Genomic DNA, 72,089 nt, shown 5'->3' with positions numbered 1-72,089 from the left:
CAACTGTGCAGGACATAGAACAGTGTTGCATGTGTCCACCAGGTTTAAGAGAAGGAAAGAAAATAACCAAGATAATGTGAACTTGAATAATGAATCATACCTGCACCACGTCTTTTTGTCCAGTCTGGTCTTGGAAGACCGGAAGCTGTGTGGTTCATAAAAACATGTCAAGCATGTGTATTCAGCAGTATTCACTCTCTCCACTAAACGACTCTTTGGGTCCTTCCCCCCTCCCTGTGAGCCTAGTGTGCTCCGATTGGCCAGCTCGGCCACTCTGTTCTGATTAGTCAACCACCAGAGAGGCTCCGCCCGCTTTTTTCAGGGAACATCAGTGTTATAATGGCGTCGGTACAGCCGTATATTTTATGCGCTAACTAACCGAACTGTACCTACAACTGTTGTTATAGAAGAGTGTGACGGCCCCAGGGCCTTTGTGCAGGTGTGTTGCAGGTCTTACGGTGGGGTGGAGCTGAAGAGGCTAATCAGCGCGATCACGGACACCTCCGTAGCCGAGGTGCTATTAATCCCAGCGGCTCGGCGATTCTCTCCCCTCGACCACCTATCTCTGCATTTACCACAATAAATGTGCCGTGGTTTTGTAAACTCGTGTATGTCTCCTTGTCTTTCCGTTGTGGCCTACGAGCCGGTCATAACAAAGAGTAAGTTATTTTTACCTGTAATAAACTACTACTGTTTGATGAGAAATCAAATCATGGTTTGCTATATATGAATGATATGTTATAGGAGCAAATAATTCAGGGAAGAAAGGATAGGCCTACTAAGTATTTCCATTCAACTTTATTTTTAGAAATGTACAAAATGAACATAAATATACATATATACACACGGTATATCATCCATTCCTCCCCGCATCTTGCCTGGGCGCAGCCGGTGCCTTTTAGCACGAGGCCTCAGTAGTAGTAGTCCCGTCCCCGTCATGTATTGTCCGCCAGGATCTGGCTGGACGAAATCAAATGCAAATCACAAAATATTAGAGAAACTTAGTTGTTTTAGATTCGTTAGTAGTAGTTGTGGTAGGAGTGTGGATCTATCTAATGAACAGCTTGCCAGCTAATATGCTAACCTAGCTTTATTGTTTACTTTGGTAGCTAACACGATATGAACGCTAGCTCGGAGGAACGGCAACTATAATGTAGTGTACTATAAAACTACTATGAACAAAAGCTAGTGGTTCATATTAGGCTAGCAATAACGTGTTTATAATTGCAATCTTATACGGGTATTCTGCTACGTTCGGTCATACATTGTAACTTGCATGAATACATTGATTTGCGCTAGCATACAGCTAGCCTCGTTAGCTATACATGCAGTATGTACATGTACTGTCACAATATACGGTAAATCACCCGGAGTATACTGTATGAGTATTCCGTGTGTGTGACTGCAGACATTCTCCTGCCATGACAAACATGTAAGGCCATCTGCTGACATTGTAGTTGATATATTTAAACGCTAGCAACGTAGCATAACAAAAATGTTTTTCTGACCAAACTAAGGTCTAGCTCCGTCGGTTAGATCGGTAGCATACACGCTACGCCAGTGTTAGAAATTAAAATCAATGTTTTATGGCATAATTTAGTCTAAAACATACAGTCAGTTTAAAAGCAGTCTTATGAAGAACTCATTGATTCCAGTATTGTGTTCACACCTTAAAAGGTGTGAAAGGAGGGATTGTTAGAAATTAAAATCAATGTTGATGTGGCGTAATTTGAATGAAATACACTATTTCATTTAAATCTGTTTTATTCTGAAAACCGAAGATTCACATGTGACTTCCGGTTTTTCCGCTGGTGAATTTCGTCATTTCCGGTTAGCATTAGCTTGTGGCGAAATGCTACGTTTTCAAACCATGAATTGAAGGTGAAATAACGTGATGTTGTACACTAAAATACCCTGAGTTTAACACTCATTTATTGACGCTGGAATGAGGTTTATTAGGGAATGTTTAGATGACCACAGACATCAGAGTGATGTAATTTAGTAGCAGAAGCCGACAGGATTTGCATTGGACACGCCCCCATCGACGCCGGCCAATAGGAGAAGACTACAGGTCTTACCCGGGAGACCCAAAAAGGATCCCCCTCTCTCCTTGCCCGCAGCTGACCCGGACGGACGGGACCAAAACAGCTGGGAGGAGCAAACCACCAACGAGCACATAACTTTTGTAAACCACCGCATCTTTTGTGTAATTAAATGCTGTTAACTTGTATAAGCTTGCCTTGGGGTTCAAGAATAACTAACACCAGCTATAATGTAATTACGTTTCGCGACTGACCGCACGGCAAATCACCCGGAGTATACTGTCAATAGGTATTTTGTGTGTGAATGCAGACATTCTCCTGCTATTCGATACATGTATGCAAGGCCATCTGCTGATATTACAGTTGATATATGGAAACGCTAGCAACTTAGTTAGCACAGTTAGCACTGTGTCAATGGCTTATGTTAAGCATATTTGTATAAGAACAAAGTCATGTTTAACAGTTCATGTGTATGACATCATCAGAATGTGCCTGAGTGAAATAAACGTGGTCATGCTAATGAGCATGCGCAGATTCAATAAACGGCCCGTACTCCAGGCCAAACTCTGAGCGATGTGGTCGTGTGTGTTTTTCTGTCCGTAGCATACTTACAAACTACTTTGGTTGACTGCAAACGTGGAGACTTCTGCTGAATATAATGTCTCACGCAACAGGTTATGGGCCCAGTCAAGGAGGCTAAAGGTGGTTTAAGTTGTTATTCGACGGTGACGAGAAAAACTTTGAGTTATGGGAGACGAGGTTTTTGGCGCACATGGAACTGCGGGGCCTCAGTGAAGTTATCCTGGAAGAGCCAGCGATAGACTACAACAACGAACAAGCACTTGAAGAAGACGCAACAAAGAATGCAGAAGCATATGCTGAATTAGTGCAGTGTCTAGATAATAAGAGTTTATCACTCATAATGAGGGACGCAAAACGAGATGGAAGAAAAGCGTTGGCAATACTCCGAGAGCACTACGCAGGAAAGGACAAACCACGAGTCGTGAGCCTGTACTGTGAACTCTCTTCTCTCCACAAAGCAAGCAACGAGACTGTTACTGATTATATTATTCGAGCGGAGACTATATTCACGTCTTTGAGAAGGGCCGAAGAAAATATCAGTGACGGGTTGCAGATTGCCATGGTAGTGAAGGGGTTACCGGACTCATTCAACCCGTTTGTCGTGCACGTCACTCAAACCAACGACCGTCTAACGTTCGGTGACTTCAAAGCTAAACTGCGGAGCTATGAGAGCACTGACAAATATAGGACGAGTGACATGAATGCGGATGAGGACGGCGTTATGAGGACTAGCGGGGCAAGGACACGAGGACGTGGAAGAGGGAAGAAGATGGACTTGGCCGACACTGAATGCTACACATGCGGAAAGATGGGGCATATAGCTAGGACATGCCCTAACGAGATCCAAGCGAGGCGAGAGGAGCGACGGTGGGACACGCCACACCGAGGAAGAGGCCGAGGCAGAGGGCTGGGCCGTGATCAGGTGAAGAAGGCAGACGGAGACACGGAGGATGATACCGGTGCATCATTCTTTTTCAAAATAAGTGACTGTCAAAATCAAGTAGGAAATAAGAGAGGTCTTATGGTCGACTGTGGTGCCACGACGCACATGATTAATGACCCGGCAAAGTTTAAGACAATCGATAAGAGCTTTAGACCCGAGGACCATGTGATAGAGCTGGCAGATGGAACGAAAACGACCGGGATGGCGAAGATGAGGGGAGAAGCCGAAGTTGTTCTGCTCGACAGCGAGGGACGGCAAGTGAAAACGAGGCTCAAACGAGCGCTTTACATCCCATCTTTTCCACAGGACATTTTCTCCGTGAAAGCAGCGACAGCCAGTGGAGCTGAGGTCCGCTTCAAGGACGGTGATGATTGGCTGATTCATCAAAATGGTACCAAGTTTAAAATGGATGTGTATGGTAGGCTATATTACCTTAGGAGGATGAAAATACTGATGATGTTTGTAATGGTTGTCATGACATCCAGACATGGCATAGAATACTTGGTCATTGTAATTTTGAGGATGTGTCTAAACTAGAGAAAGTGGTTAAAGGTATGTCGATCAAAGGGAAACATGACATGTCTAACCATAACTGTGAAATATGTACACAGGGAAAATTTACTCAAAGCAGAAACAGGCAGGCAGATGTAAAAGCTAAGACAGTACTGGAGCTAGTACATACAGACCTATGCGGTCCAATAGAACCAGCAGATAAAGACGGGTACAGATATGCAATAGCATTTACTGATGATTATAGTGGGATGATTTTTCCCTACTTTATCAAAGCAAAGAGTGATACAGCAAAAGCTACTGAGAAATTCATAGCGGATACTGCTCCATATGGATACATTAAGTGCATAAGATCTGACAACGGTACTGAATTCACCGGGCATGAGTTTCAAACTTTACTTAGGACGAAAGGGATAAGGCACGAGACAAGTGCACCATACTCACCTCACCAGAACGGTACTGCTGAGAGAGGTTGGAGGACCTTATTTGAGATGTCACGATGCATGCTATTAGAGAGTAACCTCCCAAAGCAGTTATGGACATATGCTGTACAAACAGCAGCACAGATACGTAACAGGTGTTACTGTAAGCGTCTAGAGCAGACACCATACCGTGTTTTTACTGGCAAAACACCCAACTTGTCCAACATGAAAATATTTGGCTCTGAATGCTACGGGTATAAGCAGGATAAGAAGAAGCTAGATTCTAGATGTGCAAAGGGTATTTTTGTAGGATACGACAAATATAGCCCAGCATTCCAAGTATTTTATCCTGAGACAGGGAAAGTCCTGAAACATAGGCTGGTAAAATGTATCACAAAGAGTAGCGCAGATAGTCAGACTCAGAAAAATCGTAATATGGATGATGACACTTATGGAGAAATTATTCCCACAACACCAGCAGGGACAAAAATGGTCAACCAGAATCAGAGAGAGCCTAATGTGGGTGTACAGTCCGATAGTGAGGAGAATATTGAGGCTAGTCAGATCCAGACAGATAGTACTCAAAGAGAACAGGGAGAGAGTGCACGACGCTATCCCACTAGACAAAGAAACGCTCCAGAATATTTATTGGAGTATCAGTGTAAGGCTGATTGTAATGATGAAGGTGAAAATGTAGATTATTTCTACAGAGTTGCTTGTGACGTACCCAAAACATACATGCAGGCTGTAGGCTCTAAGAAATCAAAAATGTGGGCTGATGCAATGAAAGAGGAGATTAACTCTTTAGCAGAGAATGAGACCTTCAGTCTGACCACACTGCCAAAAGGCAAGCAAGCAGTGGGAGGTCGTTGGGTATATGCAGTAAAGGAAAGCCCAGATGGATCTGAGATTTTTAAAGCCAGATATGTAGCTAAAGGCTATAGTCAAGTAGAGGGAATTGATTACAAGGAAACTTTTTCACCGACAGCAAATATGACTTCTGTACGTACATTGATGCAGGTGGCTATACAGGATGATCTTATCCTACACCAAATGGATGTGAAGACAGCTTATCTCCATGCACCAATAGACTGCGAGTTATATATGGAACAGCCCAAAGGTTTTGAGGCAAAATCTAAAACAGGGGAACACTTAGTGTGCAAACTCAACAAGTCATTGTATGGTTTAAAGCAATCCGGGCGGAACTGGAACAAGTTACTGCATGATCATCTTACAGAAAATGGGTTTGTGCAAAATGATGCTGATCATTGTGTCTACAGAAAAGAGTCTGAGAACGAAAGAGTTATTCTGTTGATATGGGTAGATGACCTACTCATAGCAGCCAATAACAACGGCTCACTCAGTGATGTCAAAGAGATGTTGAAGAGGAAGTTTAAAATGAAAGATTTGGGTGAACTTAAACACTTCCTAGGTATCGACTTTACACAGAGTGAGGGGGAGATCAAAATGAGCCAAAAGAGACACATAGCAAAGATGCTAGAGAGGTTTGGCATGTCAGAGTGCAAACCAAGGTCAACTCCATGCGAGCAAAAGTTACATTTTGACAAAGGCAAAATTTGACAAGTTCAAAGGGTATTTGTTTGGAGAGTAATGTGAATTGCAGGTGTAAAAATTGAACACTGCTAGAGAAGTTTTTTTTGTTTATTTAGATTCTGTGTACCACTGTAGAGAGTTATTAACATGTCTTTGAGTGGGAGTGTTAAGCATATTTGTATAAGAACAAAGTCATGTTTAACAGTTCATGTGTATGACATCATCAGAATGTGCCTGAGTGAAATAAACGTGGTCATGCTAATGAGCATGCGCAGATTCAATAAACGGCCCGTACTCCAGGCCAAACTCTGAGCGATGTGGTCGTGTGTGTTTTTCTGTCCGTAGCATACTTACAAACTACTTTGGTTGACTGCAAACGTGGAGACTTCTGCTGAATATAATGTCTCACGCAACAGCTTAGCAGTCCAACACAGTTTACACATTTAAACAGTCTTGTTTGATAAATACACAAATAACAATGCAAACTTACAGGTTGTGTACTTGAATCTTCCCCTGCTCCAAACGGTCCAAACAAACTAGGAATAGCATCGTTCTTCAGTTTCAAATGCTGTGCATATCCGGCTTCAAACTGGGCAATGTTTTGGAAGCTTTCGTCTGTGAAATGCCGGTTCTTCGAACCTCTGAAGGAACAGTGTTAAAAAGACATTTCAACCACTGACTTCGTCGTGGTTCTTCCGTCGGCAGGACAAACAGCTCAGATTTCTCCTCACATTTCAGGAAACAGGTCCTTGGCAGTGGCATGACTGGATCGATTGTGAACTGAACCAGAGCTTCCAACAGTAAATGTTAGGCTGGCAGAGGGTGCGGCCAGCGCCGCTGGGTGTGGCCATAGCTCTTCGGGATTGGTCCATTTCGTTCCGGGTACCGCATGACATCATGGCGTACCCGGAACTAAATGGAAGACTCAAATGGGCAGTGACGTATCTCCAACGAGGCGTTTTGGGGAGGTATTTTTCTGTGTTAGAGTTTTACTCGCTACAGGGTGTACTTTGAGGGTTTTGACTCTGCACACCGTTTACATGCATAAAAACCTTCATAACACACAAGGGGACGGGTAATAACCGGAAAAGCATGACATGGGAGCTTTAAATCGTATAATGTCGGACTTTTTTTGCCGTCAGTGCAACCCTATCTCCTAAAAATGACGTTCCCACAGAACTAAACTGCATTCTCAATTACGTTTAGCTAGAAACTTATTTTCTCCCACGTTACGTTTGTTATGAACGTATCTTAAATACGTTTATTTTCTACATATCTTTGCCATTTATTGTCTTGCTTATAATAATGATAATAGTCATTTATAAATATCATTTTAGAGCACACATTTGAAATCGAGAATCGGGCTCGATATATGGTTAAATTAAAATCAGTAGGCGAGGCTGTAATTTCGCCAGCTGTTACTCTCATGAGCGAGGCAGAAAATAATAGTTTTAACATGCCAAAAAGCTGCTGTGTCGTTTATTGCACCTCAAACATTCAAACAAATCCAGAGTTACGTGTTTCTGTACTTCCTCTAAGAAGAAAGGAGAGTAAAAGAAGAGCTCTGTGGCTTCAGGCTTGATCGCCATTCAAATGACAGCGTTGGTTTCCCCAAAAGTGGGCGGGGCTGTAAAGTGACGTAGATTTTACTCTCATCTATTATTCAAAACCATTCTATTTATTCTAACGTAAATTACATGCCAGTGTTTTATCTTTTTATTTAGCGATTTGTTTTTGCATGTTTTTGCTGGGAATGTTTTCATGTTGAACCGGAAGTACGTCACTTCACTTTGTCTTCTTCGTCCCTTTTACGTTCCAGACAATGCATGGCTCAGCGTAACAGACTGAACAGCGACCCCAGGTGTGTCTACATTGGAATTAAATCTTCATTACTGAAGGAAAAATACTTTACCTAGTGTTTGTTAACTGGGTTTTTAATGCAGTTGGCTTTTCTTAATGGTTACAATATTGCTATGAGTTATATCTGAAGCAAATTATGTTTCTGAAGATGTGTAGTCAATTCCACCCTTCAATGTAGCATAAATGTGAACTCTCATTACAGGAACAATACCGTAAACAGACGTAGGAAAGATCCTCAGCTCGCTGATTGGATGTTTTAGCCACAATGCACGTTGGGATATGGTGTTAATGCAATATGATATCCGAAAAAAAAATCGGAGTTTAGGATGCCCGAAGACACTACACTACCCATAATCCCCAGCTATCGTTTGGGACTACAGTCCCGTTGACAAACCCCGTGATTAATCTTCAAGCTCTGGGATTGGATGTTGGAGTGGCAGTGCGCCAAGGTTACGCCGAGCGTCAAACTGTTCTTTGAAATGGAACGAAACCACGGCAGACTATCCAAAACTGGACTCGAACGCCCCCCCAGAACTACACATGCTGGCTATTGCGTTTCGCAACATGTTCTATGGCACGTCTCCACTGGGAATTGTAGTTTTAAAAGACGTTTTCCCCAAAATTAGAAGTTGACAGTATTAAACTGTGTACAGCCCTGGAGGTTTAGGCGATAGGAAACAAATTGGTGTGTACAAATTTAAAACATGTAATTAATAAATGGGTGAAAATCGCTTGTGTCCATAATGGGCAGCATTAATATATACCCACATGACAGCTCATTGTTACTTTGTAATTCTACTCCACTACAATTCAGAGGTTAACCTGGTATTTTTACTCCACTACATTTTGAGTTACTTTGCAGATTCTGATTAATGATGTGAAATATAAACAACCCTTAAAGCAGACTTTAGTTACACCTGAGTAAAATTCAGGGACAGGTGATTGTCAAGTGCCAACAATCAGGAGAGATATTTGATAGTTGGTGCTTGAGAAGACTAAACATTTATCTGCAGATCCCTATAAAGTATATTCATTACTCGTTATTCTCTACTAATAGTTAATTACAAACTGTATATAATGGCTATTTTGCACATCCCTTTCAAGATTTCAAGAATTTCCAAGGTTTATTGACATATCATATACACAACTACGGTGTAGTTATGCAATGAATGAAAAACTTGGGTCACAGGTTCCTCAACAGTGCATTACAAGACATCTATCAATATGTGTGTACAGTATACCTCCACCATTAAACTGTCAAATTCTGCACATTTCTTATACTATCTACATACATAAGAGTATAATTAATGTGTATAATATCAGTTAAAATAAGTGCTTCAACATAGTTAACATTGCAGGAAAGCAATATATTAGACGTTAAAGGTAGGGTAGGTAAGTTTGAAAAACCGGCTCGAGATCGCTAGAATTTGAAAATACACAACCGGAGAAAATCTGCCACTTCCTTACAGAGCCTCTCCAACACACACGAACGTGCACATGACCAATGAGGGCACGAGATAAGTTTGTGCACAGATGGAAGGCTGACAGGCAGGTAGGCCATCCAGTTATTTTAGCCGGGCCGGCTAAAATGATTGGTCGTGCTTTTTACAGTACTACGTTCCCTCCAAATCTAGGGGTACCAAGGGAAGTAACAAAACACAACGTTGACCAGGCACGAGAAAAAAGAGAGGAAACCGTTCTCTGGAGTCACGAACAGGCCTTTTAATAGTCAAGAAAAGAACACGGGCTGCTCACCAGCTAACTTGCACATTAACCTAGTGTCCCATATCCAGGAGCACATCTCTTATTGATCTACAGAACACAGGTTGTATGCATGCAGCCAGAGAAGGAAAAATGGGCAATCACTGCAGTCTTCCTCCGGTCCTATATGGAGGCCCTGATTGGGAATTTGGAGCACCTGGGGAGAGGCTGCACCTGGGGACAATCAGGCTGCACCTGGGGAATCAGAGGGAGAGAGAGAAAGACACACACACATACTACGGCACGTAACAATCGCTAAGGTTAATTTAAATTGGCTATGCTCAAGTATGTAGACAAGCTAACGTCGAAGTAGTGTATGTGAAATCAACCTCACAATAAGATGTGTGTATATTACAATTATTAATGTCATATTTCAAGATGATTACTTAGATATTACAATATGGTTGGTTGAGCTGGAGTTCATTATTGAGCTTACACGTTAACGTCACAGTCATCCGAAGAACGAACCCAAACCTTGTTGTTTTTATTAATTGCATTACCAAATTGGTATCAAATAAACAGTAAGCATTGGTAACACAACTTCCAAAGTTACAGTAAAATAAAAAGGACCCTGACTCGGCCAATACACAATCCAACATGTTCAACAGAAGATAAGTTATATTGTTTGTACACATGGTTCTTTACATATATATCTGTTTGTTTAACGTGTCCAGGTGATGCAGACAGGCTGGACCAATGATGGTTCAATGATTCCATTCAATGCAGGAAGACATCTTATGGGGACTTTGCTTCTTTTGAATATGTGGCCCTTCAGCTGAAATGCTCCTCTCGAGCTCTGTTCCTAAATATCTATAGACCACCCAAATACTGTGCAAGCTTTTTTGATGATTTTACTGAACTGCTGTCTATAGTGTGTATTGACTTTGACCGTTTAGTCATTGTTGGTGATTTTAACATCCATGTTGACAACCCCCAGGACAGAGGGGCTAAAGAACTGTTTTGTGTTCTTGATAACTATGGACTGACTCAGCATGTGGCGGAGCCCACGCACAATAAGGGGCACACTCTGGACTTAATTATCTCAAAGGGTCTGAATATCTCAAAGGTTGTGGTGACTGATGTTGCACTCTCTGATCATTCCTGTGTTTTCTTTGAGAGCTCTATTTCTGTTCACAAAAATGTTCAGAAAGAGGTAACCACAAAGCGATATTTAACAGAAAATACTAGGGAAATGTTTACTCATAATTTTTCATCCACACTTGCCCCTGCTAACATCTCAGTAAATGAGCTAGTAGATCATTTAATTCAAAAATTAAAAATGTTATAGATACCATTGCTCCAACTAAGGTAAAGGAAGTGATTAGCAAGAAAATATCTCCATGGAGAAAGGCCATGACCGTGAGAACAGAGAAAAGAGAGTGTCGAAAAGCTGAACGTAGGTGGCGAAAAACAAATCTCCAGGTTCACTTTGAAATCTATAAAGAGAGACTTGGCCTTTATAATTTGGAATTGAAAAACGCACGACAGTCTTTCTTCTCTGACATCATTACCAAAAACAAAAACAACGCACGTGCCTTGTTTGCTACCGTCGACAGACTAACTAACCCCCCAGTGTCAGTAGCATCTGAATTTCTATCCACCAGGGCGTGCAATGATTTTGCCTCCTTCTTCACTGACAAAATTCAGAAAATTAGACAAGCAGTCAGTGCCTCTACATCAGGTACAGCAAATGATTTGTCCCTATGTCCACCTAATATCAATTCAAACACCATGACACAATTCCATCAGATTAATGGTAAAAACTTAGAGGACATTATTCAACTTCTGAAATCCTCCTCCTGCTGCCTTGATATTATTCCAACAGGATTTTTCAAAGATGTTTTTCCTTGCATGGCCTCAGATCTACTTCATATAGTAAACACATCTCTTCACTCAGGTATTTTTCCAGAGGCCCTGAAAACTGCAGTCATTAAACCGCTCTTAAAAAAGAATAATCTAGATGCCTCAGTAATGAACAATTACAGGCCAATATCAAACCTGCCATTTCTAGGTAAAATCATTGAAAAAGTTGTATTTCAACAGTTGAGTAACTTCTTGCATTTAAATAACTGTTTGGATGTGTTCCAGTCAGGATTTCGTCCAAACCACAGCACTGAGACTGCTCTTGTAAAGGTCTTCAATGACATCCACTTAAACACAGACAGTGGCAGAACTTCAGTGTTAGTATTATTAGATCTCAGTGCTGCGTTTGACACTGTTGACCACAACATATTACTAGACCGACTAGAAAACTGGGTGGGACTTTCGGCAACAGTTCTAAATTGGTTTGAGTCCTACTTAAAGGACAGAAAAAAACTTTGTTTCTATAGGTAAATACACATCTGAGTTGACAAATATGACATGTGGGGTACCTCAAGGCTCCATCTTGGGGCCTCTTCTCTTTAACATCTACATGCTACCACTGGCTCAGATAATGAAAAACAACAAAATAAGTTACCATAGCTATGCGGATGACACACAAATTTACGTAACAATTTCACCAGGAGATTATGCTCCAATTCAAACACTGAGTAAGTGCATTGAACAAATCAATGACTGGATGTGTCAGAACTTTCTCCAATTAAACAAAGATAAAACTGAGGTAATGGTTTTTGGAGCCAAGGCAGAACGTGTGGGAGTTGGCGCTGAGCTTCAGTCTGCAATGTTCAAAACAACAGATAAAGCCAGAAATCTAGGTGTAGTCATGGACTCTGACCTGAGTTTCAACAGTCACATTAAAACAGTTACTAAATCAGTCTACTATCACCTAAAGAACATATCTAGGATTAAAGGACTAATGTCACAGCAGGATTTGGAAAAACTTGTCCATGCTTTTATCTTCAGTAGACTCGACTACTGCAATGGTGTCTTTACAGGCCTCACTAAAAAATCTATTAGAAAGCTGCAGCTAATTCAGAACGCCGCTGCTCGAGTCCTCACTAACACTAAGAAAGTGGATCACATCACTCCTGTTCTGAAGTCCTTACACTGGCTTCCTGTGTGTCAAAGAATAGATTTCAAAATATTGTTGCTGGTTTATAAAGCTTTGAATGGTTTAGGCCCAAAATACATGTCTGACCTACTGCTAAATTATGAACCATCCAGAACTCTCAGGTCTTCAGGGACTGGTCAGCTTTCTGTCCCCAGAGTCAGAACTAAACATGGTAAAGCAGCATTCAGTTATTATGCTCCAAATATCTGGAACAAACTCCCAGAAACCTGCAGGTCCGCTGCAACTCTTACTACTTTTAAATCCAGGCTGAAGACTTTTCTTTTTGCCGCTGCTTTTAATTGAACTATTCACATCTTAAACTGAACTGTAACTTTGAACTTTTATCCATGTATTTTTTCTTTTAATGTTTATTTTATTATCTTTTTTTTTTAATGACTGATTTTAAATGCCATTTTTAAAATGTCTTCCATTTTTGTAAAGCACTTTGAATTACCTTGTGTTGAAAGGTGCTATATAAATAAACTTGCCTTGCCTTGCCTTGCCTTGGACCAGAGAGTGAGAGACAGAACTGGACTCCTCACAGCAGTGAACTTCAGCACAGGTACAAATACTCTTTTTTCATACTGTACAAAGAATCAAGAAAGATATTGGTTTAAATAAATGAAGTATTGACTTTAATACACTGATATACATTCCATTAAACAATACTAAATACTAGATCACCTACACATCAGTGAAGTTGAGGGGTTTTTCCATGCAAAGGGTTACATTTAGATGTTAACAAGCAATATGACTGTCAGCTTTCTAATTTAATGTATTGAAGGCAAAGATATTTAACGCATAGTGACAACTGCTATTTATCTCTCAATATTGTCTGTAAAAACGTGGTAAAAGTTATTCTTTCAGTGAGACAACAGAGCAAGCTTGTTTTAATAACAGTTAAATATTATTTTGATAATAAAATACATTTCAATGTTGATGAATTTCATACTGTTCATTCATAATCTGATTGTCTTTGTAGCTCACTGTTGAAATAAAAAAAAACATTACAATTACAAAATAATTATATCTACAGCCCCTAAACACAAACACACCTCTTTCATAAATAACACACTTGTTCTGCAATAATATGTTTTATGTTTCCTGTAATTTCTGTTAGGAAAGGACATGCCTGAAAGACACGACTCAGCATCTCCTCTTTCTCCGAGGGTCAAGAAAAACATCCAATAGGAAAATTAAAAGCTGATGTTATGAGATGTTAAGACCAGTACAGGACATTCACTAAGAAACTATTTTTATTGTGAAAACACAGTCAGCTGACCGAATGCACCTATTTCCACATCTACACTCCATCAGCTGATTATTTCTATTTGCCTCACTTTATGAGCTTCATAACATGTACCTTGTACCGCAGAGTTTGCAACGCAAATAAATGGGGCCAATCTTCAGTCAGATGTGAATGTGTAATCTAACATTTTCAGTAAGAATAATGGACAAAAGGAGTGCAAATACAAATTCAATTTATTGAAATGTGAACCAAAAGTTAATCAAACATGTTTTAAATAAAAAGCACATATGGACAGAAGGTGTAAACCTATTAAATGTATAAGTAAACATATTTAGTCAAATAAAGTGACAGACTAGGCCTGATCAGAGGCCTGTACTACGAAGCCGGATTTTCCTAACCTGGATATGTTTGAGTTAGCCGGTTGGCCCAATCCAACACATACGCGCTCTGGCTAAACTGTACTACGACGCTGGTTATCAAGTGGATCGCTCAAGCCAGCCGTGTCCTATCTAGTTAGGTGCGCGTTCACATGAAAGGGGTGGTATTTGGAGCATTCGACCAATCACAAACATGGACAAGCGTACTGACAGCGCAGCGAGTCATACTTCCTGAATGAAAAGTTAACTTTAATATTAGTCAAATATGAAGAAGTTAAACTTTAAACATCCATGACTTAAACACTTTATCCAGGATAAAAGCCACATAGCACCTGCAAGGTGAATACAGCTGGTAAAAGAAAAAGCGTTTGAATGCGTACATTAACAGGTTTATGAAATCACTGCCCCGTCTAAGACACGCGTGGATCTGACTTTAATTAGGAGAATTTAACACTGTGAGTGTTGCACGGCCAGATACGGCTCAAGAAGCTGACTCAGATAAGGAAATATATGATACATTATGATGTGATATGATATGAATGATAATGGGACACATCGACGTCTGCACTCACAGTGCCGCGGACTGTACTTAATGTTACTCTGATCTGGTTACTTATGTCGTGGCAGATATTTAAGTAAGCTTTCTTAACGCTAATGTTATAATAGTCAGATTGCTCTGAAGATGGGAGGGGATATTCTATTAATTTTCACGTTCACACAGTCAGTTGATTTTTGCCGGCCGTCTTTCCTGCAACGGCAGTTTTTCTGTATTTCCTCTATCCTGTAATATGACTTGATAGCTTTAAACTCCGCACACGGAGCTCTGATTGGTCAGCAGGCGGTGCTTTCACTGAGTTGATCTCTTAGCCTGCAACCTAACCCCCTCCCGAGGAGGTTAGCCGCTCAGCATAAGTTACCATGGAGATCTAGCCCGCTAAAAAGAGAACCGGCGTCGTAGGACCGGAAAGCCCGAGTTTTCCCTGAAGTCAGCCGGCTAAGCGAAAATCCGGCTTCGTAGTACAGGCCTCAGGTGGTATCAGCTATGCATGGGCTCCTCCATCAGGCCTGGTCCTCCTCACAGAGGACAGAGCCTCAGTCCTCTCCGGCCAAACCAACAGACAGGACGTCCATCACACGGAGGTTTCTCCCTGAAGTCTCTGCAGCTCTCTGGACACCACGCTGTCTCAATCCATCCACACTGAATATGAGAGGGGAAAAATGAAAATAATAAATGCTTTAGACAATAATAAATATAAAGTTGACTGTTGAGTTGCTCAGTTTTTTTAGATTGTCAATACTATTACTGTATAACTAATATCTCAGGTTAAGAGGCACCTTCAAATAAAGATTGGTCTTTAAATACATTTTGTCTTTTGAATTGTTTGTCTAAAGTCAAGGATCTAGAACTGGTACTTGTAGTTTTAATGATACAGTCTGGTTATAATGCTGTTTGGAGGAGGCCTCACAGGTAAGAGCACTAACTAGCTATCATCACATGTACCTTAGCTTAATTTAAATGTATTAAACCTATAATTAAGTGATGGCAAAATATAAATAACTAATGTCATGCAAACATATTAATATTTGCTTGATTCCAGTGTTGAATTTAGCACAATTGCATACAAACGTTAAGGGATTTTAAGATTCTGAAGTGTTATGCTAAAAACTCAATAACTTAGATTATTATTTATAGTTTTGCTGAATAGTCTCATGTCCGCTTACCTTAGAAACGTAAAATGCGACGGCAGTGTGCAGATGGGGAGCATGTTAGCTTAGCTTGGTAGCTTCAGCTAGCTCTGGAACTTCCAGCCCGGTGGCAGCAGGTCCCGCCTCGGCTCCGCCTCTTTGCCCTTATTTGGAGCAGGCTGGAGTGGAACTCTGACGTCACTGTCGAGCCGTTAGTGGCCGACTCCGCCTACTAAGGGCTTCTCTGCAACTCTGCAGAATCCTATGGGTGACGTCACGGACCCTACATCCATACAGTCTATGGGTGTAATCTAGGGGTAAAGGTTCCTAAGCTAAATGGACTATTCGACCGCAACCAGAGAGGAGCAGAGAGGCTTTAAATAGCTCCAGGGCACCAGACCCATGTCCTGAATCACTGCAATCAGTGCAGCCACACCCTCTCCACTGATGATCCCACAGGGGCATCACACCTGTTAATCTTCTCAATATCGGTTAATTAGGAAAACCGCAGCCAACACTGAATACAGCAGGTGGTGGGTGGGATGGTTTAGAAGCTGTAACAAAACCACTGCTTTTGAAAAGCCCACTTCAAAATCCTTCCACTTTGTGTGCAAGGAGCAAAAAGCCAACACAAACAACATGACTGACTATGAGGTTGCAACTGCCTTTCTCGGGGAATGGGGACATTTCCAGCAGCAGGTGTTTTTCCTACTCTGTCTCACCGTCATCCCTAACGGTTTCACCGACATGTTCATCGTCTTCGTCGCCGACACTCCGCCCCACCGCTGCGTCATTCCCGCAAACGTGAACCTGACGGCGGCGTGGAGGAACCGCAGCATCCCGCTGGAGCTGGACAGCAACAGCGGCGCGTTGGTGCCCAGCAAGTGCTCCAGATACAGGCTGGGAGATGTGCTGAGTTTCTCGGACAGAGGCTTTCTGCCCGGGGTCGATGTTAACATGTCTAATGTGCCGACTGAGAGCTGCTTGGATGGGTGGGAGTATGACCAAAGCGTGTACATTTCTACCATCATAACGGAGGTTTGTGCACAGGTCTGCGTATAGCTTCTGGGATGCAGCTGACACTGAGATGACGCATGAGAAATGTATATGATATTCATACAGGAAGTAAGCAGAGGTGGAAAAGGTTCTCAGATCTTGTACTTGAGTGAAAAAACCGGAGTGTGTAGGATAACTACAAGAACATTCCTTCATTTGAAATGTAACTGAAGTAAAAGTACAAAAATAATAAGCTTCAAAATATACTTAAGGTGGTACCTACTCATTATGCAGATTGGCCCATCCCAGAATAATATGTATCATATGTTTTCATTATAATTATTCATAAATTAAAGTGTTATCAAAGCTGGTACAGTTACAGCTAGTTGTAATTACTCTGTATACTGCAAAGTAGCTTTTGTATTTACTCCAATTGTAACTGAATTATAAATTATATTTCACATTATTAATGAAAATCTGCGTAGTAACTAAAGGTATTAAATAAATGTAGTCGAGTGAAAGTAGCCTACAATATTTACCGTCGAATTGTAGTGGAGTAGAAGTACGAGTAGGGGAGACCAGGTACAGTTGCAACACGGGTCGGTTGTAACACCTTCAATATCTCCAATCACAAACAAGCTAGACAGGGGTCGGCAACCCCTGGCACGCGTGCCAGCATTGGCATGCGGCACCGTAACCAGTGGCACACTAGGAATAAGTCGAATAAGTGTGCAAAATATTTAAATTGTATTTTCGGATCCTGAACGAGACCGCCGCCAGAGCACGTCTCCCCGTTACCTGCAGAAGGAAGCCATGCACGCAACGCAGCCCCGCTCTGTTTAACTCCAGGTGACTTTCTGCCGCTTTCCTCCGTGGTGCAGTGCTGATCGTTTCACCACAGAGGAAAGCACTTACCCATAAGGAGCTTTACAAATGCCGCAGTTTTTGCGTGGCTGTGTCTTTAGTTGAAAGCCCAGTGGCGATCTGCTCATCTCTCATTGAAATAATATGCTACAAAGGGGCGGACTGGCCATCTGTGTGTTGAACTTTCCTTTCGGCTCCCAGACCGTAGTCGAGGAGGGCAGAAGCAACAAGCTTCAGGTTCAATAACCCACTTTAGCTTAGATGTGTGTCTAATATTTGTTCCACTCTCGTTAGGTGCATATTTGGACATAATAAAGAAAACACTTTTTATTTCCAGTAATAACAAATAAATAAGCCATTAGGTTATAATTGTTAAAAAAAGCCAACATTTCAAATTTCTGCAAAGTAAGTTTATTTTGATATAACTATGATAATTGTTATGATTATACATACACATACAAATGCACTCCTGTGGTACTTTTTAGACAGTTTTTCGTTAAGAAATTGCTACTTTTTGTGAAGACTTAAATACTGCCTGTGTGTGCGTGTGTGTGTTTGCAGTGGGACCTGGTGTGTGACGACAGGTGGAAGAACCCGCTAACTTCTTCCATCTTCTTCTGTGGTGTTCTCACTGGCTCCTTCGTTTCGGGGCAGCTCTCTGACAGGTGGTGAAAGATTAACTTTAGTTTTTCAAAACGTTAATCACTAAGTAAGCACTTATTGTAACAAATGATCTGCCAAGTCAAATTTCCAACAGCAACAAGTGTGCCCCACTGTCAATGAATAGATGTTTTAATGATATTAATGTTACAATGCTTTTCTCATACTCAAACGACTCAACAAGAACCTATTTCTCTTTTTTTAGCCGTCAGTGCTGATCAAAGTCTGACAGTTCGCTAAATGAAAAAAAAAGAGAATGTGCCAGTAAAAATGAAGCCGTATCAGTATCAGTAAAGCATTTTCCCAACTGTCATGTGTTGACCTTCTCACAAATGCTGACTCTTGGCTAAATGTTTAACTTCAACAGCTATGCAAACTCTGGTAAACAATTTACACTACTGTGTTGTACTTACTGGATTTTTCAGTGTTTTGTCGACTTCAGTGAATCATACTATATAGTACATTTGAGGGTTCCATTGGTTGACCTTTGCATCTACTTACATGGTCATTTACCTGTGCTTTGTATCATTTTTAGGTATGGGAGAAAAATAGTGTTGTTTGTTACCATGGCAGTCCAGACAGTGTTCACATTCATCATGGTCTTCGCTCCATCCTGGCCCGTGTTCTGCGCCCTGTTCTTTATTGTCGGGATGGCAACAATCTCTAATTATGTGGCTGCGTTTGTGCTAGGTACTTTTGTTTGCCTCTATTCGATGATTTCAGGTGTATTTAGTTGCTAACTTGTCCATGAAAAATAATGTGTCATTCATTGCCTGTGCTTTGAATCTCCCCCCTTTTCTCCTGTGCTTCAGGGACAGAGATATTGAGCCCAAAAGTTCGGACAATTTATTCCACCGCAGGTGTGAGTCTTTTCTTTGCTGCAGGCTACATGTTCCTGCCACTATTAGCCTACTTCTTGAGAGACTGGAGGATGCTTCTCCTAGGCCTCACCCTGCCTGGCTTCCTCTATGTGCCTCTCTGGTGGTAGGTACACTCAAAAAACTGACTTTTTGGTGTAGTAAAATATATTTAATTAACTGTCGTACTTTTTACATGGTAATATAATTCACAAAGAACTAGAATTTCTTAAGTAACATTTTAAATGTATACACCTTTTATTCATGTAATACATTTACAGTGTGGGAGGAGTACGTTTTATTATATATTTACTCATACTATTTAAATGATTTATAGTCACTGCTCATAAACCTTAAAATACTAAGTAAATGTTAATCTAAAACCATAGTAGCTGTTTGAATCCGCGCATGCGTCTTGACGAGACAAGATACCCGCGTTTTTGGACGACGGTGCAGTTGGGTTTGCTGTTGCACATTTGAAGGCTGTTGGAGGAGCTGCATGGCTGGAAAAAGAAGTGTTGGTAAGTTATTGTCTCTCTGTTTAAGACTTATGATAATATATGTGTCTTTGTGCATAATAGCCTGATTCTTGTTTGCTTGAACCATGTTAACGTTTCTGTGCATTAGTTCACAAAGTTGAGAGATTATGTTTTAGATATGTTACGTGCTGTTAGCTAGCTAACCGTAACTGTAATTTACCAGATAATTAAAAAAAACACTCACATGCATCTAAAGAAGGTTCCACGTTTTATTTCACGTCTATAAAACTAAGGGCATAACAGTTGGAATAGCATTGACAAAAGCAGAGGAGAGGAAAAGTAATGTTAGCTGAGTTAGCGTTAGCCGCAGTTTTCCAAAATGTACAGTAAACACACACACGGCTTAAAATGTCTTATAATTATATTGTTGTTGTTTTTTTTACAGTAAGTTAAAGTATTTTTTCTGCAGTTTGAGACCTGTGAGTTAGTGCATCACTAATTATAATCCAGTGATATAATACATATTATTGTCAAATGAGCCATTCTGCATAATGAGTACTTTTTACTTTAAGTTTATTTTGATACTAATACTTTTGAATTTTTACTTAAGTAAGGTTGTGAATGCATGACTTTTACTTGTAACAGAGTAAATACTCTGTTATAAATATACACTGTGGTATTGCTACTTTTACTTTAGTAAAATATCCACATACTGTTTCCACCAATTGTTTAATTTTTTTTCTTCAAATATTCAATCAAGTCTAATTAAGTGGAAATGTTATATTCACGAAGTTCATCTGTCTTATTTACATATCTGTCTATCAACAGGAAGCATAGCAGTACAGCAGTGAGCCAGTGGAGTCTAATTGGAGTGATTGCTCAGGCAAGTAGAGGGATATATTATTACTGTTATTCTTCACTGCGAAATGTAATATAAAATTGTGGATAAATGTTTAAACCATTGTTTTAATATTACAAATTATGTCTGTTCATTTACAGAGTGGCCTTACTTTTAAGTGGAGCGGCTGGAGCCAGTTGAGGTCTAGGGAGGAAGACAGTTGACAGATTTCCAAGCTGGTCTCACCAGGGAGAACATGTAGGACTCTTTATATTATGAGATGGTCATGCAAACATTGCAACTTCACAACATCAAAACGTTTACAGCTCATAAAGCATTATAGATTGAATCATCTACACAGCGGTCAAGGCCGGTCAATACCATGCTTGTACTCAGATTGTCCTTGTTCATTTAAAAGTTGGAGTGCTCTTCACACACATTTGTCTAGATACCGTACACAAACTGAGCAATTAGGGCAAATTCTTTCATTTTCATGTCTTGTATGTAACTTTTTCTCGGACTGGATGGGATTAAGCTGACCCCAAAAGTACTGTCACGGCCCAAACTGTGTCCCTGTGTGTCCCTGTTTGTTCCCCTGTGTGTGTGGAGGGGGTGTGGTTTCCCTTGCAGGCAGCAGCCTGATTGCACTCACCTGGCCGACCGGCTCAGCTGTCCCTCATCAATCCAATCAAGACACAGCATATCTACTCCAGTCTCCCAGCAACTCACCGCCAGATTGTTTTCTACACCAGTGGTATTGCATCCTCCTGGCTGCTCAATTCAGTTATCCTGTCTGCGTGTTATTCTGTACTTTTTTGTAATTAGTTTCTCCTTGTGCTTCCAGTGCGATCCCTCAGCCCTCAGCCATCGGCCACCAGAGCTTCCAGCCAACCTGCCTGCTTCTTCCTTCACCATACCTGCCTGCCCTGTTCTCAGTCCAGCCTGAACTGCCTACCTCCACTCCGGACCTCCATAGTCTCCAAACCTGCCTGAGTCTCCGAACAATAAACCATTTAAACATCTTCAGTCATTGCCTGCGCCTGGGTCCTGTTTAAAACATAATCCTAACAAGTACAAGCTTTGAAGGTGAACCTGCTGCCTTAAAGACATGAAAAATGTGTTCTTCATATGTACCTTCCACTGTCCATGTTGCAATTGCTCAGTTTCAGGGAGCTGTATCAATCTCTGTCTCCCCCCTCTGCCATTTTTTTCTTTCTCCGTATAAACATTTCTCCCTCTTTCTCTCTCTCACACGGATTACAGTTGTTGCCGTCTATTCATATTCTGTTATATGTTTTTTCCCCCTCCTTAGGTAAAGAAACGTTTGTATTGAATGTTTAAAAAGCACCACTCCAAATCTATGATGGAGTAGATTTTGTATTTTTTGATAAGATAATGTTAATGTTGCATGCAGTTATTATAATGTTAATGTTGTCGGTTAATAGTGATTGAATTGTTGACAAAATAAAGTTGAATTGTATTGTATTTTAGTCAATGTATATTAAATGCATAGATTATTACATTTATTAGGTAACATTTTTCAAAAGTAAATGAGTAACAATTACGTAATTAAAGTGAGTAATATAACTTCAAACAAATGAGTAATTCAACATTTTAAACAGAAAAAATATGATAAAATCTACTTATTTACTTCATAACAGTAACTATTACAGATATATAATATTTACTTAATAATTTGATAACAGTGATGTTCCTGTCCATGAAGAAAATAATTAGACTTTACTTAATTAGTTCAAATAAATATAACGTGTAACTTAAACATTATTAAGTAATATTTACTTAATATTTTCACAAATGTTACGTCTGGTGATAAGTACATTTTACTTGATACTGGAAAGTAAGTTCTACTTGATATTACAGCAGTAAAATATACTTAGAAAAAGTAAGTGCAAATACTTGCTAAGATTTAATCAAGTAAATCCTACAAGTTGTTTCTTTGAGTGTAGGTGTGTGTTTGCTTGAATGTGTGGGGTTCTTATTTTTCTAGTTGATTTTATCTCTGGCTGTGTTTCATTTCAAGTGTTTTATTTTCTACAGTGTTGAGTGGTGTATAAAGTACAGCGTTGCTTTAAGTATTACGTTCATGAAGGTCAATCAATTAATCAACATAGTTCCTGTCAAAAGCTAAGCAGATTGTTTTTTTAAAGCTGAAAGAATTTGCCTATTAATCACGTAGTTGATAAACATAATAAATACAGTCCTTCTTTGATAATAACATATAAATTGTATAGGGCTGTGGTGTTGTGACATTAAACTTGTGACTATGACATTATGACAATTCATTTTTAATGTATTTTTTATCATATTCAAATGCATGCATAATTTTCGGATTAGGTATACATTTAAGAAAAAGTGTCATACATAGATATGGTCACTATATTCACAATGTAATAACAGTAACAGCATTGCAACAGCATCAGCCTTTTTCAACTTTATCAAGGCTTTGTTAGGTATGTTTTACTTTTATGGAGGATCATTTGAGCAGTCAAAGGACTCGGAATAAGGTAAAATAATTTTCTCTCTTCTGGGGGATTGAACATCTGTCTCTCTCTCTGTTGTGTACTGAGGCAGGTTCATCCCAGAGTCTCCTCGCTGGCTGCTGTCTCAGGGCAGAGTGGAGGAGGCAGAGGCCATAGTGAGAGATGCTGCTAAAAAGAACAAAATCAAGCCTCCGCCGGTCATCTTTAGTCCTTTGCAGGTGAGATCTCACTGAAAAAAAACTGTTCATGTAAATGCATAAAAACTGGGCACAGGGCATTTTCCTAATATGATAAGCCAGTATCATATTTGTTTACTCTTACTATACTCTTGCAGAGTTTACTTAAAAGTGTTAGAGCATCCTTAATGGTTCACTGCCTGTGATGTAATCATTTACAGTTTTCCGGTAAACATTATGGAGCAACATTTTCTGCCGGTATGAACCCAAAGATTGTTTCACTTTTCTTTTCTTTTTTGGAATACTTAAAACTTTTGTAATTCAAAAGATGTTGTGTTGAGTTGTTAATTATCAACAATTTAGGAACTGGACAACCTAAGAAAAAACTGTCAAAACTACAACACTCACATTAAGAAATATGATCACACTGCCAATCACTATATGATTTGTATTTTTAGAGAATTATGACTAAGGGGAGATAACAAATAGGACAGGTTACAATTTAAACATAAACTGGAGAAATCTGTTTGCTTTACCTCTACTCCTAATTACTACAAGAATCCCCCCCCCCCCCAGTCTTCATTGCACATTTAACTTTAGCCTTTAATCCTGATCCAGACTTTTGGGTACTACATGTGTGAACGCGTGCACATGCATGTGTTCACTCAGCAAGTGGCCATTCATACACAAGCATCTCTCTAATGAAATTATTTCTAGAGCGATGGCTCTGCTTGCTAAGTGTTTGTTATTCTGAGGGCTCTGCTGCCCCACAGAAAGAACTTCAATGCGAGAGTAAGGCCCTCAACATCTGTGACCTGCTCCGTTCCCCAAACATCCGCTGGATCTCCCTCACGCTGTGGCTGGTCTGGTGAGTCCCTGCTGACCCCCACATTCAGTACAGTGACCCTGCATGCACAAATACACACACACACAGACATATACTGAACACACGCTGTTCCAAACGCACATACACTGTTCAGGCCCAATGACAGTCCATTGAACTAACAACAAATAATGACCTGTCAGGTGCTGTGAAGCCTGCAACTCAGATCAAAATCAGGTTTCATAACTGCACAGTATGCCTGTATTAATCCTGTGCGCACTTCCTTACTGAAAACCGATGCAGTTTGATTTAGAAACAGTTTAACTTAGTCTGACGGGAAATAAGTTGTAACCTCCCGTTCATCATAGCAGGTTGATAAGTTACAAGCTGCATGCATGGACATTCTTTCTAAAATAAATACTTTCTATTCCAAATAAGAATCATGAACTAACATTTCAGTTTTTGTATCAGTCATCACCATAGACTGTATCACACCTCAAGTTTTTTTTTTATTAAACTCAAACCTACAATAACAATAGATTGTTGACCAGTAGGGGGCAGCAGAAACAAGCTTCAACCAACAATGTCATGTAGCGGTTACTGTATGTACCGACATAAGCATTCAGGATGAATGTTTTAGTTCAGGTTTTCTGTATTAATCCTGTCTGTCCAAATATGAATGTCACTTAACTCTTCTGCAACTTTTAATTCACCACCAATCTATAAACGTATTACAATGGCTTATAAGGGCCATTGTAATTACGTTTGAAAAATAAATCAAAGCTGGGAATGGGTTGGTAATATTTAGTGGCCCCAATTTGCTGTGGTACATTTGCGAAACACTAGATGAGAATTTCTAGAAAAGGAACACCAATAATATGAGTTTAATTTTTTTTCTGACTACGCTGTTGTGTCATGCCTGAGAGCTACTAACTAAAAACATATTCTAATTTGATATTAATGTTTAAAATGTATCCCCACAGGAACACCTTGACCATTGCTTACTTTGCTCTTTCCCTAAACACGGCAAACCTTCACGGTAACGCTTACTTCAACTGTTTCGTGTCGGCTTTGGTTGAGATACCAGCCTACACTTTGTCTTGGGTAATGTTTCGCTGGTGGTCCAGACGACTGAGTCTCTCATCAACCCTCTTCATGGGAGGAGTGTTTCTACTCTCCGTACAGCTCATGCCAGCAAGTATGACCCTTGGAGGAAGCATTTTTTTATTAATAAAGCTTTGTGCCTTTTTCTCATTTGTTTGTCTATGTAGGATCACTCATTATATAGTATTTTCAGATGCAAAATGTGTCTACTTTCTCAGTTGCAAGCAAACATAATTGCGGATAATTGAATTTGCATCTTATATAACTCAACTTACATGTAACCTCTGATTGAATGCTTTACCCTCTCTAGACCTGGTTTATCTCTCCATAACACTGGAGATGATGGGGAAGTGTGCGGTGACGACAGCATTTGCTATTGTGTACGCATACACAGCTGAACTCTACCCAACAGTGTTGAGGAATACGGCCTTGGGGGCCTGCTCCATGGCCTCCAGAATAGGCAGCATCATTGCCCCATACTTCATTTACTTAAGTAAGGAGGCTCTCACCTCTGCCTTATTTTACACTTCTTACATTTTCCCAAGCATATAATTATGTGGATGCACAAAGCTGTTTCTTACCCAACTGACATCTTGTTAGAACAAGCTGGTGCCTCCATTGAAACAAAACAGAACAAAAGTCACAAGAACAAAGAATCTAAAAACAGGCTTGCCTAGCAACCACATCGGATAGACCATTATGCTGAAAACCTAACTCTTTCACTTCAAATTTAGAGGCTTCTATTTAAAGATTTGATTTAAAGTACTGATGCAGATACAATCCTTACAGTCGCTATACCTTTTGTCTTTTTGTTGTTTTTAATTGCTGTGGCCCATGGTAGTTTTTCACTGTCTCCTTCTTTGATGTGCTGCCACAGGAAGCTATTCCGTTTCACTGCCTTACATCCTTATGGGAAGCATGACAGTTGCGTCCGGGTTGCTGACCCTCCTGCTGCCCGAGAGCTATGGAATGCCTCTGCCTGACACCATCAGTCACATGCAACACTTCCCCGGGTAAAACTGCACCTTCCTGTCACCAAATCTCCCAGAAACCAGTGATATTATTTATTAAAAATAATCATTTGTACGTTAATTTTAATTAACATAAAAATTGACTGGGTTTGGTTTTCTAATTTTCTTTTTTAAAAAGCAAATATGTTCTTGGCTCAAAAGTCATTTGTCTACAGGCATTACAAGTAAATCAAAAGAAAGAAACATGGCTAACTGTATGCTTTAAATCTGAAATATATATTTGTATGTGAATGAAAGACAGAAAATACAATTAAAAAGATAAGTAAACTAAAAACAAAAAAATATGGCCTCCATAAATAAATAATAAAAACAGTTCAAATAATTAATTTACTACAAATAAAAATAAATTACAATTCATCATATTCATAATAAAGAGGATTATATATTAACATATTAAGTTGGATTAAAAGTTGATGGCAAACATTATAAAAAAGCGGGCTAGGATATGTCCTCATATTGCCACCATATAACTTCCACTTGGTCATTTCCTTTTCTAGTGCCTTCAAGAATGATCTTTTCACGTTATCAATTGCTTTTATAAAAAAGAAAAAAGGCAGAATAGTCTAGGTCTGTATTCTAGCAAAATTATAATTGTCCCTGCTTTATTCCTGCACTCGGCTTCAACCCACCAGGGACATTTATTACAGAAACTAAAAATGATATACTCACCACAGCCATAATTATGTGTAACCAGATGAAGGCAAATAACACACTATAGCGAAGCCAGTTTAACATGAAGAATCAATTAAACATTTTATGAAATACACTTCTTTATTTTCTGACAGTCTAATGAGAAGATCAATACCAGAAGGCAAATATATGTATTTCCAAATAATATAGATATTATAGTTATCATTATATTGCTCAGACTTAGCAAATTAGTCTCTTTAAAATGGACGTACAGATTGATTTAACCCTTGTGTTGTGTTCGAAAGCTGTTACCGTTCATGGTGTTCGCGGGTCAATTTTGACCCATGATTTATTTCAGTCCAAAACACTCAAAAATAATGACTATCATCCAATATTATTTTAACTACATCATAACTAACTTATTATGCATTCATAACCGTACAATCATGTTGTAATTTAATTGTATGGCCCCAAAACACATTACACCACATATTGCACACGTGCATGACTGAGTTCAGGTTCAAGTGTTAGTGTACATATTCTTTGAGAAAGGTCGAGTTCCCGTGGGGGGAGGGGGCCAGAGGGATGGCAGACCAGGTGCATGTTGCAAAAAAATATTGTTACAGTGGATGAAGGGGGTGTGGGTGGGGTGTCTAAAGTCAAAGATGAATCTTGATTGGGCCAAATTTGACCCAGAGTCACCCAAAACAATTCTGCCGGGTCTTCCCAGACCAGAAAACCAAATTATACACTTTTTTTTTTAAAGACCTTCAGACTTGGCTAAAATTGTCAAAATCAGTGTTGTAGTGTTTATATAGCTGTTGTGGAGGATATCATGAAGCCTTGTTCCGATAAAAAAAACTATAGCGTAGTTATTATATAATTTTAACTTGAAACGGGTCACAGGAGACCCGAACACAACATAAGGGTTAAATAAACAAAGATCTTGGCAGTGATTGTGTTTTTTTTAAATGATATTTTAACTTTGTGTCATGTTCAGTATCTGTGAACCATTACCGCATCTGAATCAATGTTTTCTTTATTAATCCTAGATGTTGTAAGAAGAAACCCTATAAACTCACAAACACCGAAGAAAAGGAAAAGGTTGCAGAAGGGAAGTCTCCAGTTTTCCCTTGAACAAGGAGCCTCACTGTTATCTGCCTGAAGCAAAAACTGGATAACCATCTTATCTCCTTCCACTTATAATACCTGAGAATAATAATCATTTATGTCACTAGATTTGTGAAAGCATTTGACTTCAACTGCACCATGGACCTTGACAGTTATTCAAACAACACAATTGTGTGTTTTTTTTATTTTGTATTAATTAATTTAGAATTAGCACCAAACACTCATGTTGCAAAGCACATCCATGTTAATGTGTTGTATACATCTATGTGATTTGTGATAACATTCATAAAGTGCATGTACAAATACTCCAAAATGTATTGGTCGAGCTTTAATTACTTCAATGTTATTCCTCATAAAAAATGTAATTAAATCGATTAATACAGATTGCATTTACCAGAAGGTAATGTTGATTAGGAACAACAGTAACTGGTATGAATTATATACAATTAATAGTACAATGTTTATATAAGCAATTTTTAAGACAATCAATCGACTTTCGTCAAGCACAGCAAGTTATGAATGTTGTTTTCTTGTTATGCACGGGCACTTCAAGCTGTTGGGATAAAATGCAAATAAAGAAACCATTATTTGGTTGTCAGCAAAAAGGAAATGTTTGAATATTGTTTAATTTCTACTAATTCAATTTTTAACCTCATAAACATGTACGTAAACTATAAAAAGTCATCATATCCTCTCAAGAGTCATGTGGATGATGAGGATAAGGAGGGGTTGGTTTTGGTGGCTATATTAAAGAATAATATGAGATGTTTTGTTGCAGTTTTTGTTGCCATTATCTTGTCTGAACATCCAGTATCAGGAAGTTCTGTGGTTGTTCTGGTACAATACCTTCTTGTTTGTTTCAGCTACGGTGACTGCATCTTTTACCCCATAAGCTACCCACCTTTCTCTTTTTTGCATCTGTTGAATAGTTTGAGGTTGTCCAAAACTCTCTGCCAGGAAAATAACAGAAAAGGCAGAAACAACAGCCAGAGTCCCCAGTGTGATATAAGGCAGGTACTCAAAATATTCACCTGTACAAGGAGAAGGGGAAAATAAAAGTGTGTACAGAGCATCCAAACAACAAATAGGGGCTGATTATCCACAGAAATGTGTTGATGTGCTACACAAATTCAGGTTAAACTAGATAGTACCTGATATTGAAGACAAATCGACTCACTCAGCTTAACAAAAAAGGAGCAAGGCAGCTTCCTATTCTGGAAACAGTAATGCAAACGCCTGTCGCTGTGTTCCTGAGCACTGTTGGGTAAAGCTCTGCAGTGTAGGCGTGCATCAGGGATGTACTGTTGGTGATAACAAGTTTACCCAGCATTTGCAGAGCGACAGCCAGCTCTGATAAAGCTGAAACGTAAGAAATGGATAGATTAACAACAGAATGTGAGTGTTTTTTTTATCAAATGTTCTCCTTTGCTTGAGTGACTCCAAAGCTTTATTCAAGTCCTCCTCTTTCTCTTAGCAATTATTCCACTTACAAAGCCTTCTTAAAAATGAACTCTCTCTCTCTCTCTCTCTCTCTCTCTCTCTCTCTCTCTCTCTCTCTCTCTCTCTCTCTCTCTCTCTCTCTCTCTCTCTCTCTCTCTCTCTCTCTATATATATATATCTGTTAATATCAATAATTATGGTTTTAAGTTCTAAGTGATGGCACGAGAAGTAAGTGGGAGGGAAGTGACCCATAAATCCCTTTCTTCATTTGGCATCATTGCTGGTGTGATCCCACTCTGAAGAAAATCTCTCAATGAGGAAAAAGAAGGACAGCCGGGTCCAGATGTATGTCTCCCCCTCTCATCATGTAATGTAAAAATTACTGGCTGGTAAAATCGACGAGCTAACAGCGTTAGCCTGGAGACAGATGTAATATTTGGAGTGCAGTTTACTTTGATAATGAGAACATGGCTGTACCAGGATATATCTAATGAGAACATTTCCATCGAGCTTCACCACGTCTTCACCATGAGCCTGAGTGATCAGAGGGTCTCTGTGCTGTGGAGGACGCTCTACCTTGTTCCTGTGCTTAAGACACCGCATCCCAGTGCTACTTTCATTGCACTTTTTTACTCTTACTTCCTATGTTTGTATAAATAGTTATTGACTTTAGTCCAATATGGTGCACCTGTAATAAAACATAATTTCTCCCCGGAATAAATTAAGCATTCTGATTGATTGATTGAACCAGGTAGTGACTGCTTACTTTCTGGTGCCTGGTGCTGTTAGACAATCAGGGTTTGATACTGATTAACTTTTGAATTGCTGACCCTATTGACAGAAAAAGCAAAGTTACAGTAGTTTCTTTCAAAGCGGCAACTGCAAAGGCAGGGAGGGATGGTGGAGGTTAGAAACCAAGAAGATTTCCTAGCTCAAGGCCGGTTTATTAGAAATGCATCAGCATCCCCTGCCAGCAGCACCACCCTATGGCCAGATGATAAACTGCATTCAATGACTTTTCGTAAGTCACGTGATTTACCACTATATCAACCACTATACCCCATAGAAAACATATTGCAAAGGAAAAATAATTTCCAACTTGCTTTTGATAGCAATAGCCGCGTTCACACCGCAGTACTTTTCCCACTTTAGTTCCGATATAGTTCCAAAATGTCACGTTCACACCAAAAAGAGCCGGAACTCAAATTAGTTCATCAGAACCTTTTTACCCCCTTTTCCGTCCCTGCTAGAGAGCAGGTACTTTCGTGGGAGAAAAAGGTTCCTATGTCTGATTGGCTGGGCGGAATGCAAACCACGCCCCGTAAAACTCCCAAAAAGTTTTGTGAAGCCGCCATTTTATTATCCTCGCATTAGCATTATTAGCATTAGCATTAGCCCAACGCAGAGAGACTAACTTATGGCAACACAAAATAAAACATGGGAGCGGTGGAGATGAGGAGGTTTCGGCGTTCTGGCGATATACTCGGAAGGCTTCAGTAGAAGCTATGGGACTCCCAGCAGCTTCTACTGAAGCCAGTCCCCAACTCCGGGGACTTCCGGCCGGGGACTTCGGGTGGCAGTATACGCCGTGAAGTTGTTTGCGGCCTGCCAGTAAACCCAAAGCAGAAGAAGAAGAAGCATGACGTCAGCGGCTTCATTTGCCTAATCCTTCCCCAGGAACTTATTCCGGTGTGGACGCGAGCTGTACTTAGTTCATGAGAACTAAAGAGTTCTCATGAACTAAGTACTCATGAACTAAAGTGGTACTGCCCCTTACTGCGGTGTGAACGCGCCTTATAACTCAACAATGAAGTTATAATTAATTGTTGAGTTATAACAATGAGTAAGATGCCTTACTGTGATACAGTACACATATTGTCTGGTAACTGATGATAACAGAGGCATTAAACATCAAAACATATTCCAAGGAACAAGACGAATGCATACCTAAAGCTCAAGCATCCGTATGATGTAACTCAAATCGCTTCACAAGTTACCTTCTATTTTATATTTGGCGGGCTTTTTCTGTGGGAACGTCAAGTCATCAAGTCAATCTTCGTTTATGATATACAGTATGGTGGTGATACTTGTTTGGAACAAAGGTTCGCAATCCTGTTATATGAAAGGCCGGTAGGGTTCAAAGTAGTTCAAAAGTCACTGCCCTAGTTTAGAAGATGACTTTCCTGTCTGTTAACCATGACTCTTATTCAGCTCTGCAGGGTAATTGTGTGGTGTCCTCAATCAGCGCTGACACAACAGAGGGAGAACATTAAAGGGCCACACACACACAACAGGAGATAGCAAGGCAGGGGTCGTCACAGAGAAAGAACATTTAAATAAAACAGATGATGATGCAGCTGATGCTGTAAATCATTGTCATATAATCTGGTTTTCGTTCCTCGCTTTCACTTTCTCATTTACACATGATTTTGTTGAAAAGAGAAGGAAATAGAAAAACTCAAGAAGTGTATAGTAAACAGTAAACACTATTGTTTATCAATGCAGTGTTGCTATGCCTTTTACATCACATTGAATTAGGCTATTTGCTTTTTGTAAACATCATAACACATGAAATATTTCCATATGGCAACAAGGCAAATTTTCACACTTTAGATTAAATAAAGAACAGAAAACTCACCTTTAGTTAAGCAGCCATCGCATTATTCCATATGGAGGTGATGCTTTGAAGGAAGATCCATCTAGAAATGAGGTACACGTTGGATAACTCAACTGGAACAAAGAAGCAGCGGTTGGTGCTACACTGCTTTCATTTTTACTTTAGTCAAGCCTTCAGGCGAAATTGGCAACGTTATTCAGAGCAGCTGAGCCAGGCTGAGGTCCGGTTACCAACATCCCCTTCACTCCACAGTGGACGGTGCCACTAAACATTTTACAAAAAAATACACGGATTGTCTTATATTCAATTGTAAAAAAATAATGCACAGCGCTTTTTAAATGTCTAAGCGTCCTGTTTACACTGAACTGAAAGTGAAATGACTGTGTAACTTCCACGGAAACAGATGACACGTCTTTATGGTGTTTCCCCTATCTATTTAAAGCATAGTGTAGATATAATAAAAAGGATAGTGCGAGATACACCAAAAGGTTTTTATTTTCATTCAGATATTTGTATTAAAATATAGAATGAAAACATTTAAAAGTGAAAGCATGGTGCCGCCAGTTTACTGTTAAATGGCTGTTATATTAGCTTAAGCGTTACTTTTATAAAACAGCCTCTGGTGATGCACTGATAAAAGTATGATTGTACTTTCTAGCAATTTGTGTATGTTATTTTACATCATTTTAAATGGAAATGTAAATGTGAAAACACATATTTTTTGGGGAAGCTGTAAGAATAAATACCAGCAGTCACAAAATAGGCTCTCCGGTGTTAAACATGTGTGTCCACTGGATTTTTGCTGATAAACAAGAGGAGATGTCATATAATTAAAGACTAATGTATTATATTTGACTTGGCATCAATCTACCTGAATGAATGAGATGACTACACATGTTTCATGACTGCAACATCTGTGCTAAAACATGCATTATCTTTATGTCTCATTGAATCTTGTTATGATGGATTCCCATGCAGTGATCTGATACTTAACCATTTATAAAGGCTATTTGAAGAGAATGCTTTCACAAACACAACAAAGCTCCTCAATCTTAATTATAATACATATAAACATGCAGTCTTCAATTTCATGTGTCAAAATGTTCAATTTATAAAAATGGCTTGACATCGTGCTTCACAATAAGTTAGGTGGACATTTCATACAATAATATATCAAACAGAATTACACACAATAAATGATAAAAGTAACTTTATTTAAAACAACATCTTATTGAGCAATCATGTGAGTATAAAGAAAAATACAAATACAAATCACAACTATAACCTGGATTCTTTATTCTGATAATCAGTCGCGCTCTCTCCATTTTCATCTTCCTTTGCTTTCTTCCGTCTTCCCCTGTTTAAACATAAACAGAAGATTTAGCAACAGTTTAACAGCAGTGCTATTAAAGGTCATGTTGGACTTTACATTTCTCCTGACACTACAAACAGTCTTGTGCTTCATGTGAAAGAGCACAAAGCTTTCAAACGTGCAACATGCATCTTATACTGTAACATGAAAATATAAATAACAGCAATATAGTAACCAATTTCGACGTCTATTTGCTCTTCATTGAAGATAAAAGCAATCAAAACAAATACGTGAACGTGTCATTGCCTCACAACTAAAATCCCCCCTCAGCTCCAATGACCACTTTGAGTCATTTCAATCCAGTTTCCGATCAAAACACAGCACCGAATCAGCTCTTCTCAAAATCACAAACGACCTCCTCGTCTCCTCTGACTCCGGCAACCTGAACATCCTCATCCTCCTCGACCTCACCGCAGCATTCGACACCATCAACCACACCATCCTGCTGTCCCTCCTCGAATCATCACTCAACATCACCGACACTGCACTCTCCTGCTGAAATCCTACCTCACCGACAGACATCAGTTTATCAACATCAATAACTGCACCTTCTCCACTGCTCCTCTGTCCTAAGGCGTCCCCCAGGGTTCGGTGCTTGGCCCCCTCCTCTTCATCCTCTACATGCTCCCCCTTGGCAAAATAATTAGTCACCACAACCTTCAATTTCACTGCTACGCCGATGACATCCAACTTTATATCTCAACAAAAACCATCATCCCCACAACACACTCCACTCTCACCAACTGTCTCTCAGAAATAAAAGCATGGATCCAAACAAACTATCTCCAACTGAACAGTGCCAAATCAGACATCATCATCGGCCCCCCATCCCATACCAAAACCATCCAGAATGTCAACTTCACCATTGACAGCAACACTCTATCCCCCCCCCCCCCCCTCACATCCGCAACCTCGGAGTCATCTTCGACAGTCAGCTCAAATTCAATCATCACATCACCAGGACTGCCTTTTTCCACCTCAAAAACATTACCCGTCTCCGCCCATCACTCTCCTCCTCTGCTGCTGAAACCCTGATTCATGCATTCATCACATCACGACTCGACTACTGCAATAGCATCCTCTACGGCAGTGGTTCTCAACTGGTCAGGCCTCGGGACCCACTTTTTCCTTTATCAATAAATCGCGACCCGAAATTTGAACCACTCAAATCTATTCAACAGCTGTAATGCTGTAATATATACGCTTTTCAGCATACAATATTAATTAAAGTGAAGTACAGTGCATATATCCCTTACTGTATATCCCTTCACAGAACTAAAGTATGCTTTTAATGAAGGTTTGACGAGATGATGGAATCAAAGCTGAACTGTGTAACATAAAAAGGCAGACATGCTGAAAACCCAACCCCAGAAGGGGCTCTGGGGGAGATCTTTAGAAATACTAACATATAAACTACACATTCTGGTACACTCTGAGAAGAAAATAAATAAATCTATTACTACCCGACATATTAATAATATTTTATGCCATTGTTTGTTTTTCACTTTGTTGTGTGAATTACTTTAAATTGTGAGTAGGGTAGATAGCCCCCATTGTTCTGTGAGCTGTAATCATCATACCGGGGGTCATATTTCATTATGTGTTCATTTGTATCTGAAGTTGTACCCATGGATGTATAAAGAATAGTTGACTTCCGGCAACAATCTTGATTCTGATTGGCCAGAAGACTCGAAAAAACATCAGCAAAGATGTTTTATTGAGAAGATGATCACTACGTGACAGAAGTTTTCAGAACCGTTTAAGGTCTCCGGTACTTCCAGTCCAACGCCTGCTGCATGCACAGTGTTAGAAAATCGGGCTTTCAAAATAAAAATGTGACATTTTCCCCAAAACAAAAAAAACAAAAAAATAGTTTAATAATTTTTTTTTTCTTCACTCACACATCTGCGACCCACTCGAAACGGGTCCGCGACCCACTTTTGGGTCGTGAACCACCAGTTGCTCTACGGCATACCATCCAACCTGATCAATAAACTCCAACATATCCAGAACAATGCTGCCCGCCTCCTCACCCACACCCGCTCCCGAGACCACATCACTCCCGTTCTCCAGAACCTCCACTGGCTCCCCGTCCGACAAAGAATCGACTTCAAAGTCCTCCTCATTACTCACAAAGCCCTCAACAACCAGCCCCCCCCCCCCCCCTACCTCACAGACCTGCTGCACCACCACACCCCTTCCCGCTGCCTCCGCTCATCAGAAGCCAACTGCACTGACCTCACCACCTTAAAAAAACTTACAAAAACTCACCTCTTCAATCTGGCTTTTAATGTGTGATTGTTTTTGTATTGCTTGATTTTAATTTGACTTTAACTATATATATTTATTTGTTGTTCTTTTCTTTTCACTATATCTGTAAAGCGTCTTTGAGCACCTGTAAAAGCGCTAACAAAATAAATCTATTATTATTATTATTATGAATCAGTGAGAGTGGTATAAAGAGTTTCCCCTTAACTATGATGATACAGAATCTTAATGTGATCAAGAGGACTTGGAACTACATCTGTAGTAGAGACGTGTATAAAGAAACACTGTGACGAGTAGACATGCAGTATATGAGTAGTGCAACTTGCTGTAGTGTATGCTCACCCGCATATCGGCTGCATTTGTGCCATGGTTTCTGGTAAAGGCTTTCCAAAAGTTTCTGGCAGCAGGAAACATAAGAGGGCCCCACAAAGGGCAAACCCACCCATCAATATGTATGGTAATGCCTTGTTGTATTGTCCTGCAAAAAAGCAGAAAATACCACAATAAAGGCAAGGAATGACTCATTAAACAAATATAATTACTTGTACGACTGTGTGTAGTGTAATTGAGATGAAAAAAACAACAACGGTTCTATGCTTTCTGAATTATTTTTGAGAGAATAAAAAGAAAAAAACTTGTTTCAGCACATTTTCAGCAAACTAAAGCTTGAAGTAAAGACAAGAGACCAAGGGCGTTCTTAATGCAGTAGGGCTTCAATTAAAGATGTCGATTTTTAAAGCTTTTTTTTTTTTTAATGAAATATTAAAAAAGTGAACAATAGTGATTCACAGTAGGCTACAAAAATGCCTTTGGTTTGCTTATTCTGTCTGATTAAATCCTTAAAGCTAGAGAAAAACATATTTTATTTTTCTTTACTTTTAATTAAAAAAGTAAGTATACCGTATACCTTCAGCTTCAGATGTTCATCTTACGCTTTCTAGGCTATATGTCATAAAAAATGTCACATTTGAGAAGATTGAACCAGCAAATATTTGGCTTTTTGCTTCAAAAAGGCAGAATCAATTGTTTGAATATCGATTAATTCTTAGTGGCTGGACAAATCAACTCTTCAACTGTACAACAGCTGCAGCTCTACACTACAGAAATAAGAAAATAATAATAAACTGAATTGATCAGAAAGACATGCCCTCAGACTTGCTAAGTGCTCAAAATATAAAACGTATTACTTACCCAGGTAAATGATAAAAGGGGAGACGATGCTTCCAATGCGAGCTGCCATGGAACAGCAGCCCATTGCTGTGTTTCTGATGACGGTGGGGAAGAGCTCCGATGAGAACGTGTACACCACACAAAATGCAGATGTCATGCCAAATTTGCCCAAAATCTCCAACAACACAGGCACAATCTCTGAATCTATAAGGCAATAAGAAGAAGAGGCATATGAAATATACGATACATCCAACACATCTAAAGCCCATTAAATGAGCCTTGTTTTTCCTTCTGACTTGTGAAAATTATACATTTTAATTGTTTTACTATAGTCCAATACTTTTATCACCAGCAAAACTAATGAAATTCCTAACAGTCTAAGCTGTACAATTTGGATCTATTTGGATCCTAACAGTGTACGCTGCTTGTGATTCGTCCTTGGAATGTCGCCACACAAATCCAATTTATAACACTTTAAATGCAAGGGTTGATCATTATTTTATCTCAATTGGCGAAAATGACTTAACAGACGTTTATATAAATACACATTGTAATAGAAGATGGTATTTTTCTTTTATATATATATTTAAAATCACAACTGTTGTCAACCAGAACTATGTACATGTTGTTGTTCATGTTATGCTGCCAAGATTTAGCATTTTGTCCATTAAGTCTGACATAACTGTTTTATTCATCTATAGAAAGCAAAGTATTACCTATTGGGATGATGTGAACACAGAGGATCATCACGCCTCCGAGGAAGAGTGTAGAAGATTGGCACAAGTGCCTGGAGCAGTATTGGAGCAGTAACAAGGCTATTATGTAAGCCGGCACTTCTACTAAGCCAGAGAGGAAGCAGTTGAAAAAAGGGTCGCCGTGCAGGTTTGAAGTGTTGAGGACTAACGCATAGTAGCCAATGGTGACAACAATCCTGCAGAGACATTCAAGACAACAAATTGAGTACACATAGGATGGGAGACACACATTTGGGATGGATCTGTAATATTGACATTGTTTTGTAGAGTGATTTTTTTTGTTAAAGAGAAGATTGTAGACGTACCACAGAATTGAGCACAGCACTGTAATGGAGAACATATTGCAGCTGCTCACAAAAACTGAAAAGTAGTATTTCTTGTCTTTCCTAGACATTGCATCGTCAATCTTGGAAAAAGAAGAAAATACATTTGCAACAATTAAAAACATCAAATCCTAAACTGTGAAAATAGCCCTGCCACTCATGTAACACAAATTTGACACTGGCAGTTTTTAAAATAAAAAAGTTGGATGTTAGAATCAGTCAAATGTAGTTGAGTAAAAAGTACAGAATTCAGAATACAGAATAGTATATTGAGTTGATACTTGACTACAATTGCCTTAGTGAAATTGCTGACCTGAAATGCAATACTCTCAAGACATGGACTTAAAATCACACTGTACATTTTACATTTATATCCAATGTAATATTTAATATTCCATTCCTTACATACATATATAAGTATGCATATGTATATATATATATAATATCCTGCTTCATATTTTGTCCCTGGTAATTTATAATTCAATATGTATATATTCTACTTTTTAATGCTATTTTATTGCTATTGAGATAACTTATTATCTTATCTTACAACAGGAAGACTATGCTATGTAAAAAACACAATAAGTAAACTCTTTTTACTTTTACTAACATTCTGAGTCAGGAATGGTTAATGTATGTAACATGTTAAAAATAAACTAGCAGCTTACCTCAGCTTGTGTGAAAATGGCCTTTGGAGGCTCCACATTGTTGCTCTTAGCGGCTCCTATCAGTATGGCCTCCGCCTCCTCCACTCTGCCCCGAGATAGCAGCCAGCGAGGAGACTCTGGGACTAACCTGCAGAACAGGGAAACAACAATATCAGCACATTTACATACATAGTTCTTAATATACCATTTGGACTAAATGCAAAACATTTTGTACGGTTTCTGTATGAGAGATACATAGAAATTACTTACTAGGGATTGCCATGAGTTTATACTGTTTAACAGCACTTTTTTTGCTACATATACACACTTATTTATTGATAAATACAATGATAAATTGACCCTGTTCTCTACCAACGTTTTCAATGTTTTGAATGGGACGCAGTGTTGTTACTGCTATCTACTGTATGAACATCTGAACAGTTTGCAGGAGATATGCTCCTGTTTATATGCTTTGTTGACGAACGCTTACACAAGCTGATCGTGTCTGTTGATCTGAAGTAACACATATGAGAGCAAATAAGATGTATTAGGTAAATGCAGTTACATTTCATGGCTGATCCGCAAAGTGCAGAAAAGATAGCTTCAACCACAGACTGGCAAAAAGCTCTTAGACTTTTATTTAATTCAGAGCCACAGTTGAAGGTCAGTGTTCTACAGACACTACACATTCTGAAAGTGTTGGATAAAGACCTGATGTTAAATGTCCCTCCCTAATTCTTACCACCATATAGGGACGTAGATCAGTCCAGAGGCAGCCATGGGAATCAGCAGCATCCGCCAATCACGGAGGAAGTAGGCTGCAGCTGGCATTGCCAGATAACCCATGGCTGAGCTCATAAACACACCCATGGAGCAGAAGATCACTCTGGACTTTGGGCTTAGTATTTCAGTTCCTGTACCAAAATAAATGAGAGAATATCAATAAAAACCTGAGACTGGAGTTTCTGAGTGATTTTGCCAGTCAGTTCTGTTCGGGGACTTTATGTGAGATCAATAGCCAAGTAATTGAATCACTACATTGATCTGTGTTTTGAAAGCTTGCATTACACACTTGAATACACCACAGTTTTTCTCTTAGGCCCAAATACGTTTTGAATCACAAACTTGTGTTTTACCTACCAGGTTAGAGAGAACAACATGACATCTACAAACTTCTCAAGCGGTATCAAATATAACATGTTCCAAATCCTGACTGGAAAACATACCTAGCACAAATGCAATGGTATAGTTGGAGAACCCGCCAGCACCAACAAAGAAGAAAATGAAGCAGAAGATCTCCCAGTTTGGAGAGAATATCTGTGCAGTGATCGCCAGTGTCTGAAGAATCATCATGAGAAAGAGGGCTGGCCTCCTTCCATACCTGTGAATGAAATACAGTTTAGTGAGTTAGTAACTGTAATTCTAATATTATAATTGATTGTTAAAGTATTCAGACTATGAAGTACCAACCTGTCAGACATCTGGCCTGAGATAAATGCTCCCACTAGCACACCGATGTAATTGATCGAGGTAGACAGTGGAAGTTTGTACTTATTGTCACACACCAAGTCCCACTGCAAAAACAACACGTTTTCTTTAGGGCATAGCTGTGTGAAAATGAATCACCTCTATTTCATATGCGTCCCATTTTTATGATAACTAAGACACAGTTTAATCACAGTTATAAAGCTGTACAATAACCAAATGTATATCATATAACAGTAGTAATATTCAAAGCCTAGTAGAAGAAGTAGCTGATGCAAAATATCAAACACATATAAATGTTATTATGAGTAATAGTGGCCGCAACAACACACAACAGGTCACTTTTGTGTGAGCATCATTATAAGCAGCAGTCGTAGTAATCACATTGTTGTAAACTTTAATTATAATAATTATTCTTCTTTTGTTGATTCTAGCAACTTTTAGCTTCCTGAAAACTAGACACTTTGATGAAACCGGAACACAAAAACTACACTTCAGAGCTTTGAATTGATGTCAGACACTGAAGATTAATTGAAAGTTACGGCTGTAGACTTGACAAAAACACTTTCTGAGACACCATATTGACACAGCCTCTGCCAAAACCAACTCTGACGTTCTCCCATGTCACTGACACTTAACCACTTCTAAAAACATAATCAATATTATACTTCATGACTGCCCTGTTATCGTCTGAAGAAGTGATTATTTTATGGTCATGTCTAGGCCACACCTGTGATTAAATGCCAAGTACAAAGAAAGGGCCTTCCTTATCACACCGGTAACTCTCCCAAGGCCGTTTGCCTGTGTTTGGAAAGAGAATTCAGAGGAGAGCAAAAAGCTAAAACGATTAGAACATAAACTAAATGGCCATATGAATAATTCCCTATCAGACATAACAAATGATACGACCATTTCTCTGTGGAAACCACGAAAACATGCTCAAAGGGAAAATAATTGATGACTTATTATCACTCACCTCTGTGACAATGGTTGACTGGTAGATTTCTTTGCTGTATGTCCACCCATCCAGACACTTCTCCAGAGGAATTTCACTCACATTTACGTCCACATTTGGGATGATATTATTCTGAGAGTAGTTTCTGACACTGTCCAGGTTAAGTCTTGAGCAAGAGCTGCTCTTTGAGATGCCATCAACCATTTCTAAAGGGATCATCTCATTTCTCCACACCTCGCTGATACTGTAGTTATCAGGAATAAAGCACTTGTGTGGAGGGGTATCACCTACAAATACGATATAGGCGCCAATAAATCCATTCGGCAGGATGCTGAAGGCCATTGCTAAGAAAATCCTTAGCTGAAAGGGTCCCCAAGATCCAAGAAAAGACGTGATTGTGTCATAATCTCTAATTTCCGAGCTGTCCATTACCTCATTAGTCATTGGCATTTAAAAAAGGAAAAAGGTAAGCAGACACTGAGTGAATACTGATAGACGCAAGAGCGTGTGCTCTACTGCACACACTTTCTACATATGAGCAATTAAGCTGAGTTCAGGCTTTTTATGGCAGTGGGACCTGAGCTGCAGTTACACACTAATCTGGGTTTGGTTTAACAACGTGTTATTGCAGCCTTGCATATTTCACCATATCACACGTCGTGGCATAGACATAATAACCAACGTTTCTGAAACTATGTGAACTTCTTCCCATTGTATAAACACCACGCCTTTTATAAACAATAATGCATAACATTAAAGGTGGGGTAGGTACGTTTGAGAAACCGGCTCGAGATCGCTAGAATTTGAAAATACACAACCGGAGAAAATCTGCCACTTCCTTATAGAGCCCCTCCTCCAACACACACGAACGCGCACATGACCAATGAGGGCACGAGATAAGTTTGTGCACAGATGGAAGGCTGACAGGCAGGTAGGCCATCCAGTTATTTTAGCCGGGCCGGCTAAAATGATTGGTCGTGCTTTTTACAGTATTACGGCTTCCACAGATGAATTTTTTTTATGGATTTTTTGTCAAAGCACTTAAGATATTCATTGCTATCGGGATGTTAAGAGCATTCCATGGAATATAACAAAAAGTGTATCTCGAGCCGGTTTCTCAAACTTACCTACCCCACCTTTAATGGATAAATGGTTGAAATAAGTAAAAGGTTCTACATCGTAGGGTTTCTAAATGTGTTGTGCTACAAAATCATTTCAAATATAAGTTAGTTTAATTTAGATGTATTCTATCAAACTCAAGTAATAAGAACATTTGAGTAATATTATAAAATATAATGTTACGAAAATAATCCTTGACAGGGGAGTTAATCATTGCCAAGCAGAAGTTAAACAATAACCAAACCAAACGTTTTATTTCCAATGATTATGATTTTGGTTTAGAGATAAAGTAGTTCTAAATTCTGCATTTGTGGTCAACAATAAACTTATGAGGGCCAGTGAGTTTATTTAGTCATTTTGATTTACTTCTTAAAGCTGGGGTAGGTAATTTTGGAGAAACCAGCTCGAGTGCGCTAAAATGATGGTCGTGCTTTTTACAGTATTACGGCTTCCACAGATGAAATTCTTTTATGGATTTTTTTTCAAAGCACTTAAGATATTCATTGCTATCGGGATGTTAAGAGCATTCCATGGAATATAACAAAAAGTGTATCTCGAGCCGGTTTCTCAAACTTACCCCACCTTTAATATAGAGTATAGCGTACAACATAAAAATGTTTGAGATTCATCCGAATGTTTAAAGATGCCTTCAGATCACACTCAAAACCACTTTTTGGAATAATGCATTCAGTTTAGCAGTCACAGTTTAAAGTCACTGCCGAATAGGACATTATTTAATGGCACAACCATAAAGATCAGTGTTAGTTTGCATGTCAACTCCTAAAGGTAGAAAATGTTTCCTTTTCCAAAGTATTCAGAACACCTTCCTGCTGGGAATCAATCCTCTACTATTGTTGTCAGTGCATGGTAGACTCGGACATATAACGTCTTTTTCATTTGATATATTTGGATACTTGTCCCAGCTTACATAAAGGTAAATTGTATTATAATTGATAAATAAGTTTGGTAATACATGTTGATTTTTGAGCTGTCGAGGTTGTATTTTGTTCCTTTTGGACAGAGCGAGGCTTGCTGTTTCTAGCTGCCTTTTATAATGTATCATTCGGGCATGTGAGAGTGTTTTTGTTCCCATATGTTCCCAGTGTGTCAACCACAGCATGCTCCAAACCTCTTTTTCACTGAAAGCAACAACGTTAACACATTGAGAAACAAACATTTAGGATCATTATTTAAGTTTAAATAAAAAACAACTGATAATGGCATGGTGGTTTCAAATGTTTATATTTTAATCTCAAGTATTGTGTAACACAGACTCACATACAGTACCAATCAAACATGTACTTCAATTTCATACAAACATTTTAGAACCTAAACTTTTCTCTTGGAATTTTGCCAAAGCATTTTTGTCGACTTAGCAAGCATCAACTGAGTACAAAAAAAAACTGTTTAAAAAAAAAAGAAAGAAAACAAGATAAAAAAACTCTTGCCAGTGGACTTTTGGATCTGTCAGATTTCCGATTATTACTGTCATGCATGATAAATGTAATTCTGTCACTTTCTGTTTCTTTATTTCTTTAAGGGAAATTAGGTCATTGAGAACATCTACGGAGCCTGCAGATCCTGTCTGACCAACCCAGTCTCACATCTAAACGTGTAATAACTACGTTGGTCCACAACTTGGGACGTAGTATTTCTACAAAAATGCCTCTGAAATTGTAGGATCCCTACGTTTTTTTTCACCATTCATTTCCAATGGCTGGCGTCTATGTCACGTGATCTTCAACTTCCTCTCCGCAGAAATAAAAAAACATGGCCGACCTTCGTTTTATTCTCGGTAGAAAATGCCTATTTTAAGGTTAGTTTGGCCATTAAAATGCGTTTTGATGTCATTTGATGCGAGAAATATGAGTTGTTATTTCAGATTATGTGTGCAGTGGATGTACATGATCTTTAGTTTGCTAGTTATTACGAAGAATACTTCAGGAAATTGTGTAAATACAACGTTTTCATTGTTACCAAGGTGGTTGCTAGGGACGCTGCTATCGATATTATGTATGTTATGTTGTGTAACTGTTTAATGGTGTTATCTTTATTGCTACCCGGCATCTAAAATTGTGGCATAGATACGTTATTTTCCATTATGCTCTCTATATATTGTCTTTATTATGCTTTAAACAGTGTCTCGGGCTTTGGCTATAGGGCGGCTCAAAGTATTTTGTCCGGCCGTTGTGAAGACTGCTTTGTTTATTTAGTGGGAATGCTGATACAGCATTCCAACTATATGTTATGCTACGGACGAAAAGTTTATTATTATTCCGTCCAATTATTTTGTCCGTCTTCTCCTCCCACATTCAACATCGCAGAAACTCCGTTCAAACATCAAAACGTTCAGCTCGGTCGGGAATCGATGGCTATTACTTTTATCATTCATAACTTTCATAATTCCAGAGATACATCCCATAATACATCACATGTTTAACCATTGAAGTCAATGGAGAAATTCTTCAGACTTCAACAAATCTTCATGCGACTTCAACTGCTAACTGTTCATTCATACTTTCACTCAGAAACCTCATTCCAACTTTAAAATGTTACACATCTTTCTGACATTATTCGTGTAACACAACTTTTAAATCTGATTCTTACTTTTAGAGATATTAAACATTGTTCAGACCTTGTTAAAGAGGTTTTCTTCAGATTTTAACATTAACTAGAGTGCGTGATGTCACAGCTAGAGGGTAAGAAATCTTGAAATGTGCCTTCATATTTTTTTTTAAAACTGCCATAATTCCCAAACCCTACATTCTTGAGACATAATTTGTCATGATAAACGTAGGAAAACATCTCGTAGCTTGAAAAATGACAAATAATTAAGGAAAATAATTAAACAAAATGCCTCTTGAGGGCATGAAGTGACAAAAACGTTCAACATGTCTCCATTAAAGCCCATTGTAATTTCAGGCAGATATTTCCTCACAGCAGCAGCCGCACACCTTTCTTAAACTGCCAAAAAGGCCACATTATTAACCCGAAAGTACACAAAAATTACATTTCAGATACTCAACTTCCTTCACATGCTTCACATTTTGAAATTTCACAGATATCTGTTATCGTTCTTCCACAAAACGTTCACATGTAAGAGGTTCATCTCTCATTCAGAACAATGAAACCTTTGAAGTCTAGGCACCTCGTTAGCTCAACGATGAACACCTGTGCAATGGAACACGATGATGTCATCACTCCAACTGACAGCAGTCAGTTCTAACTGTTCATTTCATACTCACACACACACACTCTCTCTCTCTCTCTCACAAACTCTCTCTCTCTCTCTCTCTCTCTCTCTCTCTCTCTCTCTCTCTCTCTCTCTCTCTGTTCAAAAAGTGCTCAAAATTCACATGTGTGCTAACAGTCTAGCCGTGAAGACATCTACGAGACAGTTTTGAGATTTCTTCAAATGCCGTTGCCATGGCAACACAATGCTCGCCATGAAGAACGATGTCGCTGTAAGTCCAATGGACACGGTCCGATCGTCCCCCAATCTTCACTTGTATATCACCGGTCCATGCCTCAACAGCTCTACGCCAAATCTGAGATCTCACCATATGCCGTTTCCATGGAAACGCATCCCTCGCCATAAAAGACGATGTCGCTATAATGTTGCGTTCACACCGGACGCGATGCGATGTTTGGGGGCGGCGCGATTACATGTAAAGTCAATGCAGAGACGCGGACAGACGCGAATTCGCTCCGACGGCGCGCATGAAGCGGTGGACGCGGCGCGAATCACGCGATTGAGGCGATTGAACGGTGCCGCGTTAAACGCGAGAGTTCAATTTGTTCAACTCGAGCGTCAAATTCACGTAACGTGTTCTCGCGGAAGCCAATCAGCGGTGAGGATCTCAGCCGCCGTCACTGACGTTCAACCACACAACATCAGCCGTTAGCTGTTAGCAGTTAGCACACAGAGCTCACAGCTCCTCATATCTGTTCAGAAACTGGACAAAAGTTAAACAAGTACAAACCACAGACTGTCTGTGTCATGGTGAATACAGTCTCTGCTTTATTTATGTCTGTGGGCCGTTGTTATGAGTGTGGAATGAGCATATACAACGTTAGCTTAGCCTGGTCGACCCGATCTTCATTCAGAAAACAAGCATTTTAAAAGGTGTTTTGCCTGCCGTCTTGTCTGCAGACTTGTCAAAGCATTAATTCCTGGTTGTTACTAACCGGTATCAGTATGTTGTTACTTCGGCATCATTTAGAAACGTGTATTACAATTTAATCACGGTAAAATATGTTCATTTGTTGTAGTTGTAGCTCCCGAGCCAGCGCGTCTTGTTTGAATGATGCGAGTAAACACAGCTGGCAGCCGCGGTGAAACTCCAGCGTTTAGAGCGATGCGATAGGAGCGATTAGAGCGAAGCGAATATTCGCATCGCGTCCGGTGTGAACGCAGCATAACTCCTATGAAAATGTTCAAAAAGTGCTCAAACTTCACATGTGTGCTAACAGTCCAGCCGTGAAGACATCTACGGGACAGTTTTGAGATTTCTTCAAATGCTGTTGGCATGGCGACAGATCATTCACCATCAAGTTAGTTCAGGTTTGCAGTTCAAATATTCTGTTGCTTTTCCAAGCCTTTTTACTCTCTTTTCTTCTCTCATCACACAAGTCTGGGCATGTTGAGAGCTGTACATACACACACATTTCATAGTCTTATATTTCAACAGTTTTACGACAAACTGTGACTTTTTTGACATGGAAATTATTATTTAAGATTGACAAACATCATATGTGTAATTCGTGGCACAATTCAAACGGGATCGAAAGATAATCTTTCTCTCTCCATTGACTTCAATGCATACTTTTTCCGAAATAAGGTCCCATGGAGGAACCCGGAAGTTTGACTAACATTACCCACAATCCTCTGTAGCAACCATAGACTGTATAAAAAAATTAAATAATACATTATTCCGAGTGTGCTTGCTTTTCTCTTTGAAAGTAATCACATAACGGCATTGTAATACACGTTTCGGCTGCATTAAATATTACATATCTGCCGTAGTTAACTCTATTTATAGTGCCCTGATGACAAGACTTCTAGACAAACAGGAACTGCCGCCAAAACTGAAAACTTGATGTGGATTTAAAATATATAAGCAATTAAACAACATCTTACATTTCTTTTCACACAATACGTCTCCTTGCAGTATCAACACTAATTCGGCTGACTTTTATATTTGATCCAATTGGTAGATAGGCTGTATTTACGCCATAACGGTGCACAGCTGATAGAAAGGGACACCTACTGGTTAAAGCACGTTATTGCATTTTATAATTGTATTATTAGATATTAATAGGATCCCTATAAAGTATATTCTTTACTCGTCGTTATTCTCTACTAATAGTTAATTAAAGACTGTATATAATGACTATTTCGCACATCCCATTCAAGATTTCAAGATTTTCGTTTTTTTGGAGACGTATTGTGTGAAAATAAATCTAAGATGTTGTTTAACTGCTTATATATTTATGATCGGGGAGGCGTGTGGCACAGTGGAATAGTTCGGAACAGGGGAGCACAGGTTCAAACCCCACTGCAGTCAGCATGTCGTTGTGTCCCTGGGCAAGACACTTCACCCCAATTTGCTCCTGTGGGGATTGCCCACAGTATTGAGTATGTAAGTCGCTTTGGATAAAAGCGTCTAACAAGTGACATGTAATGTAATGATCCACGTCACATTTTCAGTTTTGGCGGCAGTTCTTCCTGTTTTCAGATAATAAACACCATTTCCCAACGTGCATTGCGGCTAAACCGTTCAATCACCGAGCTGAGGATCTTGCATACGTCTGTTTCCGGTGTTTATGACGATGTGATGTGAGATGTGCGATGTGAGACTGGGTTGGAGAATTGCACAGGGGAAAATAACGTATCTATGCCACGGATTTTGTTAAACTAATATGTTTGCGCTGTGGACCAACACTATAAATTGACGGGGAAGGGGGTAGCAATAAAGATAACACCATTAAACAGTTACACAACATAACAGACATAATATCGATAGCAGCGTCCCTAGCAACCACCTTGGTAACAATGAAAACGTTGTATTTACACAATTTCCTGAAGTATTCTTCGTAATAACTAGCAAACTAAAGATCATGTACATCCACTGCACACATAATCTGAAATAACAACTCATATTTCTCGCATCAAATGACATCAAAACGCATTTTAATGGCCAAACTAACCTTAAAATAGGCATTTTCTACCGAGAATAAAACGAAGGTCGGCCATGTTTTTTTATTTCTGCGGAGAGAAAGTTGAAAATCACGTGACATAGACGCCAGCCATTGGAAATGAATGGTGAAAAAAAACGTAGGGATCCTACAATTTCAGAGGCATTTTTGTAGAAATACTACGTCCCAAGTTGTGGACCAACGTAGTTATTACACGTTTAGATGTGAGACTGGGTTGGTCTGACCTCAAGTTGTATGGGCAGGTTCTTCCTTCCTTCATCTTCTAAATACTTCCTCTTTTTCAGCCCATTACACAACCTGCAATCAAAATAAAGACCAAGAAAAGCAGTTAAGCAACACAGCTACCACAAATATAGGGTATTCAAATATACAAAAAACATCTTAAAACCAAATGTACATTTTTTAAGAAAACCATATAGCCTGCTATAAAAAAATAAATAATAATAATACAAATAATAATAATAAAGTTGATTCAAAAATAAATATGTAATAGTTACATGAAAAACACAGGATTTTAAGTGGAATGAACTTACCCCTGACATTCCTGCATCTGCTCCACTGTTTCTGGAAGATCTCTGTTGAGGGTCTCCGGAAGGACAAGGTTCACAACAGATGAGGCAATTGTGAGACTTCCCATGAGGATATAAGGAAGAGCCTTATTATAACTACCTGAAAATAAAAAAGGAGCAAAATTCTTCATTATAAAAAGACACCATTTTACTTGAATATAAATAAAACCTCAATAAATGTATACATGTCACTGATGCTATCCAAAGCAGATGTTCTTTTGGACTCATAAAGAATGTCAATGCAGTGATGTCTTATATACATTGTGAGATAATATACTCATCTTCTCACCTAAATATATGACATAAGGAGCTGTGATGCTGCCGATGCGTGCAGCAGAGGAGCACATCCCCATGCCCACGTTCCTGAGTACAGTAGGGTAAACCTCAGCGATGTAAATATAGACGTCAGACGATGCTGAAGGCCATGGTGAAGCCAAACTTTCCAGTCATTTCCAGTGCCAGAGCAACATATTGAAGATCTGAGGAGGAGAAAGAGAGGATGTTGGAAGTGAGTTATGAATGAATTTTCTAATTTCTTTATTTTTAAATACATTATCTATTAAAAAAATGGGTCACATGAAATCATCAAGTTTCTCCCAAGCGGAGCGAACAGAAGTCTTATGCATTAAAGAAATATAAATGATCTCAGTTGGGAATAACTAGCCAAACACTGTCCAATTTGACCTCAGTTCAGATGTTTATTGTCCCTTCTGGGAAAGAGGGACAATAAAGGGCCTGAATACTGTCTTTTCTGGTATCTTATCAGCACCGATTCTTTATTTGAACCTTCTTGAACCCATTACCAGAGGATGACATTATCCAGAGTCTGGCATCTTGAACATCTTGCCACAACAAGTAAATGATACAGGCCATTATAGTGTACACATTTAGCTATGGCACTGTCGTATACATTGAATTATTACATTTGATAATATGTAATCAACTTAGGCATCCCTCCCAAAAACAAAACAAAAAAAAATTAATAAAAATATTCATAACTCATATTCGAACACCTGAATAATTATTCGAATACCTGAATAATTTCGAATATTCGAATATTCGATTAATCGTTCCCATCCCTAGTACGCAGGTACGCATGCGCGGCAAAAATCTGAATTGCATAGCATCACTTGTGTTGAGAGATGTATCCATAGATCTCTTCATTTTGCTCTCAAAGTGCACCAGATTGATGCATTTAACTTCAATATTAAAAAAATAATCTTCCCGCGGGAGCATGCCCCCGGACCCCCCCTAGAGGATGTTAGGTCCACCCCCCACTTGTACAAAAAAAAGCACCCCTGCTTACACCTATATGCCGTGAGCTGGTTATCGAGCCTTCATTGTAACTTCATTGTACTGTGTCTGTGCGTGTGGGGAGTGTTGCCAAGGCCGCCTTAATGCACGGGCTGACCTGGGCTGAAGCCCAGGGGCCTACGGAGATCGGGGGCCTATCATGAGCCAATAAAAAAAGCATTGTTTTGTAATTCGTCAAATGTTATATCACATCATAATGTATCATATATTTCCTTATTTGAGTCAGCTTCTTGAGCCGTATCTGGCCGTGCAACACTCACAGTGTTGCATACTGTATGTATGCAGAAGTATTATTTTAAGCAACACATTAAGTTGACGAAACACTCGAGTCAAATGTAATTAAAGTCAGATCCACTCGTGTCTTGGACGGGGCAGTGATATCATAAACCTGTTAATGTACGCATTCAAACGCTTTTTCTTTTACCAGCTGTATTCACCTTGCAGGTGCAACTATGTGGCTTTTATCCTGGATAAAGTGTTTAAGTCATGGATGTTTAAAGTTTAACTTCTTCATATTTGACTAATATTAAAGTGGACCTATCATGCTATATTTGAATAATATAGTGTAGGACCATACCTATATAAGGCATATTTATACTTTTTTCTTTTCAAAATACCAAACAGATCATGCATTTTAGCCATGCCTCATTTCGCTCAATTTGCACTTTTTTTTAGCTCTGCTCTGCAAGGGCAGATTCAGTGAGAACAGCACCATCTACTGGCCTGGCATATGTACTACAGCGTCTCCAGCGCTTTCGAACGGCAATGGCCGTGGCTGTCTCCTCCTGATTGGTGGAGTTGGCCCAATAGCCGTAGCGCCACCGTCCTGACGTCAGGACAGTGTTCAAATCTGGATCAGTTTTTATCAGATCCGTTGCAGCCCCTTTTTTAGAGATTTGGGTATGGAGGAAAATAGAGAGGGTTGTGTTTTCTGACACTTGGTGAGTTCCCTGGAACACCGGGGACACATATTCATGTATAAAAGACGTACAAAAGTGCATTTTGCATGATAGGTCCCCTTTAAAGTTCACTTCTCATTCAGGAAGTATGACGCTTCGCTATCAGTACGCTTGTCCATGTTTGAGATTGGTCGAATGCTCCAAATACCACCCCTTTCATGTGAACGCGCACCTAACTAGATAGGACACGGCTGGCTTGAGCGATCCACTTGATAACCAGCGTCGTAGTGCAGCTTAGCGAGAGCGCGTATGTTTTGGATTGGGCCAACCGGCTAACTCAAACATATCCAGGTTAGGTTGAACCAGCTTCGTAGTACAGGCCTCCGGTTTTGTTGAGTATGTTATGAGTTTTCTTAGTTGTTTCACTTTGTGCACTTCAACACTCTCACACATACATGTCCATACAATCCTCACCCTGCATTTACACGACTGATACCACTGATATTCACACCTCATGCCTTATGTTAGTTTTGCACTTGATTCATTTGGTTAATTTGAACTACTTGTTTAAATAAACATCTTTTTCTACCCGTGAACATGTTGTGTCTCCTCTTTGTTGTGGCCTTTTGAGCCAGGTCGCAACAACAGGCCACATACAGTTCCTGGATTAAAAAAAAAGAGTTACACAATGAAACAGGCCTACTGTATAGCCTACTGTCCACTTTGCGCCAAATAAACATAAAGTACGATCTACATCTACAGTATGTCAACATGTTAGCTTAGATTACGTTTGTCAAAATATAGCTTTTTTCAGTTTCAACATAATAACGTTTAGCTCTGTCTCAGAATTTATAACGATGACCTATTGACCTGAGTGTGTGTCTGCACCTACTCCATAAAATATTAGGGTGAGCGGTCATCTTATATTTTTCCTGAGGGGTATTTTTATTGCTTATATCAAATCCGCTAAATGTGTCCCTGGAATTATAAATAATAAGATTGTATGTTGCATTGGTCTAATTAGAATTTGTATGAGATCATTTGGTCAATCACACAAAATCAGAAGCTCCAGTTTGACCCATACAGGTGTATCAAAGAACAAATATCAAATCGGATATTTGTGCTATGAGTAATTAATGATGATTTCCACTTTGTACTTGCCGCACAAGACTCTGCAGGAACCAGACAAAAGATCTGCACATATTTAATCTCCCAGCAACTGTAACTGTTCACATTTGATCTATCAGATACCTTTGTCTGGCATTTAAATCTCTGTTAGATTGAAATGTTGCACAGTAAAAATAGCTGGAAGCTTTTAATGAAGTGTGCTGATCTTTAGTTTGATTCCTGATCTTTTAATTCTTTCCTGAAAGGTTTTAAAGATGTCAAGACAACTCTTTACCCTTTTTTCTCTATAATGGCATATCTATTTGGTTTAAAGTCCAAATATAAATCACGGTCCAATCCTTTGTTACAACTACTTTAAGGTCTGCCCTCTGCTTTCCAAGAATAGCAGACCCGTTTGTCAAGGGTGTGACAATAACCAGAAACAATCTTGATCATGGTTAAACATTATCTCAAAAGCTGATTATATGTTACAATAAATATTCTGAGGAAAATTGTTTTGCCAACAGTAACACAATCCACCCACAATTAATTTGACTCCACTGACGCTTTTACATTTGTATATCTTTCTCTCTGTGTAAGACTGTTACAACCTTATGTTGAGAGCAAGCTGTGAAAACCCCAGGTTAAAGATTACACACGTTTGTTTCCCAACTTTTTTGGGACATATTCCATATATTTTGAATATATATATATATATTTGTATATATATATATATATATATATAATATCTGCATGTATATTTTATATTTCGATATTTTATATTTTATATTTTATATTTTATTTTATTTTTCTTTCTATTCTTGTATATTTTGTTTTATTGTAAAATGCCTTTTATGCTGCTGTAACTACAACAATTTCCCAATTTGGGATCAATAAAGTACTATCTATCTCTATCTATCTATCTACATAATGGATGTTCTGTCATTGATTGCTTTACTCCTACCATGACAACAATTTTTAAGGTTAGATAACAACAGAGAAACTTATCTGTTTTTAAACTATAAAATAGATATATGATTTACAGGTAGAGTGGTTTCTTAGTGTTACAGGGTCGTGCACAGACATTGATCGCGGACACTTTGGACTGACAGTGCTATATCGCGCCTGCCAGACAGAATAATTTGAACAGGTTGTGTTCAGGGTGGGATTGACGTGCGTGTTTCCTGCTTGTTTCCTGACTCAGGAGGAAGCCCTGAATGGAGGGCAGGTTGGCGCCATTTCTTTCTGCAGTCCTCACTGTAAATTATAGTCTGTTCCCTATGCTGTTAAATGGCTGAACCAAACCAAACACTGATGCACAAGCATGGGAACAGACCGCATGATTTTAGATTGAATTTGCATCAGTATAAAAAAAGTATAATGCTGATGGCCGGGCACTGAATTAAATATTTTCCATCTCCTGAATAATTGACATAAGCACAACCAATTTCCCTCCTTTCAATTATACAGTGTAGTGGTCAGTTCGGAGGTCAGTCCCCTGTATTGGTAAGCTTTTTATCCCTATAGAAACTGTTGTTGGGTTGTCACATGACTATCATAACTTAATTCATTTAATCTTATCCACTTTAAAAACATGGTTTGGATGCAGTGACTAAAATTAGTAGCATGTGAGCTATTCACTTTTGGTTTACCTTTGGCAACCAATTATTTTCTTGCTTTTTGCGAGTAGATTATGTCTTCTGTTGACTTTTGAAGAGTCGTTAGTGAAAGCCATTAGGTGTCTTCACTGATTAAGGATGATTACCTAATGTTGTCATGTATAAGTGTCCTGGCCTTGCAAATGGGGAGTAAACATTTGCGTCCTTTAGCTCAGTTAAAACATTTCTGATTAGCTTCCTGAAAGCTAATGCGCTCATTAAATACAGGTAAACAGGGTAAAATGTCAGTAATATTTCCTTTAAGCTACCTCAGTTATTTGATAATTTAATAATCTAATGAACCAATATCTTATCAAATATGTGTTAATGTGTGTACATTTCCTAAACAAATATTTGTACAATGGATAGAGCTAGGTTTAAAATGATTGTATTTTTAGGATGTTGGCATAAATCAGCTAGAGATCAATCCTGAAAAACACTGTTCAAACTTTGGGATAATAGAAAGGAATAAAAACTGGAAAGTGTAGTGTATATAAGTGTTACTGATGAATATTAGAAAAAGAAAAAAAATAGAAATACAAAATGGTCCTTTAACAATATACAATATTACATTTGCAAGACACAATAGTGGACACTGTAAAAAAAACTCATATCACGATGAAAATTCCCAGGTTTTATTTGGTTAGATATAATATTAAAGTCCTTTTTTTTTTGTATAACAAGTTTTCTAAAATGTTTTTTTTTGTTTAAATGTGCTCATTAGCCACATCCTAATGCTTACATGTGTTGAATTTATAACAAAGTTAATTATAATAAAACCTCAATTTCTACATTTTTTAAAAGTTTCTTTTTGCCGGTATTGTCACGTCTTAATAGTGTTACTCTGTGGCCTGAGGAGGAACAACTACAGTTATGTACAGTACACCAAAATACTAAATTAAGGAAATACACATGCCAATATCAGTGTTCACAATAGGATTACAATGATCATATTTATGTAACAGACTTATGTGTACTATAAAACTTTGGAACTATGGATATATTTTTTGTAAATAATTGTTTCCTTGTCTACTAAGAATTGTTATATGTATATATTTATTGTACAATTCAAAGACTACATACAGGATTGCTATAATTCTACTGCACTTTTACACAAAGGCATGTTTATGTCATGTCTGCTGTGTGGCTTGAAAAGTCCCAACTGGACTCCTAATGCTACTTATCAACATTTAGAGTACGGGCACGTGTACTTCTTTGGGGTATTTAAAAGTGTGGAATGCTATTTAGAGAAAATACCACTTTCACCAGAGTGGTGCGAGGGCTGGGTGGTCAGATTGGCCACTTTGAAGCTTTTGATCATTTTACTTTCAGTTAATCAAATCAAATCAATGAGAGGGGATTCTCATTCAGTATTTTCACGTAAATAGTGTCCCAATAAAGTCCCATTCCCACAAACTGAGAGACAGTGGATGCAGCAGTAAGGAAAGGGGTGAAAAAGTTATCCCCTTGAAAGAAGTTTTAAAACTCTCTTGGGACTATAGGTATTTCCATTGTGACTTGGTCCCACTGGGGGACCAGCTCACTCGACTGAGAGCTCAAACACTCTGGTACTTAGCTCAAGACTTTAAGAGGGATACCACAGCTCATACACTGAAGAATTTCCCGGATTGCTTTCTCTCTCACGAGAAGGGAAGTATTTTTATATTTTGTATATAGAAAATGGGTGACTATGATGAAGACACTGCATTCCTGGGACAGACTGGTCCTTTTTTCTGGAACACATTCTTCCTTCTCAACACAGTTTTTGTCTCAACTGGATTCAACGGACTTAACATGGTGTTTATCGGGGCAACTCCGAATCATCACTGCCTCATTCCAGAGTTTAACTTAACTGAAGAGTGGACAAATGCCATCATCCCTTTTACGTTAGTAAATGGCAAGGAGGTGAAGAGCCAGTGCAGTAGGTACAGTCTGGACGTGGTGAGAAATATGTCAGCTGAAGGACTTATTCCTGGAAGGGATGTGAATCTCACCGACTTGGCGCAGGAGGGATGTTTAGATGGATGGAACTACAGCAAAGACATCTACCAATCCAACATTGTCACAGAGGTCAGTATGAATGTGCTTGTGTGTGTTTACAGAGTGTCATTAATATGATATTTGAAGTTTTCTTTGCTTTGTTGTTGTGTTTGAAATATGTATTGATTTTTTTACAGTGGGACCTCGTCTGTGATGATCAATGGAAAGTTCCCTTTGCATCCTCAACGCTCTTTGTGGGATACCTCTTTGGATCTCTGATCTCAGGCCATGTTTCTGACAGGTATTTCATCCTTATTTATCAATAGCTTTCCCCTAACGTTTTTATTTAATTGTTCATGTGAAATTACACCATTTTGACCATTTGATCCTCAGATTATATCTGAGGGGTTCTTATTATTTATGTAATGTTAGTGAGTGCTTGAAAAAATACAAAATGAACTATTAAGTTAAGTGAGGTTTTCACACTGTAATGAGTGTTGCTTTTTTAAAATGACAACAGCCCCATCTACTGTTCAGGTCGATCTCCTACAAAAGAGGATTTGCTGTCACTGAGATAGAAGTATCTTGGTCTAGAATAGCAGACATTAACCCTTCTCTTGCGTTAGGTCATACCCCCCTTCCCATGCTATTTTCGGTCAAAATAGACCGGTGTGTTTTGCACAGTGATATCTCTGGAACCCCTTATCCAATTTTGATGGTTGACATCTCATTTGAACAGTCAAAGCAAGTAGAATCAATGGATGACAGACAGAATGACACCAGGGGTGAATTTCATATTATTTTTGGCAGTAAGTTCAAAGATAGTGCTTATTTTACATTACTGTATATTATAAAAATGCTTGCCCTGTAGGCTGTGTTTACTGGAGATGGAAATGCTTTAGTTAGTGTTGTAGCTGAGATTCTTCCCGTTCCAATGATGTATGGGATGTATTGATTTGATACAAGCAAGCCAGTGTTTCATGTCATGGCCCGGACCCACCGGTGGGCCCATCAAGTTCAGCATTCACTGTGATGAATATAAAATAAGACATTGATACTGTTTTTTTCAATGAACATTTATTGAAAGAGAAATATACCATATCAGAACATGTGTGTGTGTGTGTGTGTGTGTGTGTGTGTGTGTGTGTGTGTGTGTGTATAGATGTTTTCCATCTGCAGGATGAACATAATACACTCATACCCATTAATTTTCTATGGCGGTGATCATCAAGTGTATATGTTCAGAGGCCTAGTGTGGAGGATAACATAAGGTATTGAGGCAATTGGATGAAAAACACAATATTTATGATTAAAACAAAAGTCATTCGGTCACTTTTGACCCGAAACGCAAGAGAAGGGTTAATCAGTACACAGTCAATTTCTCTGAGTAAAATTGACTCAAATTGAAGAAAATGTTACTCTAAAAATATTACATTTGGTCCCAACCTATATAGAATAAAATGTACTCTTTGTTCTTTGTATTTTTAGAGTTCATTTTACTCTATTATGTGCTTAGATTTGACTCTGCTTAATGGTTATTTACTCTATGCAGTGTATATTAAAAACAACTCTACTGCCATTTTACTCATAATAGAAGGTAATTTTACTCCCAATCGAACGTCATTTCACTCCAACTAGAAGGTAATTTTACTCCCAATAGAAGGTAATTTTACTCAGAATAGAAAAAATGAACCATAATGATCTTTACAATAAAAAAGGTCAATAAACCAAAGTGCTTAAGGAACATGAGTGGGCGTGTGCGAAGCTGACCATTGAGCGGCCCGACCAAGCAAGGAGGCAGAGGCAGAGAGTTCAAATACAACCCGGTGTGGGCATTTATTCCTCTTTGTGGTACAGGATACACAGCCTCAATATGACTGTCTCACGTGAACACAGTCACCAACTACCAAGACCTCACACACACACACTAACAGGAAAACAGAACCTAAATACACACAGGACTAATCAAATCAACAAGACACAGGTGAGGAGGGAGGAGAAACACAGGGCACCAGGTGAACGCAATCACCAGCAACAGACAAAACGGGAGAGGGAACACTTTTCAAACTAAAACAGGAAACAGAGACAGACAAACTAAAACATAGACAGATTGTGACAAATATATGCATAAATGACATATAATCACATGCTTCCTGTGCAATGTTTTAGCGTGGAACAAATGAATATACTTCGCCAATAATGAAGCTATATAATCCGTAACGGAGACCGAGATCTATGGCCCCAGAGATCACCTCCGTTACAGCGTGGTCATGGTTTAACTCCAATAGAATTGACTCTGCATTTTTGATCGCACTCTAGAAGCTATGAGTAATAAATACACTCCAAAATGATTAAATATCACTATTTCAGAGCAAAATAGTAATTACTCTGGAAAAAATACTCACCAATATTTCCTGTGTAGTAATGTACAAAATGAAATACTACAAGCCGACCTAGAGGACACATTTGTTTTATTATGGTCGTAGATGTTGTTATATGTCAACAGACTGTCAAGTCTGCTGAACTTCATCATCTTAAGGAAGAATTTGAAATAATTTCACCTCACAAGCACGTCCTTTGATTCAATTAAGAATTGTGATTGAGTATTTGATGTTAGTCGTGACATTAGGGTTGTGTTCCTTTTGAGTGTGGAAAACCACAAGGCCCAGGACACACAGCAGCACTCTGTTTAGCCTTTTTGCAGCTCATGGGTCATGTCATTTACTGTGCTGGATTATAATTGTGTGCAATTGCCATCCAGAGTGGGGGTAGGGTTATGATATTAGGGTCACGCAGTGAGATCGCTATCCCTTTAAGAGAGAGAGAGAGAGGGGTGTGGCACGTGCATGTGTGTGTGGGTATGGTAGAGCGAGAGAGCGTGTGTATGTTTCTAGAAGTGAAACGAGGCAGCAGAACAGAAGATATAGGTCTGTCAAGTATTGTGTATAACAGAATAACTAAATAAATGCAATGGCCTCCTAAGAAGAGCTCGCCTCTCTCCAGTCATTTCAGTAAAGTGGGTTATTGAACCTGAAGCTTGTTGCTTCTGTCCTGGGAGACAACAGAGAGTCACCCCCTGTTTCCTCGACTATGGTCTGGGAGCCGACTGTAAAGTTCAAAACAAAAGTCCCTCCTGTCTGTTTTTCCTCTCCCGCTACTCCATCGCTATCAGAACCAGACATATGCCTACTTGGCTCCGAGGCGCCGCGGCCGGCACCGCTGCCGCTCGGTACAGAACTCATCTGTCCTTCCTCCTCATCCTGGTTTACAGGTTTAAAATAACCTGTAAGCTTCGGCATTTTTTGTAATACTTGCTTGTCTCGAAATTCCTTTTCCCTCAACAATTTCCTTTTCCGAGCGCCACTCTCACACTTTTTCTTCTCCGACATTTTCACCTAAACAACCTTCATCTGTCACTCAATCACTCGCATTTTGAATAAGTCACATGTGAAACATATTCTCATTCTGATTGGCTGTTAAGTGGTGCCCACGGGGGTATCTTATAACTTGTATCAATCGCCAGCCACATACATTCAGATCAAATGATGGACAGAACATTTGACGAATTACAAAACAATGCATTTTTTTATTGGCTCATGATAGGCCCCCGATCTCCGTAGGCCCCTGGGCTTCAGCCCAGGTCAGCCCGTGCATTAAGGCGGCCTTGGCAACACTCCCCACACGCACAGACACAGTACACCCGCGACTGTTTCAGTGAAGGCTCGATAACCAGCTCACGGCATATAGGTGTAAGCAGGGGTAAAGTGCTTTTTTTTTTACAAGTGGGGGGTGGACCTAACATCCTCTAGGGGGGTCCGGGGGCATGCTCCCCCGGGAAGATTTTTTTTTTAATATTGAAGTTAAATGCATCAATCTGGTGCACTTTGAGAGCAAAATGAAGAGATCTATGGATACATCTCTCAACACAAGTGACGCTATGCAATTCAGATTTTTGCCGCGCATGCGTACCAGTTATGTGCACCCCTGATTATATTATTGAGGGAGCATTGTCCGTATGGGCTCAGAACAGTCTCATAATACACACATGCACACAGAAGGATTCACACTTGTATTTCCGGATCCACACTTGTGTTTTTCAATGCACACACAAATGTGTTCCGTTTCATAAAATCCAAATACAGAAAAAAGTTTTACATATGTATTTTTGATCCTCACATATTTGTTTTCCGTTTAAAACCGCTGCACCTACAAACACAAACTGCTTTCTGTGCATGGATCGCTGTGCATTCGTGTGTGGGTTTTTTGAGACTCCCCTGACGGTCACCCGATTCGTACTTGTAATTTTTTCTATCTATAGCCAATCAGATGTCTCCTCAATTCTAAGCCAATCACATGAGCGCGCCCCCACGAGGGTAGATTTCTTGCGTTCATGACGTAGCGCTTCATGTACGCATTTTGCGCTGTCCGGAGCTGACAGGTCCATGGAGCCTGCCTGCAGGCGCTAATCTCAGGACACTTCCACTCTCAGTACATTGCCACTTTCCGAGCAGGAAATGCACACAAATACAAGCCTTTATATTATTAAGGTACAGTGCCACTTTCCGAACCATTAATGAATGCTTGTGTACACAAAAACGGCAGGCAAAACCGTTTTAAATGTGTGTTTCCTGTATGGCGAATACAGCTGCTTTATTTATGTCTGTATGAAGTTGTTGTGAGTGTGGAGGGAGCAGCTACAGGTTAGCTTAGCCTAATCGATCATTGCACTACGAAGCCAGTGCTAGACAGTGAACTGTCAACGGGGGGAGCCCCGCCGGTCATTATCGGCCGATATTCACTCTTAATAGTTTGATCTGTGCTCTCTATAAAGGCCGATCAGGAGAGCTGGATCTGATCGATATGGACATAAACGCGAGTGAAGTTTTAGCGAGCTGCATGAGAAACTGACGGGCTGTCAGGAGAGAGGGAGGGAGAGAGGAAAAGAGATGATCCTCCCGTGTTATTAGCCATATCCGGTCATAGTCCGGTAATTACCTGCTAACGGAAACGCTGCTACACAATTCTTCTTCTTCTTATTATTATTATTGAAACATGACCGGTAAGTTTCAAATTTGTCCGGTAAAATAAATTCTGTCTGCGGAAACCCTGCTCCGGACAGCGCAAAATGCGTATATGAAGTGTCATGAACGCAATAAATCATAGGCTACCCTCGTGGGGACGCGCTCATGTGATTGGCTTAGAATGAAGGAGACATCTGATTGGCTATAGATAGAAAACATTACAAGTACGAATCGGGTGACCGTCAGGGGAGTCTCAAAAAACCCACACACGAATGCACAGCGATCCATGCACAGAAAGCGGTTTGTGTTTGTAGGTGCAGCGGTTTTAAACGGAAAACAAATATGTGAGGATCAAAAATACATATGTAAAACTTTTTTCTGTATTTGGATTTTATTTACATGTATATGAAACGGAACACATTTGTGTGTGCATTGAAAAACACAAGTGTGGATCCTGAAATACAAGTGTGAATCCTTTGGCGGATCATGAAATACAAATGTGAATCCTTCTGTGTGCATGTGTGTATTATGAGACTGTTCTGAGCCCATATGTCCGGGGCTACAGAAAAAACATTCGGGGCTTTAGGCAACGCCACTGTCATGAACTCAGAAATGTGCAGTTTGCAGTTTTATCACATCACTAGAATAGTGGACTCTGGATTAATACATAAGCAGAATACCATTTTAAGCCACATCTGGAAAAAGTTGCTGTGTTACTGATGTTCCCTTGAGACAAGCAAAGAAACATCTGAAATGTACTTTCTGTCATGTTTTTAATATTCATTAGTTTAGTATTTTAGTGCTTAGAGTGTGCTACAGTGCAGTAAAGAATGATTATATCATATGTGTGTTTCACCAGATAAAGTGAAGCTACATATTAAACAGACTCAGTTTCCTAAAGGCTTAGCAAATAGACCCTTGCACAATCACCAAACTGACCTCAAAATTATTTAGCAATAAACTTTATTGCTTTCGAGGAATAAGGGAGAGTAAAATGCACACTTGTGTGTGTTCTACACTATAATGGCCTGTATCATTTACTTGTTGTGGCAAGATGTTCAAGAAGCCATCCTCTGGTAATGGGTTCAAGAAGGTTCAAATAAAGAATCGGTGCTGATAAGATACCAGAAAAGACAGTATTCAGGCCCTTTATTGTCCCTCTTTCCCAGAAGGGACAATAAACATCTGAACTGAGGTCAAATTGGACAGTGTTTGGCTAGTTATTCCCAACTGAGAGAATTTATATTTCTTTAATGCATAAGACTTCTGTTCGCTCCGCTTGGGAGAAACTTGATGATTTCATGTAAAGAAATTAGAAAATTCATTCATAACTCACTTCCAACATCCTCTCTTTCTCCTCCTCAGATCTTCAATATGTTGCTCTGGCACTGGAAATGACTGGAAAGTTTGACTTCACCATGGCCTTCAGCATCGTCTGACGTCTATATTTACACCACTGAGGTTTACCCTACGGTACTCAGGAACGTGAGCATGGGGATGTGCTCCTCTGCTGCACGCATCGGCAGCATCACAGCTCCTTATGTCATATATTTAGGTGAGAAGATGAGTATATTATCTCACAATGTATATAAGACATCACTGCATTGACATTCTTTATGAGTCCAAAAGAACATCTGCTTTGGATAGCATCAGCGACATGTACACATTTATTGAGATTTTATTTATATTCAAGTAAAATGGTGTCTTTTTATAATGAAGAATTTTGCTCCTTTTTTATTTTCAGGTAGTTATAATAAGGCTCTTCCTTATATCCTCATGGGAAGTCTCACAATTGCCTCATCTGTTGTGAACCTTTTCGTTCCGGAGACCCTCAACAGAGATCTTCCAGAAACAGTGGAGCAGATGCAGGAATGTCAGGGGTAAGTTCATTCCACTTAAAGGAAACCTATCATGCTATATTTAAATTATATATTGTAGGGCCATACCTATATAAGGTATATTTATACGTTTCTGTTTTCAAAATACCAAACAGATCATGCATTTTAGCCATGCCTCATTTCGCTCTATGTGCTGTTTGCTGTCTGATTCTGCTGACCACGCCCCCCTGCAGGAGAGGTGAGCCGTGCTCTGATCAGCTGCTGGGCTGTCAGAAGAGGGGGAGAAAAAGACATCTCCGTCCTCCGTGTTTTATTATATAGAGTCATTATTAATTTGTTTTAAAGCTCAATAAATAACAAAGAAGACCTTTGACCGGCACTTTTCTAATTTTGTCCGGAAGATTTAAACTTTAACGGACATCTTGACCGGCGAAAGTAACTGAAACTGAAACTCTGCCGCACGGTCCCCTCGTTCCTTGGAAGAGGCGGAGAGGTGGGTGTTTGTCATCTGCTGGTGGACTAACCGGAGAGAATTACAGTGCTTGCCTCGGGGAGGGAGAAAAAAAGCCACAGCGGAGAATAAACAGAAGGGTAACCATGGTAACTATGGGCGGGAAGTCTTCTTCGCTGCTTTTGTGGCAGACTACAGCGCCACTTACAGGCCTGGCATATGTACTACAGCGTCTCCAGCGCTTTCGAGCGGCAATGGCCGGCCGTGGCCCAACCCCACATTCCCCTGATAGGTGGAGAGTTGGCCCAATAGCCGTAGCGCCACCGTCCTGACGTCAGGACAGTGTTCAAATCTGGATCAGTTTTTATCAGATCCGTTGCAGCCCCTTTTTTAGAGATTTGGGTATGGAGTAAAATAGAGAGGGTTGTGTTTTCTGACACTTGGTGAGTTCCTTGGAACACCGGGGACACATATTCATGTATAAAAGACGTACAAAAGTGCATTTTGCATGATAGGTCCCCTTTAAGGGGAAACTCTTTATACCACTCTCACTGATTCATAATAATAATAATAATAGATTTATTTTGTTAGCGCTTTTACAGGTGCTCAAAGACGCTTTACAGATATAGTGAAAAGAAAAGAACAACAAATACATATATATAGTTAAAGTCAAATTAAAATCAAGCAATACAAAAACAATCACACATTAAAAGCCAGATTGAAGAGGTGAGTTTTTGTAAGTTTTTTGAAGGTGGTGAGGTCAGTGCAGTTGGCTTCTGATTAGCGGAGGCAGCGGGAAGGGGTGTGGTGGTGCAGCAGGTCTGTGAGGTGTTGAGGGCTTTGTGAGTAATGAGGAGGACTTTGAAGTCGATTCTTTGTCGGACGGGGAGCCAGTGGAGGTTCTGGAGGACGGGAGTGATGTGGTCTCGGGAGCGGGTGTGGGTGAGGAGGCGGGCAGCATTGTTCTGGATATGTTGGAGTTTATTGATCAGGTTGGATGGTATGCCGTAGAGCAACTGGTGGTTCGCGACCCAAAAGTGCGTTTCGAGTGGGTCGCAGATGTGTGAGTGAAGAAAAAAAAAATTGAAAAACAAAAATTATTAAACAATTTTTTTGTTTTTTTTGTTTTGGGGAAAATGTCACATTTTTATTTTGAAAGCCCGATTTTCTAACACTGTGCATGCAGTAGGCGTTGGACTGGAAGTACCGGAGACCTTAAACGGTTTTGAAAACTTCTGTCACGTAGTGATCATCTTCTCAATAAAACATCTTTGCTGATGTTTTTTCGAGTCTTCTGGCCAATCAGAATCAAGATTGTTGCCGGAAGTCAACTATTCTTTATACATCCATGGGTACAACTTCAGATACAAATGAACACATAATGAAATATGACCCCCGGTTTGATGATTGACAGCTCACAGAACAATGGGGGCTATCTACCCTACCCACAATTTAAAGTAATTCACACAACAAAGTGAAAAACAAACAATGGCATAAAATATTATTAATATGTCGGGTAGTAATAGATTTATTTATTTTCTTCTCAGAGTGTACCAGAATGTGTAGTTTACAGTATATGTTAGTATTTCTAAAGATCTCCCCCAGAGCCCCTTCTGGGGTTGGGTTTTCAGCATGTCTGCCTTTTTATGTTATACAGTTCAGCTTTGATTCCATCATCTCATTAAACCTTCTTTAAGTTAGTTCTGTGAAGGGATATAAGGGATATATGCACTGTACTTCACTTTAATTAATATTGTACGCTGAAAAGCGTGTATATTACAGCACGATTTTTTGTTGTATAGATTTGAGTGGTTCAAATTTCGGGTCGCGATTTATTGACAAAGGAAAAAGTGGGTCCCGAGGCCTGACCAGTTGAGAACCACTGCCGTAGAGGATGCTATTGCAGTAGTCGAGTCGTGATGTGATGAATGCATGAATCAGGGTTTCAGTAGCAGAGGAGGAGAGTGATGGGCGGAGACGGGTAATGTTTTTGAGGTGGAAAAAGGCAGTCCTGGTGATGTGATTGATGTGGTGATTGAATTTGAGCTGACTGTCGAAGATGATGTGAGGGGGGGGGGGGGGGGGGGGGGGGGGGGGGGGGGGGGGGGGGGGGGGGGGGGGGGGGGGGGATAGAGTGTTGCTGTCAATGGTGAAGTTGACATTCTGGATGGTTTTGGTATGGGATGGGGGGCCGATGATGATGATGTCTGATTTGGCACTGTTCAGTTGGAGATAGTTTGTTTGGATCCATGCTTTTATTTCTGAGAGAAAGTTGGTGAGAGTGGAGTGTGTTGTGGGGATGATGGTTTTTGTTGAGATATAAAGTTGGATGTCATCGGCGTAGCAGTGAAATTGAAGGTTGTGGCGACAAATGATTTTGCCAAGGGGGAGCATGTAGAGGATGAAGAGGAGGGGGCCAAGCACCGAACCCTGGGGGACGCCTTGGGACAGAGGAGCAGTGGAGAAGGTGCAGTTATTGATGTTGATAAACTGATGTCTGTCGGTAAGGTAGGATTTCAGCAGGAGAGTGCAGTGTCGGTGATGTTGAGTGATGATTCGAGGAGGGACAGCAGGATGGTGTGGTTGATGGTGTCGAATGCTGCGGTGAGGTCGAGGAGGATGAGGATGTTCAGGTTGCCGGAGTCAGAGGAGAGGAGGAGGTCGTTTGTGATTTTAAGAAGAGCTGTTTCGGTGCTGTGTTTTGATCGGAAACCGGATTGAAATGGCTCAAAGTGGTCATTGGAGCTGAGGGGGGATTTTAGTTGTGAGGCAATGACACGTTCAAGTATTTTTTTTGATTGCTTTTATCTTCAATGAAGAGCAAATAGATGTCGAAATTGGTTACTATATTGCTGTTATTTATATTTTCATGTTACAGTATATGATGCATGTTGCACGTTTGAAAGCTTTGTGCTCTTTCACATGAAGCACAAGACTGTTTGTAGTGTCAGGAGAAATGTAAAGTCCAACATGACCTTTAATAGCACTGCTGTTAAACTGTTGCTAAATCTTCTGTTAATGTTTAAACAGGGGAAGATGGAAGAAAGCAAAGGAAGATGAAAATGGAGAGAGCGCAACTGATTATCAGAATAAAGAATCCAGGTTATAGTTGTGATTTGTATTTGTATTTTTCTTTATACTCACATGATTGCTCAATAAATCAAATCAAATCAAATCAGGTTTTATTTATATAGCACATTTAAAAGCGATTTTTGGTCGAGCCAAAGTGCTGTACATGTAATAAAAACACAATTACTACAAACACAGTAAACGACAATAAATTACAACAGATATATCTTAAAAACAAAATAAAAATAAAACACACAAAAGTCAGGAGTCGTGCTCCGCTCTAACTAGAAAGCCAGAGAGAAGAAGTGTGTTTTTAGTTTAGATTTAAAAAACCCTAGGGTCTGGGCCGACCTCACATGGAGGGGCAGAGTGTTCCAGAGCCTAGGGCCAGCTGCTGCGAAGGCTCGGTGCCCTCTGGTTTTTAGCCTGGTCTTGGGCACTACCAGCAGCAGCTGGTCAGCAGACCTTAAAGCTCTGGCTGGGGTGTAGCGCTGGAGCAGTTCAGCTATATAGGCCGGAGCCAGCCCATTTAGTGCTTTAAAAACAAATAAAAGGATTTTAAAATCAATTCTGAACCGAACTGGAAGCCAGTGTAGTGAGGCCAGAATAGGGGTGATGTGGTCACGCTTTTTGTGGCCAGTCAGCAAACGTGCAATAAGATGTTGTTTTAAATAAAGTTACTTTTATCATTTATTGTGTGTAATTCAGTTTGATATATTATTGTATGAAATGTCCACCTAACTTATTGTGAAGCACGATGTCAAGCCATTTTTATAAATTGAACATTTTGACACAGGAAATTGAAGACTGCATGTTTATATGTATTATAATTAAGATTGAGGAGCTTCGTTGTGTTTGTGAAAGCATTCTCTTCAAATAGCCTTTATAAATGGTTAAGTATCAGATCACTGCATGGGAATCCATCATAACAAGATTCAATGAGACATAAAGATAATGCATGTTTTAGCACAGATGTTGCAGTCATGTGTAGTCATCTCATTCATTCAGGTAGATTGATGCCAAGTCAAATATAATACATTAGTCTTTAATTATATGACATCTCCTCTTGTTTATCAGCAAAAATCCAGTGGACACACATGTTTAACACCGGAGAGCCTATTTTGTGACTGCTGGTATTTATTCTTACAGTTTCCCCAAAAAATATGTGTTTTCACATTTACATTTCCATTTAAAATGATGTACAATATCATACACAAATTGCTAGAAAGTACAATCATACTTTTATCAGTGCATCACCAGAGGCTGTTTTATAAAAGTAACGCTTAAGCTAATATAGCAGCCATTTAACAGTAAACTGGCGGCACCATGCTTTCACTTTTAAATGTTTTCATTCTATATTTTAATACAAATATCTGAATGAAAATAAAAACCTTTTGGTGTATCTCGCACTATCCTTTTTATTATATCTACACTATGCTTTAAATAGATAGGGTAAACACCATAAAGACGTGTCATCTGTTTCCGTGGAAGTTACACAGTCATTTCACTTTCAGTTCAGTGTAAACAGGACACTTAGACATTTAAAAAGCGCTGTGCATTATTTTTTTACAATTGAATATAAGACAATCCGTGTACTTTTTTGTAAAATGTTTAGTGGCACCGTCCACTGTGGAGTGAAGGGGATGTTGGTAACCGGACCTCAGCCTGGCTCAGCTGCTCTGAATAACGTTGCCCATTTCGCCTGAAGGCTTGACTAAAGTAAAAATGAAAGCAGTGCAGCACCAACCGCTGCTTCTTTGTTCCAGTTGAGTTATCCAACGTGTACCTCATTTCTAGATGGATCTTCCTTCAAAGCATCACCTCCATATGGAATAATGCGATGGCTGCTTAACTAAAGGTGAGTTTTCTGTTCTTTATTTAATCTAAAGTGTGAAAATTCGCCTTGTTGCCATATGGAAATATTCCATGTGTTATGATGTTTACAAAAAGCAAGTAGCCTAATTCAATGTGATGTAAAAGGCATAGCAACACTGCATTGATAAACAATAGTGTTTACTGTTTACTATACACTTCTTGAGTTTTTCTATTTCCTTCTCTTTTCAACAAAATCATGTGTGAATGAGAAAGTGAAAGCGAGGAACGAAAACCAGATTATATGACAATGATTTACAGCATCAGCTGCATCATCGTCTGTTTTATTTCTATTTTCTTTCTCTGTGACGACCCCTGCCTTGCTATCTCCTGTTGTGTGTGTGTGGCCCTTTAATGTTCTCCCTCTGTTGTGTCAGCGCTGATTGAGGACACCACACAATTACCCTGCAGAGCTGAATAAGAGTCATGGTTAACAGACAGGAAAGTCATCTTCTAAACTAGGGCAGTGACTTTTGAACTACTTTGAACCCTACAGGCCTTTCATATAACAGGATTGCGAACCTTTGTTCTAAACAAGTATCACCACCATGCTGTATATCATAAACGAAGATTGACTTGATGACTTGACGTTCCCACAGAAAAAGCCCGCCAAATATAAAATAGAAGGTGACTTGTGAAGTGATTTGAGTTACATCATACGGATGCTTGAGCTTTAGGTATGCATTCGTCTTGTTCCTTGGAATATGTTTTGATGTTTAATGCCTCTGTTATCATCAGTTACCAGACAAGATGTGTACTGTATCACAGTAAGGCATCTTACTCATTGTTATAACTCAACAATGAATTATAACTTCATTGTTGAGTTATAAGGCGCGTTCACACCGCAGTACTTTTCCCACTTTAGTTCATGAGAACTTAGTTCATGAGAACTCTTTAGTTCTCATGATCTAAGTACAGATCGCGTCCACACCGGAATAAGTTCCTGGGGAAGGATTATGCAAATGAAGCCACTGACGTCATGCTTCTTCTTCTTCTGCTTTGGGTTTACTGGCAGGCCGCAAACAACTTCACGGCATATACTGCCACCCGAAGTCCCCGGCCGGAAGTCCCCGGAGTTGGGGACTGGCTTCAGTAGAAGCTGCTGGGATTCCCATAGCTTCTACTGAAGCCTTCCGAGTATATCGCCAGAACGCCGAAACCTCCTCATCTCCACCGCTCCCATGTTTTCTTTTGTGTTGCCATAAGTTAGTCTCTCTGCGTTGGGCTAATGCTAATGCTAATAATGCTAATGCGAGGATAATAAAATGGCGGCTTCACAAAACTTTTTGGGAGTTTTACGGGGCGTGGTTTGCATTCCGCCCAGCCAATCAGACATAGGAACCTTTTTCTCCCACGAAAGTACCTGCTCTCTAGCAGGGACGGAAAAGGGGGTAAAGTTCCGGCTCTTTTTGGTGTGAACGCGATATTTCGGAACTATATCGGAACTAAAGTGAGAAAAGTACTGTGGTGTGAACGCAGCTATTGCTATCAAAAGCAAGTTGGAAATTATTTTTCCTTTGCAATATGTTTTCTATGGGGTATAGTGGTTGATATAGTGGTAAATCACGTGACTTACGAAAAGTCATTGAATGCTGTTTATCATCTGGCCATAGAGTGGTGCTGCTGGCAGGGGATGCTGATACATTTCTAATAAACCGGCCTTGAGCTAGGAAATCTTCTTGGTTTCTAACCTCCACCATCCCTCCCTGCCTTTGCAGTTGCCGCTTTGAAAGAAACTATAACTTTGCTTTTTCTGTCAATAGGGTCAGCAATTCAAAAGTTAATCAGTATCAAACCCTGATTGTCTAACAGCACCAGGCACCAGAAAGTAAGCAGTCACTACCTGGTTCAATCAATCAATCAGAATGCTTAATTTATTCCGGGGGGAAATTATGTTTTATTACAGGTGCACCATATTGGACTAAAGTCAATAACTATTTATACAAACATAGGAAGTAAGAATAAAAAAGTGCAATGAAAGTAGCACTGGGATGCGGTGTCTTAAGCACAGGAACAAGGTAGAGCGTCCTCCACAGCACAGAGACCCTCTGATCACTCAGGCTCATGGTGAAGACGTGGTGAAGCTCGATGGAAATGTTCTCATTAGATATATCCTGGTACAGCCATGTTCTCATTATCAAAGTAAACTGCACTCCAAGTATTACATCTGACTCCAGGCTAACGCCGTTAGCTCGTCGATTTTACCAGCCAGTGATTTTTACATTACATGTATCATAATACTTCATATGGCTGGTCACAGACATTTCTTTTACAATGATAATTAGCATTATGGAGCACTATGATACAAATATGGCCTTAATAATTTTGGAACAAATTAAATTGTGCGTGCGCTCTTTGCAAGCTAAGTAAAATTACAAATATCAAAACAGAGCTTTAATATTAAAACACTGCACTATTTTCTTTTTGAACAACATTGAAAAGCACAACATTTTCACTAGACAAATGTTGCACAGTTGGCATGTTTGTTGTGACACCATACTGCTTTGTCAAAAAGCTATTGGATCTGTTATCAATATCTTTGTTTAACCTTTGGAATATATAACCTGTAAATGCAATAAAAAACTCAAAAAAGCATAACAATGTTGCTGGGAGAACTTCCTGACTTGATTGACTTGCTCTACATTGCGATCTTTTTTAGTATTATAAGTACTATAAGGGTATCTTGTTTATAGTTTATACATGATTGTTTCCCTGACAGCTATGTCTAGGGTATTGAACATTGTTTGTTCCTCAGCAGGAAAGATGTTGTTACAACAGCAAAGGGATGGTGCACGGAAGGCAAGAAAATAAGTACGTAGGCAACATTAAATATAAGAGGCTAAAACCAAGCGGCAAACTCTGGGGAAGAGCCGGGACGCCAATGCGGAAGTGCCACAAACTGCAGTTCATATATTGGCCGATAGGCGCTGACTGCAGAAAGGAGCAATTTCCATAGAGCCCCATGTTAAAATGCCCAATTTCACAGCCTAAAAAAACATGTTTCTACCTATGGATCCAATAAATATTATTATGAATATAGTTAGATTCCACCTTCATGATTATGGATCTGTGAGTGAATTGTTTTCTAACACGACCCTTTTATTTATATTAGGTCTTAAAGTTGTTGCATAAATTAGGGCGTGGTCACATTGAGTGACAGCTCTGTCAGGTGACTGCTGCTGTTAGCTTTTTGTCTCTCTGCTAGCTGCTCCGTCCGTGAAGCTACAGGGACTCTGCCTGGTCAGTTCATCCAGGGAACACAACTTGATCCCGGCCGTGTTTGTTTGTTCTTCATGCTTATATATCGGACTATTGTGACTCGCTCTGCGGTTAAAACAGACGGTGCATGAATGCCGTTTTGCGGTAAGTGAAATTCGAGTACTTTATTTATGTGTTTATGATTTTAATCAGCTACGTAATGAATGTTAAGGCTTGCTAGCGTGTAAGCGAGTGGTAGCTACATCGGTGCTAACGATGCTAATCGTATCCTCCAAGTTAACTTAAAACCATAGACTGTATATATAAAGGTTAAAATGAAATAGACAAGTGTTAAGCGTTAAGTGAGATAGTACTGTAGAACAAAAGGCTTCTGTTTGAGGTTGATAAAATAAGGTCATCCTTGTAACTTAGAGAGATAATTTATTATGTAGGTAGGAACTGTATGCATCGCTAAGGTTAATTTAAATTGGCTATGCTCAAGTATGTAGACAAGCTAACGTCGAAGTAGTGTATGTGAAATCAACCTCACAATAAGATGTGTGTATATTACAATTATTAATGTCATATTTCAAGATGATTACTTAGATATTACAATATGGTTGGTTGAGCTGGAGTTCATTATTGAGCTTACACGTTAACGTCACAGTCATCTGA

The 72,089-nt window shown here is 39.4% G+C and overlaps 2 protein-coding genes, 1 long non-coding RNA gene and 1 pseudogene across 4 annotated transcripts; 2 read left to right on the top strand and 2 right to left on the bottom strand.

Moving 5' to 3' along the window:
• The first annotated feature begins 16,334 nt into the window (after nucleotides 1-16,334).
• Nucleotides 16,335-28,222, top strand: LOC117490379 (solute carrier family 22 member 5-like). Its single transcript, XM_034140099.1, has 10 exons — nucleotides 16,335-17,016; nucleotides 18,400-18,503; nucleotides 19,034-19,188; nucleotides 19,311-19,482; nucleotides 23,265-23,391; nucleotides 24,123-24,217; nucleotides 25,156-25,370; nucleotides 25,587-25,769; nucleotides 26,154-26,289; nucleotides 27,990-28,222. The coding sequence occupies exons 1-10, from the start codon at nucleotides 16,618-16,620 to the stop codon at nucleotides 28,072-28,074; spliced, it is 1,671 nt and encodes a 556-aa protein (XP_033995990.1). The 5' UTR covers nucleotides 16,335-16,617; the 3' UTR covers nucleotides 28,075-28,222.
• On the bottom strand, nucleotides 28,210-32,477 carry LOC117490380. Of its 2 annotated transcripts, XR_004556675.1 has the most exons (3): nucleotides 32,147-32,477; nucleotides 30,275-30,339; nucleotides 28,210-29,427 (listed from the first exon to the last, which is right to left on the bottom strand). It is a non-coding gene; the product is annotated as an uncharacterized LOC117490380 (long non-coding RNA). The 2 variants fall into 2 exon arrangements; XR_004556674.1 differs by lacking the exon at nucleotides 30,275-30,339.
• An 881-nt stretch (nucleotides 32,478-33,358) lies between these two features.
• On the bottom strand, nucleotides 33,359-41,561 carry LOC117490374 (solute carrier family 22 member 4-like). Its single transcript, XM_034140091.1, has 10 exons — nucleotides 41,122-41,561; nucleotides 40,131-40,234; nucleotides 39,887-40,041; nucleotides 39,403-39,574; nucleotides 38,682-38,808; nucleotides 37,996-38,096; nucleotides 37,652-37,866; nucleotides 36,957-37,139; nucleotides 36,108-36,243; nucleotides 33,359-33,482 (listed from the first exon to the last, which is right to left on the bottom strand). The coding sequence occupies exons 1-10, from the start codon at nucleotides 41,548-41,550 to the stop codon at nucleotides 33,404-33,406; spliced, it is 1,701 nt and encodes a 566-aa protein (XP_033995982.1). The 5' UTR covers nucleotides 41,551-41,561; the 3' UTR covers nucleotides 33,359-33,403.
• Nucleotides 41,562-55,665: 14,104 nt separating this feature from the next.
• LOC117490603 lies at nucleotides 55,666-65,996 on the top strand (annotated as a pseudogene).
• The last annotated feature ends 6,093 nt before the right edge of the window (nucleotides 65,997-72,089 follow it).

The sequence above is a fragment of the Trematomus bernacchii genome, unplaced genomic scaffold, assembly GCF_902827165.1.
Source record: "Trematomus bernacchii unplaced genomic scaffold, fTreBer1.1, whole genome shotgun sequence".
NCBI classification, from domain to species: domain Eukaryota; kingdom Metazoa; phylum Chordata; class Actinopteri; order Perciformes; family Nototheniidae; genus Trematomus; species Trematomus bernacchii.
Note: the sequence above shows the minus strand (reverse complement) of the source record. Positions and strands in the feature narration are given on the sequence as shown.

Excerpts from the sequence above, each read along its gene's own strand:
- LOC117490374 (XM_034140091.1), bottom strand. The coding sequence starts at position 41,550 with ATGCCAATGACTAATGAGGTAATGGACAGCTCGGAAATTAGAGATTAT. Across the intron at positions 40,042-40,130 it reads TCAGGCCAGATGTCTGACAG|GTATGGAAGGAGGCCAGCCC; the intron begins GTTGGTACTTCA and ends TTTCATTCACAG. Across the intron at positions 39,575-39,886 it reads TACCATTGCATTTGTGCTAG|GAACTGAAATACTAAGCCCA; the intron begins GTATGTTTTCCA and ends ATTTTGGTACAG.
- LOC117490379 (XM_034140099.1), top strand. The coding sequence starts at position 16,618 with ATGACTGACTATGAGGTTGCAACTGCCTTTCTCGGGGAATGGGGACAT. Across the intron at positions 24,218-25,155 it reads CTCACGCTGTGGCTGGTCTG|GAACACCTTGACCATTGCTT; the intron begins GTGAGTCCCTGC and ends GTATCCCCACAG. Across the intron at positions 25,371-25,586 it reads CGTACAGCTCATGCCAGCAA|ACCTGGTTTATCTCTCCATA; the intron begins GTATGACCCTTG and ends TACCCTCTCTAG.